Source organism: Dendropsophus ebraccatus, chromosome 9, assembly GCF_027789765.1.
Source record: "Dendropsophus ebraccatus isolate aDenEbr1 chromosome 9, aDenEbr1.pat, whole genome shotgun sequence".
Classification (NCBI taxonomy): domain Eukaryota; kingdom Metazoa; phylum Chordata; class Amphibia; order Anura; family Hylidae; genus Dendropsophus; species Dendropsophus ebraccatus.
In genome coordinates, this window is record NC_091462.1 from 119279873 (window position 1) to 119351961 (window position 72089).

At 48.8% G+C, this 72089-nt stretch overlaps 2 protein-coding genes across 2 annotated transcripts in view; both read left to right on the forward strand.

The window, feature by feature from the left end:
* Positions 1-33650: 33650 nt before the first annotated feature.
* On the forward strand, positions 33651-58180 carry PHGDH (phosphoglycerate dehydrogenase). The gene is made up of 12 exons (XM_069982402.1): positions 33651-33990; positions 35515-35666; positions 36614-36679; positions 38865-38919; positions 39006-39104; positions 46594-46726; positions 50603-50751; positions 50876-51028; positions 52415-52547; positions 57370-57494; positions 57637-57832; positions 57977-58180. Exons 1-12 carry the CDS (start codon positions 33850-33852, stop codon positions 58114-58116), a joined length of 1542 nt encoding a protein of 513 aa, XP_069838503.1. The 5' UTR covers positions 33651-33849; the 3' UTR covers positions 58117-58180.
* Positions 58181-66844: 8664 nt separating this feature from the next.
* Positions 66845-72089, forward strand: part of LOC138801673 (integrin alpha-X-like) — a 125182-nt gene continuing 119937 nt past the window's right edge. The window contains exon 1 of the mRNA XM_069984729.1: positions 66845-67124. The gene's annotated coding sequence lies outside the window, so the exon portion shown is untranslated. The remainder of the gene's footprint in view (positions 67125-72089) is intronic.

Below are 72089 nucleotides of genomic sequence, written 5' to 3' on the forward strand. Positions count from 1 at the left end.
GGTAATAAACAAGGTCATGGGTAATAACCAAGGTCATGGGTAATAAACAAGGTCATGGGGTAATAAACAAGGTCATGGGTAATAACCAAGGTCATGGGTAATAAACAAGGTCATGGGTAATAAACAAGGTCATGGGTAATAAACAAGGTCATGGGTAATGCAATGGGTAATGGGTAATAAACAAGGTCATGGGTAATAAACAAGGTCATGGGTAATAAACAAGGTCATGGGTAATAAACAAGGTCATGGGTAATAAACAAGGTCATGGGTAATGCAATGGGTAATGGGTAATAAACAAGTCAAATGCAAATCATGTATTGATAATATGAATGAATGTTATGTTGGATGGAGCGGAGCCCGATGAGGCGCGCACCTGTAAGCCGAGTACCGGGGTGGGCTCCTCAGGATACAGCGAAGTCAAGAGTGAGAGAGACCCCTCCAAGACCAAGGTAACCCAAACTACAGGTACTAATGAGCCCCAAACCCTCCCAGTAATACAACTAGTGGGGACCCCTGTGCCACATACCGTCTCACCACACTGGATCTAATCCGGATGGTCACAGCAACTTCTCCACCTAACTACTTGTAGGCCGTGGCTCAGTCTCTCATAGGTTGGCGTGCAGCTTCTGTCTGTTTTACATGAACATTTGCTCACTGTGTCCAGATGAGAAGCTCCTCTGCCAACATAGAGACATAGGAGATTGTCGGCAGAGGAGACCGCTGGGTCCATCTAGTCGCCCTGTTAGTATTTCCTCTCTTATTATCTTAGGATGGATATATGTCTGTCCCAGGTGTGTTTACATTCTGTTATTGTAGATTTACCAACCACCTCTGCTGGAAGTTTGTTCCAGGTATCTACTACTCTTTCAGTAAAATAATATTTTCTCACATTGCTTCTGATCTTTCCCCCAACTAATCTCTCACTATGTCCTCTTGTTCTTGAGCTCAGTTTTTTTTTTTAAACTCAGTTTTATTAAGGGTGTACAACGATGATAAACTCTAGTACCTACAGTATTCAACATACAATTAAAGAACATTGGTACATACAAAGCAACAGCAACAACAATGTACAGCTGCTGTAGCCGCAACTAGACGCAACTGATGGATAACCACCGCAAAAGTCAGTCAGTAATCAGAAGTTATGATGCAATGTGAAGGATATCTGTACAGGTCACACCCTCTCCGCTGTGTACACCAGCGCTAACTGGAAGCCAGGTCACTCTTAGGAGCTCAGCTTCTTACTAAAAACATTTCCTCCTGACCCTTCTTCCTCCTGTAACATATATAAAGGTTTCCATCATGTCCTCCCTTTCCCTTCTTCCTCCTGTAACATGTATAAAGGTTTCCATCATGTCCTCCCTTTCCCTTCTTCCTCCTGTAACATATATAAAGGTTTCCATCATGTCCCTCCTTTCCCTTCTTCCTCCTGTAACATATATAAAGGTTTCCATCATGTCCTCCCTTTCCCTTCTTCCCTCCTGTAACATATATAAAGGTTTCCATCATGTCCTCCTTTCCCTTCTTCCTCCTGTAACATATATAAAGGTTTCCATCATGTCTTCCCTTTTCCTTCTTCCCCCTGTAACATATATAAAGGTTTCCATCATGTCCTCCCTTTCCCTTCTTCCTCCTGTAACATATATAAAGGTTTCCATCATGTCCCTCCTTTCCCTTCTTCCTCCTGTAACATATATAAAGGTTTCCATCATGTCCTCCCTTTCCCTTCTTCCCTCCTGTAACATATATAAAGGTTTCCATCATGTCCTCCTTTCCCTTCTTCCTCCTGTAACATATATAAAGGTTTCCATCATGTCCTCCCTTTCCCTTCTTCCTCCTGTAACATATATAAAGGTTTCCATCATGTCCCCCCTTTCCCTTCTTCCCCCTGTAACATATATAAAGGTTTCCATCATGTCCCCTCCTTTCCCTTCTTCCTCCTGTAACATATATAAAGGTTTCCATCATGTCCCTCCTTTCCCTTCTTCCTCCTGTAACATATATAAAGGTTTCCATCATGTCCCCCCTTTCCCTTCTTCCTCCTGTAACATATATAAAGGTTTCCATCATGTCCCCTCCTTTCCCTTCTTCCTCCTGTAACATATATAAAGGTTTCCATCATGTCCTCCCTTTCCCTTCTTCCTCCTGTAACATATATAAAGGTTTCCATCATGTCCTCCCTTTCCCTTCTTCCTCCTGTAACATATATAAAGGTTTCCATCATGTCCTCCCTTTCCCTTCTTCCTCCTGTAACATATATAAAGGTTTCCATCATGTCCCTCCTTTCCCTTCTTCCTCCTGTAACATATATAAAGGTTTCCATCATGTCCCCCCTTTCCCTTCTTCCTCCTGTAACATATATAAAGGTTTCCATCATGTCCTCCTTTCCCTTCTTCCCCCTGTAACATATATAAAGGTTTCCATCATATCCTCCCTTTCCCTTCTTCCTCCTGTAACATATATAAAGGTTTCCATCATATCCTCCCTTTCCCTTCTTCCTCCTGTAACATGTATAAAGGTTTCCATCATGTCCTCCCTTTCCCTTCTTCCCCCTGTAACATATATAAAGGTTTCCATCATATCCTCCCTTTCCCTTCTTCCTCATGTAACATATATAAAGGTTTCCATCATGCCCCCCCTTTCCCTTCTTCCTCCTGTAACATATATAAAGGTTTCCATCATGTCCTCCCTTTCCCTTCTTCCTCCTGTAACATATATAAAGGTTTCCATCATGTCCCCCCTTTCCCTTCTTCCTCCTGTAACATATAAAGGTTTCCATCATGTCCTCCCTTTCCCTTCTTCCTCCTGTAACATATAAAGGTTTCCATCATGTCCTCCCTTTCCCTTCTTCCTCCTGTAACATATATAAAGGTTTCCATCATGTCCCTCCTTTCCCTTCTTCCTCCTGTAACATATATAAAGGTTTCCATCATGTCCCCCCTTTCCCTTCTTCCCCCTGTAACATATATAAAGGTTTCCATCATGTCCCCTCCTTTCCCTTCTTCCTCCTGTAACATATAAAGATTTCCATCATGTCCTCCCTTTCCCTTCTTCCTCCTGTAACATATATAAAGGTTTCCATCATGTCCCCTTTCCCTTCTTCCTCCTGTAACATATATAAAGGTTTCCAACATGTTCTCCCTTTCCCTTCTTCCTCCTGTAATATATATAAAGGTTTCCATCATGTCCTCCCTTTCCCTTCTTCCTCCTGTAACATATATAAAGGTTTCCATCATGTCCCTCCTTTCCCTTCTTCCTCCTGTAACATATATAAAGGTTTCCATCATGTCCTCCTTTCCCTTCTTCCCCCTGTAACATATATAAAGGTTTCCATCATGTCCCCTCCTTTCCCTTCTTCCTCCTGTAACATATAAAGGTTTCCATCATGTCCCCCCTTTCCCTTCTTCCTCCTGTAACATATATAAAGGTTTCCATCCTGTCCTCCCTTTCCCTTCTTCCTCCTGTAACATATATAAAGGTTTCCATCATGTCCCCTTTCCCTTCTTCCTCCTGTAACATATATAAAGGTTTCCATCATGTCCCTCCTTTCCCTTCTTCCTCCTGTAACATATATAAAGGTTTCCATCATGTCCTCCCAGTAGCGTAATTTGGTGGGGGCAGAGGGGGCGGATGCTCCCGGGCCCACACAGGCAGGGGGCCCACTGAAGATTTCGCCAGTTAATGCTGACCGCAAAAGCTATTGCTTTTGCAGACAGACTAAACAAATGTTTATTGGCTGTAGGTGGCCCTGGGCCATCATTTAGTGCTCCAGGGAGGCCCACACGGCTACCGAATGTTTTGTCTGACTATTTAGCTGTATGCGCTTGTATGCGAGGAGAAGATACAGTTGAATGCAGCAGGGTGATTGACAAGGAGAGGAGAGCATTGGCTCTCCACCCTGCCAATCACTGTTGTGGCCACAAGAGGCTGTTCCCTCCCTTACAGCTGTGGGACATAGATGATGTCACTCATGCGCTCACAGAGCAGGGAGAGAGTTGACATCAGAAGACTACAGTACTGCAACCGCACAGCAGGTAAGTATGGCTTTTTTCCCCTTAGTTATAGAGGAGGAGACCTATGTGGGTGGGTGGGTCGGACTAACTCCTAGGAAGGATTTCATATATGGGGGTTGGGGTATGGGATGTCCTGGCTAACTTAAAAGGGGATACCTAATTTGGAGGTACAGTACAGTCTACTTACAGTGGTGGTTGTGGTGTCTAACCACCAGGAGCATTACCAGGTAGATTACTGCTGGGAAAGGGGGTGGCCACATGGGGAATACATACCAGGGGGATTACCTAGATGAGATAGTGCTGGAGGGGATGCCTACATGGAGGTCTAAATACTAGATAGATGCGCAAAGGGGTAGCTAACGTCTATATGAGGGCACAGAGGGCCCTAACTAGTACTACATGGAAACAGAGGAAAATAATAACTATATTGGGGCACAGAAGGCCTAACTACAGAGGGACCTCAATACTATATGGGGAAGCACAGGGAGGGTCTATCTTCTATAAGGATGAACAAGGGGGGATAATCTACTATGTTAGGGTATAGATGGTGGGCTTTTTACAATATGAGAGCATAGAGGGACCCTGCAAACTATATGAGGGCTAAAATTGGGTCTAAATACTACATGGAGGCATAAATTGGCTGCTCTCATATACCCTGTACACCAGGATTATCAGGGCTAATTTCTCCTACATTTTTCATGTATTGTTTCTATGGATTTATAGTAATTATTCCTTTTAGTTATGTTGCAGTCTGGCTTTTTTGTATACAGGTTATTTAAAATAGTTGCCTTGAACTGCATGGGACTATTTATTATTACCCAGCATTTGTACTATACATTTATTCTATTTGTACTCCTTTGGGTGTTGCTAATTTGGTCATTGACCATCAGCTATGGTGTAGTCCTCATGCTGCCCAATAGATATTAGACAGATAGATATGAAAAAAAGAGAGATAGAAGAATGGATGGATGGCTAGATAGAAATCAGAAACAGCACCACAGCTTCCTCTATGTTGTTTGTGGTATTACAACTTGTTGTAATCTCTTTTAGTGGAACTGAGCTGCACTACCACATCCAAGCTTTGGAGGAGAGTGGCGCTGTTTCTGGAAAAAAGGCAGCTATGTTTTAGCAATGCTGGATAACCCCTTTATTTTTTACATGGTTACATATGTGAGATGTAGAAAGTCTTTTCCACTGTTCTCAGTCCCTGTTCACTATGAATAATGTTGTAGAAAATACCCTATATTATTCGGAAAGCATTGTCATCTGCTGAGGTTCCCTATGGGTAACATACTGTAATTGTTTGGGGGCCCACTGAGGCTCACTCGCCCCCCCTAGGCTGAACCCCTAGCTACGCCCCTGTGTCCTCCCTTTCCCTTCTTCCTCCTGTAACATATATAAAGGTTTCCATCATGTCCTCCCTTTCCCTTCTTCCCCCTGTAACATATATAAAGGTTTCCATCATGTCCTCCCTTTCCCTTCTTCCTCCTGTAACATATATACAGGTTTCCATCATGTCCTCCCTTTCCCTTCTTCCTCCTGTAACATATATAAAGGTTTCCATCATGTCCTCCCTTTCCCTTCTTCCTCCTGTAACATATATAAAGGTTTCCATCATGTCCTCCCTTTCCCTTCTTCCCCCTGTAACATATATAAAGGTTTCCATCATGTCCTCCCTTTCCCTTCTTCCCCCTGTAACATATATAAAGGTTTCCATCATGTCCTCCTTTCCCTTCTTCCTCCTGTAACATATATAAAGGTTTCCATCATGTCCTCCCTTTCCCTTCTTCCTCCTGTAACATATATAAAGGTTCCATCATGTCCCCCCTTTTCCTTCTTCCTCCTGTAACATATATAAAGGTTTCCATCATGTCCTCCCTTTCCCTTCTTCCCCCTGTAACATATATAAAGGTTTCCATCATGTCCTCCCTTTCCCTTCTTCCTCCTGTAACATATATAAAGGTTCCATCATGTCCCCCCTTTTCCTTCTTCCTCCTGTAACATATATAAAGGTTTCCATCATGTCCTCCCTTTCCCTTCTTCCCCCTGTAACATATATAAAGGTTCCATCATGTCCCCCCTTTTCCTTCTTCCTCCTGTAACATATATAAAGGTTTCCATCATGTCCTCCCTTTCCCTTCTTCCTCCTGTAACATATATAAAGGTTTCCATCATGTCCTCCCTTTCCCTTCTTCCCCCTGTAACATATATAAAGGTTTCCATCATGTCCTCCCTTTCCCTTCTTCCCCCTGTAACATATATAAAGGTTTCCATCATGTCCTCCCTTTCCCTTCTTCCCCCTGTAACATATATAAAGGTTTCCATCATGTCCTCCTTTCCCTTCTTCCTCCTGTAACATATATAAAGGTTATACAGCCCAGCATACCAATATATATATATATATACAGCCCAGCATACCAATATATATATATACAGCCCAGCAAACCATATATATATATAGCCCAGCCAGGGCCGCCATCAGGAATTTCGGGGCCCCATACAACCAAAGTGTCTGGGCCCCCCACATTAATAAAAAAAAAAAATAGTGTGTTGGCCCCACGCCTTGCTGAGAGGTATAATTTGGTTCAGATCAATTCTAGAGAACTGGCTCATATTCCCCATTTTCCCCAGTGGCTTAAAATGTAACCTCTGTTATACAGTTATAAAATTGTAGAAACTAAATGTGAACAAGGTGCAATGTAAATGTCACCATACAGACACTTACTTGTATAGCTGCCTCTTGTGCTCTGTATGCAGTGCGTTATATTCACCCCTGCAACGTACAATTTATAGCGTGTCTACAAGCCCAGCGGGGCTCATTATGATGGAGACTAAAACTTACACAAGAGTGGGGTAGGGGTTCCCCTGTATTCAGAATGCTGTTGAGTTTCGAGGGTCTGGGGGGGCTGTTTGATTTGTATATGTTCACCAATATCCCCCCCCCCCGGTATGCTCAGTAACATAGAATATGTTGATAAGGCTAATATAATGAGGCTGTTCCATGTTAGTGAGCATATACAAATCACCCCCCCCCCCCCCCCAGGCAGACTAGTTTAGCTCACCCAAGCCAGTGATAGCGAATACATGGCGGTGAGAACGCTTTCTAGGAGATCCTGTTTGTGCAGCAGAGGTGTCTTTATCCTGCTCTGCATAGACCCTCGTAATTCATTAATCCCAGACGGGGCATTGCCCGGTACTCAACAGCATTCTGAATACAGGGGAACCCCTACCCCACTCTTGTATAAGTTTTAGTCTCCATCATAATGAGCCCCGCTGGGCTTGTAGACACGCTATAAATTGTACGTTGCAGGGGTGAATATAATGCACTGCATACAGAGCACAAGAGGCAGCTATACAAGTAAGTGTCTATTTGAATTGCACCTTGTTCACATTTAGGTTCTACAATTTTATAACTGTATAACAGAGGTTACATTTTAAGCCACTGGGGAAAATGGGGAATATGAGCCAGTTCTCTAGAATTGATCTCACACACAGACACCAGCACACATGTATACAGACACCAGCACACATGTATACAGACACCAGCACACATGTATACACACATACAGACACCAGCACACATGTATACACACATACAGACACCAGCACACATGTATACAGACACCAGCACACATGTATACACACATACAGACACCAGCACACATGTATACAGATACCAGCACACATGTATACACACATACAGACACCAGCACACATGTATACAGACACCAGCACACATGTATACAGACATACAGACACCAGCACACATGTATACACACATACAGACACCAGCACACATGTATACACACATACAGACACCAGCACACATGTATACAGACACCAGCACACATGTATACAGACACCAGCACACATGTATACAGACATACAGACACAAGCACACCAGGGCACGATGAAGTTTGAACTTCTGCAACCTGGAGAAATCACCTGATATCACCTGCAGTCCTATGTAACACCACATAACACAGTGGTATCTCTGAGTACAGATAATGTAGTAGATTTCACCTGCAGTCCTATGTAACAGCACAGATAACACAGTGATATCTCTGAGTATAGATCATGTAGTAGATGTCACCTGCAGTCCTATGTAACAGCACAGATAACACAGTGATATCTCTGAGTACAGATAATGTAGATGTCACCTGCAGTCCTATGTAACAGCACATATAACACAGTGATATCTCTGAGTACAGATAATGTAGTAGTCACCTGCAGTCCTATGTAACAGCACAGATAACACAGCGATATCTCTGAGTACAGATAATGTAGTAGCTGTCACCTGCAGTCCTATGTAACACCACAGATAACACAGTGATATCTCTGAGTACAGATAATGTAGTAGTCACCTGCAGTCCTATGTAACACCACAGATAACACAGTGATATCTCTGAGTACAGATAATGTAGTAGTCACCTGCAGTCCTATGTAACAGCACAGATAACACAGTGATATCTCTGAGTACAGATCATGTAGTAGATGTCACCTGCAGTCCTATGTAACACCACAGATAACACAGTGATATCTCTGAGTACAGATCATGTAGTAGATGTCACCTGCAGTCCTATGTAACACCACAGATAACACAGAGATATCTCTGAGTACAGATAATGTAGTAGTCACCTGCAGTCCTATGTAACACCACAGATAACACAGTGATATCTCTGAGTAGATAATGTAGTAGATGTCACCTGCAGTCCTATGTAACACCACAGATAACGCAGTGATATCTCTGAGTACAGATAATGTAGTAGTCACCTGCAGTCCTATGTAACAGCACATATAACACAGTGATATCTCTGAGTACAGATAATGTAGTAGTCACCTGCAGTCCTATGTAACAGCACAGATAACACAGCGATATCTCTGAGTACAGATAATGTAGTAGCTGTCACCTGCAGTCCTATGTAACACCACAGATAACACAGTGATATCTCTGAGTACAGATAATGTAGTAGTCACCCGCAGTCCTATGTAACACCACAGATAACACAGTGATATCTCTGAGTACAGATAATGTAGTAGTCACCTGCAGTCCTATGTAACACCACAGATAACACAGTGATATCTCTGAGTACAGATAATGTAGTAGTCACCTGCAGTCCTATGTAACACCACAAATAACACAGTGATATGTCTGAGTACAGATAATGTAGTAGTCACCTGCAGTCCTATGTAACACCACAAATAACACAGTGATATCTCTGAGTACAGATAATGTAGTAGTCACCTGCAGTCCTATGTAACACAACAGATAACACAGTGATATCTCTGAGTACAGATAATGTAGTAGTCACCTGCAGTCCTATGTAACACAACAGATAACACAGTGATATCTCTGAGTACAGATAATGTAGTAGATGTCACCTGCAGTCCTATGTAACACCACAGATAACACAGCGATATCTCTGAGTACAGATAATGTAGTAGTCACCTGCAGTCCTATGTAACACAACAGATAACACAGTGATATCTCTGAGTACAGATAATGTAGTAGATTTCACCTGCAGTCCTATGTAACAGCACAGATAACACAGTGATATCTCTGAGTACAGATAATGTAGTAGTCACCTGCAGTCCTATGTAACACCACAGATAACACAGTGATATCTCTGAGTACAGATAATGTAGTAGTCACCTGCAGTCCTATGTAACAGCACAGATAACACAGGGATATCTCTGAGTACAGATAATGTAGTAGTCACCTGCAGTCCTATGTAACAGCACAGATAACACAGTGATATCTCTGAGTATAGATCATGTAGTAGATGTCACCTGCAGTCCTATGTAACAGCACAGATAACACAGTGATATCTCTGAGTACAGATAATGTAGATGTCACCTGCAGTCCTATGTAACAGCACATATAACACAGTGATATCTCTGAGTACAGATAATGTAGTAGTCACCTGCAGTCCTATGTAACAGCACAGATAACACAGCGATATCTCTGAGTACAGATAATGTAGTAGCTGTCACCTGCAGTCCTATGTAACACCACAGATAACACAGTGATATCTCTGAGTACAGATAATGTAGTAGTCACCTGCAGTCCTATGTAACACCACAGATAACACAGTGATATCTCTGAGTACAGATAATGTAGTAGATGTCCCCTGCAGTCCTATGTAACACCACAGATAACACAGTGATATCTCTGAGTACAGATCATGTAGTAGTCACCTGCAGTCCTATGTAACACCACAGATAACACAGTGATATCTCTGAGTACAGATAATGTAGTAGTCACCTGCAGTCCTATGTAACAGCACAGATAACACAGTGATATCTCTGAGTACAGATCATGTAGTAGATGTCACCTGCAGTCCTATGTAACACCACAGATAACACAGTGATATCTCTGAGTACAGATCATGTAGTAGATGTCACCTGCAGTCCTATGTAACACCACAGATAACACAGAGATATCTCTGAGTACAGATCATGTAGTAGATGTCCCCTGCAGTCCTATGTAACAGCACAGATAACACAGTGATATCTCTGAGTATAGATCATGTAGTAGATGTCACCTGCAGTCCTATGTAACAGCACAGATAACACAGTGATATCTCTGAGTACAGATAATGTAGATGTCACCTGCAGTCCTATGTAACAGCACATATAACACAGTGATATCTCTGAGTACAGATAATGTAGTAGTCACCTGCAGTCCTATGTAACAGCACAGATAACACAGCGATATCTCTGAGTACAGATAATGTAGTAGCTGTCACCTGCAGTCCTATGTAACACCACAGATAACACAGTGATATCTCTGAGTACAGATAATGTAGTAGTCACCTGCAGTCCTATGTAACACCACAGATAACACAGTGATATCTCTGAGTACAGATAATGTAGTAGTCACCTGCAGACCTATGTAACAGCACAGATAACACAGTGATATCTCTGAGTACAGATCATGTAGTAGATGTCACCTGCAGTCCTATGTAACACCACAGATAACACAGTGATATCTCTGAGTACAGATCATGTAGTAGATGTCACCTGCAGTCCTATGTAACACCACAGATAACACAGAGATATCTCTGAGTACAGATCATGTAGTAGATGTCCCCTGCAGTCCTATGTAACAGCACAGATAACACAGTGATATCTCTGAGTACAGATAATGTAGTAGTCACCTGCAGTCCTATGTAACAGCACATATAACACAGTGATATCTCTGAGTACAGATAATGTAGTAGTCACCTGCAGTCCTATGTAACAGCACAGATAACACAGCGATATCTCTGAGTACAGATAATGTAGTAGCTGTCACCTGCAGTCCTATGTAACACCACAGATAACACAGTGATATCTCTGAGTACAGATAATGTAGTAGTCACCCGCAGTCCTATGTAACACCACAGATAACACAGTGATATCTCTGAGTACAGATAATGTAGTAGTCACCTGCAGTCCTATGTAACACCACAGATAACACAGTGATATCTCTGAGTACAGATAATGTAGTAGTCACCTGCAGTCCTATGTAACACCACAAATAACACAGTGATATGTCTGAGTACAGATAATGTAGTAGTCACCTGCAGTCCTATGTAACACCACAGATAACACAGTGATATCTCTGAGTACAGATAATGTAGTAGTCACCTGCAGTCCTATGTAACACAACAGATAACACAGTGATATCTCTGAGTACAGATAATGTAGTAGTCACCTGCAGTCCTATGTAACACCACAGATAACACAGCGATATCTCTGAGTACAGATAATGTAGTAGTCACCTGCAGTCCTATGTAACACAACAGATAACACAGTGATATCTCTGAGTACAGATAATGTAGTAGATTTCACCTGCAGTCCTATGTAACAGCACAGATAACACAGTGATATCTCTGAGTATAGATCATGTAGTAGATGTCACCTGCAGTCCTATGTAACAGCACAGATAACACAGTGATATCTCTGAGTACAAATAATGTAGATGTCACCTGCAGTCCTATGTAACAGCACATATAACACAGTGATATCTCTGAGTACAGATAATGTAGTAGTCACCTGCAGTCCTATGTAACAGCACAGATAACACAGCGATATCTCTGAGTACAGATAATGTAGTAGATTTCACCTGCAGTCCTATGTAACACCACAGATAACACAGTGATATCTCTGAGTACAGATAATGTAGTAGTCACCTGCAGTCCTATGTAACACCACAGATAACACAGCGATATCTCTGAGTACAGATAATGTAGTAGTCACCTGCAGTCCTATGTAACACAACAGATAACACAGTGATATCTCTGAGTACAGATAATGTAGTAGATTTCACCTGCAGTCCTATGTAACAGCACAGATAACACAGTGATATCTCTGAGTATAGATCATGTAGTAGATGTCACCTGCAGTCCTATGTAACAGCACAGATAACACAGTGATATCTCTGAGTACAAATAATGTAGATGTCACCTGCAGTCCTATGTAACAGCACATATAACACAGTGATATCTCTGAGTACAGATAATGTAGTAGTCACCTGCAGTCCTATGTAACAGCACAGATAACACAGCGATATCTCTGAGTACAGATAATGTAGTAGCTGTCACCTGCAGTCCTATGTAACTTCACAGATAACACAGTGATATCTCTGAGTACAGATAATGTAGTAGTCACCTGCAGTCCTATGTAACACCACAGATAACACAGTGATATCTCTGAGTACAGATAATGTAGTAGTCACCTGCAGTCCTATGTAACAGCACAGATAACACAGTGATATCTCTGAGTACAGATCATGTAGTAGATGTCACCTGCAGTCCTATGTAACACCACAGATAACACAGTGATATCTCTGAGTACAGATCATGTAGTAGATGTCACCTGCAGTCCTATGTAACACCACAGATAACACAGAGATATCTCTGAGTACAGATCATGTAGTAGATGTCCCCTGCAGTCCTATGTAACAGCACAGATAACACAGTGATATCTCTGAGTACAGATAATGTAGTAGTCACCTGCAGTCCTATGTAACAGCACATATAACACAGTGATATCTCTGAGTACAGATAATGTAGTAGTCACCTGCAGTCCTATGTAACAGCACAGATAACACAGCGATATCTCTGAGTACAGATAATGTAGTAGCTGTCACCTGCAGTCCTATGTAACACCACAGATAACACAGTGATATCTCTGAGTACAGATAATGTAGTAGTCACCCGCAGTCCTATGTAACACCACAGATAACACAGTGATATCTCTGAGTACAGATAATGTAGTAGTCACCTGCAGTCCTATGTAACACCACAGATAACACAGTGATATCTCTGAGTACAGATAATGTAGTAGTCACCTGCAGTCCTATGTAACACCACAAATAACACAGTGATATGTCTGAGTACAGATAATGTAGTAGTCACCTGCAGTCCTATGTAACACCACAAATAACACAGTGATATCTCTGAGTACAGATAATGTAGTAGTCACCTGCAGTCCTATGTAACACAACAGATAACACAGTGATATCTCTGAGTACAGATAATGTAGTAGTCACCTGCAGTCCTATGTAACACCACAGATAACACAGCGATATCTCTGAGTACAGATAATGTAGTAGTCACCTGCAGTCCTATGTAACACAACAGATAACACAGTGATATCTCTGAGTACAGATAATGTAGTAGTCACCTGCAGTCCTATGTAACACAACAGATAACACAGTGATATCTCTGAGTATAGATCATGTAGTAGCTGTCACCTCGGGGCGCCCCTACTAAATGATGTTCTACAAAATAAGAAAAGTGTCATACAGGGACTCACAGGTGGCATCTTCTTTGATCTGAGGCGTCACTTTCCCTTTTCCCCTCCATCCGGCCCAGACCTCCAGGATGATTCCTTCCAGATATGTTTCATCCCCTTAGAACCTGCGAGACAAACAATTTAGGCTCCGCCCATTTCTAGCAACTTACTTCCCTTTCTCCCCCCTGTAGGCTCCCAAAGTAACTGCGCTGTGTGGGATGCCCCTTGTATGTAGGATCCCCCGCTGTGCCCCCTGTATGTAGGATCCCCTGCTGTGCCCCCTGTATGTAGGATCCCCTGCTGTGCCCAGGGGTGATTCTAGCCTCTCTGCTGCCCGAGGCGAACTATAGAATGACGCCCCCCCCCCCCCCCCCGTCAATCCGCCCACATTATAATCCACTACTGCCCCCTCTCCCCCCTCCCTTATAGATGGTCCCCCTCTCCCCCCTCCCTTAAGAGTGGGCCCCCCCTTACCTTTCTGCACATTGTATAATGTACTGAATTTGCCCCCACACTGTATCAAGAGCCCCAATACATACAGTAGTTACCTTATAACACTATTTCCACAATACAGTGATTACATATTACATAAAAACTGCACTAAACAAAACAGAAAGATATCACCATTGATACCATTACATAATACCGCCACACCATGACCCCTATCAGTACAAGCCTATAACAGAGTGCAGTTACATCCAGTGACTCACCGGAGGCGTCTTCTCCGATCAGAGTCTGTCACCTTTTCTTTTTCTCTCCATCCAGCCTGGGCCACCTTGAAGTCTTCTCCTGGCTGTGAATCTTCTCTCCAGAATCTGCCAGACAAATATTTTAGGCTCCAACACATACAGTAGTTAGGTCCCTTGTACCCCTATACAGTAGTTACACCCCTCTGTACTCCTACATAGTTACACCCCTCTGTGCCTCCATAGTTTTAAGGTGTCCCTGTAGTATATAGACCCTCATGTGCTCCTCCAGTTATATACAGCCCTCCTGTGCGCTCCCCCATTAGTATATAGCCCCCCTGTGCACTCTCCCCAGTAGTATATAGCCCCCCCCCTGTGCTCTCCCACAATAGTATATAGCCCCCCTGTGCTCTCCCACAATAGTATATAGCCCCCCTGTGCTCTCCCCCAATAGTATATAGTCCCCCTGTGCTCTCCAATAGTATATAGACCCCTATGCTCTCCCACAATAGTATATAGCCCCCCTGTGCTCTCCCCCAATAGTATATAGCCCCCCTGTGCTCCCCCAATAGTATATAGCCCCCCTGTGCACTCTCCCCAGTAGTATATAGCCCCCTGTGCTCACCCACAATAGTATATAGCCCCCCTGTGCTCTCCCCCAATAGTATATAGCCCCCCTGTGCTCTCCCACAATAGTATATAGCCCCCCTGTGCTCTCCCACAATAGTATATAGCCCCCCTGTGCTCTCCCACAATAGTATATAGCCCCCTGTGCTCTCCCCCAATAGTATATAGCCCCCCTGTGCTCTCCCACAATAGTATATAGCCCCCCTGTGCTCTCCCCCAATAGTATATAGCCCCCCTGTGCTCCCCCTCAATAGTATATAGCCCCCCTGTGCTCTCCATAATATATAGCCCCCTGTGCTCTCCCCCATAGTATATAGACCCCTGTGCTCCCCAATAGTATATAGCTCCCCTGTGCTCCCCAATAGTATATAGCCCCTGTGCTCCCCAATAGTATATAGCTAACCTGTGCTCCCCAATAGTATATAACCCCCTGTGCTCCCCCATAGTATATAGCCCCCTGTGCTCCCCCATAGTATATAGCCCCCTGTGCTCCCCAGTAGTATATAGCCCCCTGTGCTCCCCATAGTATATAGCCCCCTGTGCTTCCCAATAGTATATAGCTCCCCTGTGCTCCCCAATAGTATATAGCTCCCCTGTGCTCCCCCATAGTGTATAGCCCCCTGTGCTCCCCCATAGTATATAGCTCCCCTGTGCTCCCCCATAGTATATAGCCCCCTGTGCTCCCCCATAGTATATAGCCCCCTGTGCTCCACCATAGTATATAGCCCCCTGTGCTCCACAATAGTATATAGCCCCCGTTCTCCCCCATAGTATATAGCCCCCTGTGCTCCCCAATAGTATATAGCCCCCGTTCTCCCCCATAGTATATAGCCCCCCTGTGCTCCCCAATAGTATATAGCCCCCGTTCTCCCCCATAGTATATAGCCCCCCTGTGCTCCCCAATAGTATATAGCCCCCGTTCTCCCCCATAGTATATAGCCCCCTGTTCTCCCCCATAGTATATAGCCCCCTGTGCTCCCCATAGTATATAGCTCCCCTGTGCTCCCCCATAGTATATAGCTCCCCTGTGCTCCCCCATAGTATATAGCTCCCCTGTGCTCCCCCATAGTATATAGCCCCCTGTGCTCCCCAATAGTATATAGCCCCCGTTCTCCCCCATAGTATATAGCCCCCCTGTGCTCCCCAATAGTATATAGCCCCCGTTCTCCCCCATAGTATATAGCCCCCGTTCTCCCCCATAGTATATAGCCCCCTGTTCTCCCCCATAGTATATAGCCCCCCTGTGCTCCCCAATAGTATATAGCCCCCTGTGCTCCCCCATAGTATATAGCTCCCCTGTGCTCCCCAATAGTATATAGCCCCCTGTGCTCCCCCATAGTATATAGCTCCCATGTGCTCCCCCATAGTATATAGCCCCCCTGTGCTCCCCCATAGTATATAGCCCCCGTTCTCCCCCATAGTATATAGCCCCCTGTTCTCCCCCATAGTATATAGCCCCCTGTGCTCCCCAATAGTATATAGCCCCCTGTGCCCCCCCCCCCGTAGTATATAGCTCCCCCTCCCATATAACATTGAAAAAAACAAACACTGTTACTCACCTAGGTCCACGCGTTCCTCTTCTCTTCCCTCTTGTGGCCGCACTTCCTCCGGTCACAAGAGGCTGCACTCCCCTTACCCTCGCGCCGACGCTCCAGTGACGTCGGCCGCTAGAGGGAGAGCGCGGCCTCTTGTGACCGCAGGAAGTGCGGCCACAAGAGTGACTGACAGGGAGGGAGCCAATGGCTCTCTCTCTGTCAGTGTCGCTGCTGCTGCAGCGCTGAAGCGCCGCAGCAGCAGCGGACGGGGGCAGCGGCGGACGGGGGGGCCCTGCAGGGGGCGCCATGGAGGGGTAAGTAGATTACCCATCCATGGCGCTCCCCCCTGACAGGCTGGCGGCCGGAGCCCTGTGCGACCGCACTGGTCGCACATAGCAACGGCCGGCCTGCTCGGGGGGGCCCCTTTAACCAGGGGGCCCGGTGCACGTGCACCATGTGCCCTCTGGTTAAAGCGGCCCTGGGTACAGTCAGTGGCGGATTATAATGTGGGCGGCCGCCCGAACCGCTCATATTATAATCTGCCACTGAATGCCGCCCCCATGATGACAGCTGGTGGCGCCGCCTGAGGCAGACGATTCAGGTCGCCTCATGATTGCGGCGCCCCTGGCTGTGCCCCCTGTATGTAGGATCCCCTGCTGTGCCCCCTGTATGTAGGATTCCCAGCTGTGCCCCCATGAGTTAATAATGCCCCCAGAGGTGCCCCCATATACTAATAATGCCCCCAGAGGTGCCCCCATGAGCTAATAATGCCCCCAGAGGTGCCCCCATATACTAATAATGCCCCCAGAGGTGCCCCCATATACTAATAATGCCCCCAGAGGTGCCCCCATATACTAATAATGCCCCCAGAGGTGCCCCCATGAACTAATAATGCCCCCAGAGGTGCCCCCATGAACTAATACTGCCCCCAGAGGTGCCCCCATGAACTAATAATGCCCCCAGAGGTGCCCCCCATATACTAATAATGCCCCCAGAGGTGCCCCCATATACTAATAATGCCCCCAGAGGTGCCCCCATACACTAATAATACCCCCAGAGGTGCCCCCATACACTAATAATGCCCCCAGAGGTGCCCCCCATATACTAATAATGCCCCCAGAGGTGCCCCCATATACTAATAATGCCCCCAGAGGTGCCCCCATACACTAATAATACCCCCAGAGGTGCCCCCATACACTAATAATGCCCCCAGAGGTGCCCCCATGAGCTAATAATGCCCCCAGAGGTGCCCCCATATACTAATAATGCCCCCAGAGGTGCCCCCATATACTAATAATGCCCCCAGAGGTGCCCCCATATACTAATAATGCCCCCAGAGGTGCCCCCATATACTAATAATGCCCCCAGAGGTGCCCCCATGAGCTAATAATGCCCCCAGAGGTGCCCCCATATACTAATAATGCCCCCAGAGGTGCCCCCATATACTAATAATGCCCCCAGAGGTGCCCCCATATACTAATAATGCCCCCAGAGGTGCCCCCATATACTAATAATGCCCCCAGAGGTGCCCCCATGAGCTAATAATGCCCCCAGAGGTGCCCCCATATACTAATAATGCCCCCAGAGGTGCCCCCATGAACTAATAATGCCCCCAGAGGTGCCCCCATATACTAATAATGCCCCCAGAGGTGCCCCCAGATACTAATAATGCCCCCAGAGGTGCCCCCATATACTAATAATGCCCCCAGAGGTGCCCCCATATACTAATAATGCCCCCAGAGGTGCCCCCATATACCAATAATGCCCCCAGAGGTGCCCCCATACACCAATAATGCCCCCAGAGGTGCCCCCATAAACTAATAATGCCCCCAGAGGTGCCCCCATACACTAATAATGCCCCCATACACTAATAATGCCCCCAGAGGTGCCCCCATGAGCTAATAATGCCCCCAGCGGTGCCCCCATATACTAATAATGCCCCCAGAGGTGCCCCCATATACTAATAATGCCCCCAGAGGTGCCCCCATATACTAATAATGCCCCCAGAGGTGCCCCCATATACTAATAATGCCCCCAGAGGTGCCCCTATATACTAATAATGCCCCCAGAGGTGCCCCCATACACTAATAATGCCCCCAAAGGTGCCCCCATACACTAATAATGCCCCCAGAGGTGCCCCTATACACTAATAATGCCCCCAGAGGTGCCCCCATATACTAATAATGCCCCCAGAGGTGCCCCCATATACTAATAATGCCCCCAGAGGTGCCCCCATATACTAATAATGCCCCCAGAGGTGCCCGCATGAGCTAATAATGCCCCCAGAGGTGCCGCCATACACTAATAATGCCCCCAGTGGTGCCCCCATACACTAATAATGCCCCCAGAGGTGCCCCCATATACTAATAATGCCCCCAGAGGTGCACCCATACACTAATAATGCCCCCAGAGGTGCCCCCATATACTAATAATGCCCCCAGAGGTGCCCCCATATACTAATAATGCCCCCAGAGGTGCCCCCATGAGCTAATAATGCCCCCAGAGGTGCCCCCATACACTAATAATGCCCCCAGAGGTGCCCCCATACACCAATAATGTCCCCAGAGGTGCCCCCATACACTAATAATGCCCCCAGAGGTGGCCCCATATACTAATAATGCCCCCAGAGGTGCCCCCATATACTAATAATGCCCCCAGAGGTGCCCCCATATACTAATAATGCCCCCAGAGGTGCCCCCATATACTAATAATGCCCCCAGAGGTGCCCCCATATACCAATAATGCCCCCAGAGGTGCCCCCATACACCAATAATGCCCCCAGAGGTGCCCCCATAAACTAATAATGCCCCCAGAGGTGCCCCCATACACTAATAATGCCCCCATACACTAATAATGCCCCCAGAGGTGCCCCCATGAGCTAATAATGCCCCCAGCGGTGCCCCCATATACTAATAATGCCCCCAGCGGTGCCCCCATATACTAATAATGCCCCCAGCGGTGCCCCCATATACTAATAATGCCCCCAGAGGTGCCCCCATATACTAATAATGCCCCCAGAGGTGCCCCTATATACTAATAATGCCCTCAGAGGTGCCCCCATACACTAATAATGCCCCCAAAGGTGCCCCCATACACTAATAATGCCCCCAGAGGTGCCCCTATACACTAATAATGCCCCCAGAGGTGCCCCCATATACTAATAATGCCCCCAGAGGTGCCCCCATATACTAATAATGCCCCCAGAGGTGCCCCCATACACTAATAATGCCCCCAGAGGTGCCGCCATACACTAATAATGCCCCCAAAGGTGCCCCCATACATTAATAATGCCCCCAGAGGTGCCCCCATACACTAATAATGCCCCCAGAGGTGCCCCCATACACTAATAATGCCCCCAGAGGTGCCCCCATATACTAATAATGCCCCCAGAGGTGCCCCCATGAGCTAATAATGCCCCCAGAGGTGCCGCCATACACTAATAATGCCCCCAAAGGTGCCCCCATACACTAATAATGCCCCCAGAGGTGCCGCCATACACTAATAATGCCCCCAGAGGTGCCCCCATACACTAATAATGCCCCCAGAGGTGCCCCCATATACTAATAATGCCCCCGGAGGTGCCCCCATACACTAATAATGCCCCCAGAGGTGCCCCCATACACTAATAATGCCCCCAGAGGTGCCCCCATATACTAATAATGCCCCCAGAGGTGCCCCCATATACTAATAATGCCCCCAGAGGTGCCCCCATGAGCTAATAATGCCCCCAGAGGTGCCCCCATATACTAATAATGCCCCCAGAGGTGCCCCCATATACTAATAATGCCCCCAAAGGTGCACCCATACACTAATAATGCCCCCAGAGGTGCACCCATACACTAATAATGCCCCCAGAGGTGCCCCCATATACTAATAATGCCCCCAGAGGTGCCCCCATATACTAATAATGCCCCCAGAGGTGCCCCCATACACCAATAATGTCCCCAGAGGTGCCCCCATATACTAATAATGCCCCCAGAGGTGCCCCCATGAGCTAATAATGCCCCCAGAGGTGCCCCCATACACCAATAATGTCCCCAGAGGTGCCCCCATACACTAATAATGCCCCCAGAGGTGCCCCCATACACCAATAATGTCCCCAGAGGTGCCCCCATACACTAATAATGCCCCCAGAGGTGCCCCCATATACTAATAATGCCCCCAGAGGTGCCCCCATATACTAATAATGCCCCCAGAGGTGCCCCCATATACTAATAATGCCCCCAGAGGTGCCCCCATACACTAATAACGCCCCCAGAGGTGCCCCCATATACTAATAATGCCCCCAGAGGTGCCCCCATATACTAATAATGCCCCCAGAGGTGCCCCCATATACTAATAATGCCCCCAGAGGTGCCCCCATACACTAATAATGCCCCCAGAGGTGCCCCCCATACACTAATAACGCCCCCAGAGGTGCCCCCATATACTAATACCCAGAGGTGCCCCCATATACTAATAATGCCCCCAGAGGTGCCCCCATACACTAATAATGCCCCCAGAGGTGCCCCCATATACTAATAATGCCCCCAGAGGTGCCCCCATACACTAATAATGCCCCCAGAGGTGCCCCCATATACTAATAATGCCCCCAGAGGTTCCCCTAAAAAAAACAAACATCCTACTCACCTAATCGGCGCTGTGCAGGCAGCAGCTCTTCCTCCTCCTCTTCGGGCTCCATCTTGCGAGCCGCAGGGACGGGACTTCCGGCAGATGTGATGACGTCACATGATCACGCCTGCCGGAGGGGCACATGATCACGGCCCGGCCTCCCATAGGCTGCTGGTATGAAGTGCCGGCAGCCTATGGGAGAGAATACAGGAGGAGGACGCTGACAGGTCCTGCTCCTGTATTCTCATCGCTTTAATGTTCCGCCCGCTCATTGTGCTCACTGTGCGGAACATCAAAGCGATCAGTGCATCCCGAGAAGCTGCGTGGCCGCAGCTTCTCGGGATGCTCAAAAACAGGTGGCAAGGGGGGCCGTGCGGGCCACCCTAGCGTAGCGGTCGGGGGGCGGCGGCCGGCGGGCCCGCCGGGCCCCCCCCCCCCGTGTCTCTTAGGGTCCGGGCCCCATACGGCAGTACTACTTGTACTGCCCTATCGGCGGCCCTGAGCCCAGCATACCATATATATATACAGCCCAGCATACCAATATATATATATACAGCCCAGCATACCAATATATATATACAGCCCAGCATACCAATATATATGTATACAACCCAGCATACCAATATATATATATACAACCCAGCATACCAATATATATATACAACCCAGCATACCATTATATATATATACAGCCCAGCATACCATTATATATATATACACCCCAGCATACCATTATATATATATATATACAGCCCAGCATACCATTATATATATATATACACCCCAGCATACCATTATATATATATATATATACACCCCAGCATACCATTATATATATATACACCCCAGCATACCATTATATATATATATATATATATATATATATATACAGCCCAGCATACCATTATATATATATACAGCCCAGCAAACCAATATATATATATATATATACAGCCCAGCATACCAATATATATATATACAGCCCAGCAAACCAATATATATATATACAGCCCAGCATACCAATATATATATATACAGCCCAGCATACCATTAAATATATATACAGCCCAGCATACCATTATATATATATATACAGCCCAGCATACCATTAAATATATATACACCCCAGCATACCATTATATATATATATATATATATATATATATATATATATATATATATACAGCCCAGCATACCATTATATATATATACAGCCCAGCAAACCAATATATATATATATATATACAGCCCAGCATACCAATATATATATATACAGCCCAGCATACCATTAAATATATATACAGCCCAGCATACCAATATATATATATACCCCAGCATACCATTATATATATATACAGCCCAGCATACCATTATATATATATACACCCCAGCATACCATTATATATATATATATACAGCCCAGCATACCATTATATATATATACACCCCAGCATACCATTATATATATATACAGCCCAGCATACCATTATATATATATACAGCCCAGCAAACCAATATATATATATATACAGCCCAGCATACCAATATATATATATATATACAGCCCAGCATACCATTAAATATATATACAGCTCAGCATACCAATATATATCTATACAGCCCAGCATACCATATATATATATATATATATATATATATATATATATATATATATATATATATACACCCATTTGCTTTCCCCACCGCCTGGTTGCACTGGTGACTCATTTTAAGGCTGTCAGATATCACTACCCCTAAATCCTTCTCTTCTGAAGTCTTTTCCAACACAGTACTGCTTCTCTCTCTCTCTGACAACTGAGGGACCTTCAGTGATGTCACTGACGAGTAACAAGTCCCATGTACTTAAAGGAGAAGTCTGGCGAAAATGTTTATTTAAGTATTGTATTGCCGCCCAAAAGCATACCTCCCAACATTTTGGACGGCCAAAGAGGGACAGCTCATGCTTGGAAAATTTTACAGGCATTTCTTTTTAATTTAAGGATGTATTCACACATCCTGGATCTGCTGCAGATTGATGCAATTAGTTACATCGATATCTGCAAATCTGCAGCAGATCCTGGATGTGTGACTGCATTCTTAGGTCACATTCACACATCAGTAACACTGTCTGTAATTGCGGACCCAAAACTGCGGACAGGATTACAGATGTGTATCAGTTCCTGTCGGCATTTGCAGGGACACCTGTCAGATAGGTGACACAGACGCACAATGGCTTCATCATTTTGTTGCAGCATGGATCATGTCCCCAAATGGATCAGAAACAGCTACAGATGTGTGTATGGGGCCATAGAACTCAATGAGTCTGCATGTGTGACAGCGGCCATAATGTCACATGATTCATGGGAATATAACAATGTGTAGGATCCAGCGTGCACCACATGATAGAATAATATGCAGGTTGGGTCTATTATACAGTAAGAAACCAGACACTTTCTAGAGCAACATTGAAGGTTTATTAATGCAAATCTAATTCCTAGGGACATGTAAGGGGCAAAGAGGGACAGAGGGACGTGGTCAAAAGTAGGGACTGTCCCTCCAAAAGAGGGTCACTTGGGAGGTATGCCCAAAAGTTATACAAATCCCCAATATAGACTTATTACAGGAAATGCTTATAAAGGGCTTTTTCCCTGCACTTACTACTGCATCAAGGCTTCACTTCCTGGATAACATGGTGATGTCACTTCCTGGGTAACACGGTGATGTCACTTCCTGGGTAACATGGGGATGTAACTTCCTGGATAACACGGTGATGTCACTTGCTGGGTAACACGGTGATGTCACTTCCTGGATAACACGGTGATGTCACTTCCTGGATAACACGGTGATGTCGCTTCCTGGGTAACATGGTGATGTCGCTTCCTGGGTAACACGGTGATGTCACTTGCTGGGTAACATGGTGATGTAACTTCCTGGATAACACGGTGATGTCACTTGCTGGGTAACACGGTGATGTCACTTCCTGGATAACACGGTGATGTCACTTCCTGGATAACACGGTGATGTCGCTTCCTGGGTAACACGGTGATGTCGCTTCCTGGGTAACACGGTGATGTCGCTTCCTGGGTAACACGGTGATGTCACTTGCTGGGTAACATGGTGATGTAACTTCCTGGATAACACGGTGATGTCACCTCCTGGGTAACATGGTGATGTCACTTCCTGGATAACACGGTGATGTCACTTCCTGGATAACACGGTGATGTCACTTCCTGGATAACACGGTGATGTCGCTTCCTGGGTAACACGGTGATGTCGCTTCCTGGGTAACACGGTGATGTCACTTGCTGGGTAACATGGTGATGTAACTTCCTGGATAACACGGTGATGTCACCTCCTGGGTAACATGGTGATGTCACTTCCTGGATAACACGGTGATGTCACTTCCTGGATAACATGGTGATGTCACTTCCTGGATAGCATGGTGATGTCACGACCTGATTCCCAGAGCTGTGCGGCTGTGGCTGCTGGAGAGGATGATGTCAGGGGGACACTGAGGGACACATGGCACTGGAGTGACACTAAGCATCCCCCTGCCATCATCCTCTCCAGCAGCCACAGCCGCACAGCTCTGGGAGTCGTGACATCACCATGTTATCCAGGAAGTGACATTACCATGTTATCCAGGAAGTGACATCACCATGTTATCCAGGAAGTGACATCACCATGTTATCCAGGAAGTGAGGCCTTGATGCAGTAGTAATGCTGGGAAAAAAAGCACTTTATAAGCATTTCCCGTAATAAGTGTCTTTTGGGGATTTGTATAACTTTTGGTGGGCAACACAATCCTTTAATAAAATTTTTTGCAGGACTTCTCCTTTAATGTTAATACTAATGTTAATGTTAATGTTAATTATTTATTAAAATTATAAAAATCTTTGCAATCACCGCATGCAGAATCACCCAAACTATTACACTATCACACTCCTGACCTTGCACAGTAATTGCAACAACGAGTGCACAACCAGAACATTTTGGTAAAAAGTGATAACAAAAAAAAATCACAAATATGCAAATGAGGTACCGATAAAAAGTACAGGTCATGGCGCAAAAAATCATCCTAACAAAGCCCCATAGACCAAACAGAACCATAGACCAAACAGAACCATAGACCAAACAGCTCCATAGACCAAACAGCTCCATAGACCAAACAGCCCCATAGACCAAATACCCCATAGACCAAACAGCCCCATAGACCAAATAACTCCATAGACCAAACAGCTCCATAGACCAAACAGCTCCATAGACCAAACAGCTCCATAGACCAAACAGCCCCATAGACCAAACAGCTCCATAGACCAAACAGCCCCATAGACCAAATACCCCATAGACCAAACAGCCCCATAGACCAAATAACTCCATAGACCAAACAGCTCCATAGACCAAACAGCTCCATAGACCAAACAGCTCCATAGACCAAACAGCTCCATAGACCAAACAGCCCCATAGACCAAATACCCCATAGACCAAACAGCCCCATAGACCAAACAGCTCCATAGACCAAACAGCTCCATAGACCAAACAGCTCCATAGACCAAACAGCTCCATAGACCAAACAGCTCCATAGACCAAATACCCCATAGACCAAATACCCCACGGACCAAACTGCCCCATATTAAGGATTAAGGAGGAAACATTTTGCACCTGAAGATGTTGAGGTTGTGTCCTGGTGTGGAGGAGCTGTACCCCCAGAATCAGCCAACAAATATATCAGCGTTTGAAAGAGTTAGAGAGTTTAGAGAGTTGTTTCTCTGGGGTTTCTATAAAGGGAGAGAGAGTGGCACAGTACATGAGGGAGAGATGGTGGCAGAGTACATGATGGGGACACGGTGGCACAGTACATGAGGGAGAGATGGTGGCACAGTACATGATGGGGACACGGTGGCACAAGACACAAGGGAGAGATGGTGGCACAGTACATGAGGGAGAGATGGTGGCACAGTACATGAGGGAGAGATGGTGGCACAGTACATGAGGGAGAGATGGTGGCACAGTACATGAGGGAGAGATGGTGGCACAGTACATGATAGGGACACGGTGGCACAGTACATGAGGGAGAGATGGTGGCACAGTACATGAGGGAGAGATGGTGGCACAGTACATGATGGGGAAGGGGTGGCACAAGACACAAGGGAGAGATGGTGGCACAGTACATGATAGGGACACGGTGGCACAGTACATGAGGGAGAGATGGTGGCACAGTACATGAGGGAGAGATGGTGGCACAGTACATGATGGGGAAGGGGTGGCACAAGACACAAGGGAGAGATGGTGGCACAGTACATGATAGGGACACGGTGGCACAGTACATGAGGGAGAGATGGTGGCAGAGTACATGATGGGGACACGGTGGCACAGTACATGAGGGAGAGATGGTGGCACAGTACATGATAGGGACACGGTGGCACAGTACATGAGGGAGAGATGGTGGCACAGTACATGAGGGAGAGATGGTGGCACAGTACATGATGGGGACACGGTGGCACAGTACATGAGGGAGAGATGGTGGCACAGTACATGATGGGGACACGGTGGCACAGTACATGAGGGAGAGATGGTGGCACAGTACATGATAGGGACACGGTGGCACAGTACATGAGGGAGAGATGGTGGCACAGTACATGAGGGAGAGATGGTGGCACAGTACATGATGGGGACACGGTGGCACAGTACATGAGGGAGAGATGGTGGCACAGTACATGATGGGGACACGGTGGCACAGTACATGAGGGAGAGATGGTGGCACAGTACATGATGGGGACACGGTGGCACAGTACATAAGGGAGAGATGGTGGCACAGTACATGATGGGGACACGGTGGCACAGTACATGAGGGAGAGATGGTGGCACAGTACATGATGGGGACACGGTGGCACAGTACATGATGGGGACACGGTGGCACAGTACATGATTGAGAGATGGTGGCACAGTACATAAGGGAGAGATGGTGGCACAGTACATAAGGGAGAGATGGTGGCACAGTACATGATGGGGACACGGTGGCACAGTACATGAGGGAGAGATGGTGGCACAGTACATGATGGGGACACGGTGGCACAGTATATGAGGGAGAGATGGTGGCACAGTACATGAGGGAGAGATGGTGGCACAGTACATGAGGGAGAGATGGTGGCACAGTACATGAGGGAGAGATGGTGGCACAGTACATAAGGGAGAGATGGTGGCTCAGTACATGAGGGAGAGATGGTGGCACAGTACATGATGGGGACACGGTGGCACAGTACATGAGGGAGAGATGGTGGCATGGTACGGAGGGAGAGATGGTGGCACAGTACATGAGGGAGAGATGGTGGCACAGTACAGGATGGGGACACGGTGGCACAGTACATGAGGGAGAGATGGTGGCACAGTACATGATGGGGACACGGTGGCACAGTACATGAGGGATAGACTGTGGCACGGTACACTAGGGGCGATGTGGGTACTTGTGATGTATGGTGGCATACTAGATCATTTTTTTCCCTGATCAGGAAATCCCAAAGGCAATTGCTGATGGTTTCCTGAAGGTAAAAACTGATCACTGTCAGGGAATCCTGATGGTTTCCTGGAGCCTTTTTAGGCCCCCTGATCAGGATTTCCTAACAGTAAAAACTGACACGGCTGTGTGAATGGGGCCTAAGCTGTGCAGCAACACCTGTCCTTCTCTCTATATAACGGGAAGAGGCGGACGTGTCATTCGGGTGTCAGTAAGGCAGCGAGACCTCATCATTCCAGCTCCTCCTGAGAACTTTGTCCTCGTGAACTCTGCACCTGAGGATCAGATCTGTCAGCAGGATCACCAGGCACAGCCTGCCAGGGGAAGATCCTGGAGGACTCCAGACACCAGAGACCTCCAAGGACCCCGCAGTCTGCTGTGGATATCCATGGCTGCAAGGATAGCCGGCTGAGGAAGGGGCACGTATCAGATAATTATATCAATCACAAAAAGATGGATTTGGTTCAAATCTAAATAAATTGGATTCTTCAGAATCTGAACTATGTTTTTTACCCATCATCCCTTCTCCTATAAACTGAGGAAACACAATGGATGATGCCGCATGGACCATAGCTTCAAGCTAAGGCTATGTGCACCGCCGGAACAGACCGGCCGTTCCATGACCCGGCCGGTCTCTGCAAAGATCATCCCGGCCGGTACTTCAGTCCCAGCTCGATGATCATTCCGGCCGCAGAGTTCTGATGTGGGCGCATCCCTGCGCGCCTGCACATTCCCATAGCACTCAATGACGCTTGCAGCCGGAGCCGCTCACTTCATTGTGTGAACTGGCAGGGTTTCCTATGGCCGCAATTCACATGTCAGTTCTTTGCGGCGCCATTTTGGATCCCGGTCGGAGCGTATACTATGTGTATACACTCCAGCCAGGATCCCATAGAAAAACATTCAGCGTGACTAGGCGTACAAAGTACGGCCGTTGTTGCCGATGGTAACAACGGTCATACTTTTACGCTGTGTGAACATAGCCTAATACTGTGAACGCAACCATACTAAGCAGCAGTAGGAAGTCCATCTTACGGGAGGTGCCGCTCCTCTAAACACTTTACACAGACAACGTAAGAACAACTCAATCCACATGAACATCTAATTCTGAAAAAAAACTGACAAACAGATTCACTAAATTCACTCAATCAGAATCAAAATGAATCATCTCCAGTCACATGATGAAAAATGAGAATAAAACAGCAGTAATGTCCTCATAGAGAGGGGTAGAGAGACGGAATGTCCTCATAGAGAGGAGTAGAGAGAAGTAATGTCCTCATAGAGAGGGGTAGAGAGAAGTAATGTCCTCAGAGAGAGGGGTAGAGAGACGGAATGTCCTCATAGAGAGGAGTAGAGAGACGGAATGTCCTCATAGAGAGGAGTAGAGAGACGGAATGTCCTCATAGAGAGGAGTAGAGAGACGGAATGTCCTCAGAGAGAGGGGTAGAGAGAAGTAATATCCTCATAGAGAGGGGTAGAGAGAAGTAATGTCCTCAGAGAGAGGAGTAGAGAGAAGTAATGTCCTCATAGAGAGGGGTAGAGAGACGGAATGTCCTCATAGAGAGGGGTAGAGAGACGGAATGTCCTCATAGAGAGGGGTAGAGAGACGGAATGTCCTCATAGAGAGGGGTAGAGAGACGGAATGTCCTCATAGAGAGGAGTAGAGAGACGGAATGTCCTCATAGAGAGGGGTAGAGAGAAGTAATATCCTCAGAGAGAGGGGTAGAGAGAAGTAATGTCCTCATAGAGAGGGGTAGAGAGAAGTAATGTCCTCATAGAGAGGGGTAGAGAGACGGAATGTCCTCATAGAGAGGGGTAGAGAGAAGTAATGTCCTCAGAGAGAGTAGTAGAGAGAAGTAATGTCCTCATAGAGAGGAGTAGAGAGAAGTAATGTCCTCATAGAGAGGAGTAGAGAGACGGAATGTCCTCATAGAGAGGGGTAGAGAGAAGTAATGTCCTCATAGAGAGGGGTAGAGAGAAGTAATGTCCTCATAGAGAGGGGTAGAGAGACGGAATGTCCTCATAGAGAGGAGTAGAGAGAAGTAATGTCCTCATAGAGAGGGGTAGAGAGACGGAATGTCCTCATAGAGAGGGGTAGAGAGACGGAATGTCCTCATAGAGAGGGGTAGAGAGAAGTAATGTCCTCAGAGAGAGGGGTAGAGAGACGGAATGTCCTCATAGAGAGGAGTAGAGAGACGGAATGTCCTCATAGAGAGGAGTAGAGAGAAGTAATATCCTCAGAGAGAGGGGTAGAGAGAAGTAATATCCTCAGAGAGAGGGGTAGAGAGAAGTAATGTCCTCATAGAGAGGGGTAGAGAGAAGTAATGTCCTCATAGAGAGGGGTAGAGAGACGGAATGTCCTCATAGAGAGGGGTAGAGAGAAGTAATGTCCTCATAGAGAGTAGTAGAGAGAAGTAATGTCCTCATAGAGAGGAGTAGAGAGAAGTAATGTCCTCATAGAGAGGAGTAGAGAGACGGAATGTCCTCATAGAGAGGGGTAGAGAGAAGTAATGTCCTCATAGAGAGGGGTAGAGAGAAGTAATGTCCTCATAGAGAGGAGTAGAGAGAAGTAATGTCCTCATAGAGAGGAGTAGAGAGACGGAATGTCCTCATAGAGAGGGGTAGAGAGAAGTAATGTCCTCAGAGAGAGGGGTAGAGAGAAGTAATATCCTCATAGAGAGGGGTAGAGAGACAGAATGTCCTCATAGAGAGGGGTAGAGAGACGGAATGTCCTCATAGAGAGGAGTAGAGAGAAGTAATATCCTCAGAGAGAGGGGTAGAGAGAAGTAATATCCTCAGAGAGAGGGGTAGAGAGAAGTAATGTCCTCATAGAGAGGGGTAGAGAGAAGTAATGTCCTCATAGAGAGGGGTAGAGAGACGGAATGTCCTCATAGAGAGGGGTAGAGAGAAGTAATGTCCTCATAGAGACAAGTAGAGAGAAGTATTGTCCTCAGAGAGAGGAGTAGAGAGAGTGTGAGGACACAGAGGTGAGGTGAGTACTAATATGCTGGAATTCTCGTTTTCTTTAGTCGAGTATTTCCAGATGATATTGGATTAATGAGCCCATTAAAGTGAAAGTCAGACTGGAGCCCTCCTATTATTCAGTGGGGGGGGGGGGTCACCCGAAAGTGATGGAAACACCAGGGAATGGAGCTGGCACAGCAGGGGGCAGCAGGGAATGGAGCTGGCACAGCAGGGGGCAGCAGGGAATGGAGCTGGCACAGCAGGGGGCAGCAGGGAATGGAGCTGGCACAGCAGGGGGCAGCAGGGAATGGAGCTGGCACAGCAGGGGCAGCAGGGAATGGAGCTGGCACAGCAGGGGGCATTAAACATGAGATTGTGTGTTGCGGAGGCCCTGGAATCTGAATTAATGCAGAGCTGGAGCACGGCGTTGCGGCACATGTGGAGGGTGGAGGAGGGGTTGACGTTTTTATTGAATTATTGATTGAATTTTTTATATTGAAACTAGAGATTGCTGACACCTGACACTATTCTTAAGGGGCTACGGTGACCCCTGTAAAAAATTGTGTGTGACCTGCTGTGACCCTCTCAAAAAAATGGCAGGTGGTGATCCTCTTATAAATTGTAGGTGAGAGGCAGGTGGTGACCCTCTTATAAATTGTAGGTGAGAGCCAGGTGGTGACCCTCTTATAAATTGTAGGTGAGAGGCAGGTGGTGACCCTCTTATAAATTGTAGGTGAGAACCAGGTGGTGACCCTCTTATAAATTGTAGGTGAGAACCAGGTGGTGACCCTCTTATAAATTGTAGGTGAGAGGCAGGTGGTGACCCTCTTATAAATTGTAGGTGAGAGGCAGGTGGTGACCCTCTTATAAATTGTAGGTGAGAGGCAGGTGGTGACCCTCTTATAAATTGTAGGTGAGAGGCAGGTGGTGACCCTCTTATAAATTGTAGGTGAGAGCCAGGTGGTGACCCTCTTATAAATTGTAGGTGAGAGCCAGGTGGTGACCCTCTTATAAATTGTAGGTGAGAGGCAGGTGGTGACCCTCTTATAAATTGTAGGTGAGAACCAGGTGGTGACCCTCTTATAAATTGTAGGTGAGAGCCAGGTGGTGACCCTCTTATAAATTGTAGGTGAGAGGCAGGTGGTGACCCTCTTATAAATTGTAGGTGAGAGGCAGGTGGTGACCCTCTTGAAGGTCTCTCCGGCGTTAGATGGGAAAAAAAATACCGACGTGCCTCCTGCCTGTTGTTACCTATGATGCTGAAGTCTCACCGTTCCTGGACCCCAGAAATCCTGAAATTGTGGGCAGGAGACGGGGGGGTGACCCCCATAAAAATTGATGGTGAGGGCCTGCTGGTGACCGTCCTTCTAATAGTGGGTAAGAGTTTGGACGTGTGCTGGGTCCAAATTGGTCCCGGTCTTCCCTACGTTCAGCCAGTGGGCAGGTAGGGAAATCTAGTGACCCTGGCCACAAGCTCTGGTCCACGTTTCTGTGGTTGGGTGGACATTCCCAGAAACCACCTTGGTCAGGACACGGGTGATACTACGCATGATGTGCTGGTGTGAGGCTGGTACGGCACAGTGTGAAAAGCAGTGCCAGCTGCGGATGGAGGACTGCAGAACGGCTGTCTCCATGAGTTTCATCCAGCCTATAGGAGAGGGGCTATCCTCCCATTGTCTGCCCATGCAGGTGGGGGGCAGCTCTGGGGTATTAGGAGCTGAACGCTGGGATGGGAAACCATGTTGGACGTTGTGGATGACCCTGGAGACGAAAAGCCTGTTTCAAGGGGGGAGGTAAACATGGCTGCTTCCGGGGCAGGTGAAGGGCGTAAGGCGCACATGACCCTTGGGAGGGGTCAGGACAGCACGGCCAGCACCTAAGACAAGGGAAGATACAGCGGTGACACAAGGGCTGGGTGCTGACCATGGTCCCACCTCATTGGGGGCTTCAGGGACATGGACCCCATCGGGACGGTTACGTTGTCACTGGGGGCTCCAATGCTGATCCCTACAGAGAGAATCCGACTAATCTCACAGATCTCTGGCAGAAGGAAGATCGACCCCTCTGTTACTAAGCTTCACCCATGGGGGGTCAGTGACCAACTTATCCAACCCCCACTCTCTCTATGAGGACATTACTTCTCTCTACTCCTCTCTATGAGGACATTACTTCTCTCTACTCCTCTCTATGAGGACATTACTTCTCTCTATGAGGATATTACTTCTCTCTACTCCTCTCTATGAGGACATTACTTCTCTCTACTCCTCTCTATGAGGACATTACTTCTCTCTATGAGGATATTACTTCTCTCTACTCCTCTCTATGAGGACATTACTTCTCTCTACTCCTCTCTATGAGGACATTACTTCTCTCTACACCTCTCTATGAGGACATTACTTCTCTCTACACCTCTCTATGAGGACATTACTTCTCTCTACTCCTCTCTATGAGGACATTACTTCTCTCTACTCCTCTCTATGAGGATATTACTTCTCTCTACTCCTCTCTATGAGGACATTACTTCTCTCTATGAGGACATTACTTCTCTCTACTCCTCTCTATGAGAACTTTATTTTTTTATGATATTTATTCGGATATTTTCTAAAATGTAACATCTTTCTTTCTATTTCTTTCTGGTTGTTTTCAGCGTCTGGCGAGAATGAGAGCTCAGAGAACGAATAACTGTAAGAATTAAAAGAGAGACTGCTAGGAACGAAAAAGTGTGACGGTCAGGAGATGTGGGGAGAGAAAGAGACTGTCAGCTGCAGAGATTCACAGGTAGAAAGAGAAAGAGGAGGAGGAGGAGGAGGGAAAGGAAGGGAGAGGAGGAGGAGGAGGGAAAGGAGAGGAGGAGGAGGAGGGAAAGGAGAGAAGGAGGAGGAGGAGGAGGAGGGAAAGGAGAGGAGGAGGGAAAAGAGAGGAGGAGATTTTAAATTCACTGATTCAGAAAATGTGAGGATTTGGGATGTGACTGGAATAATTGGTGCATTGTCAGCACAAGACCCTGCAGAGGAGCGAGACAGCAAGAGCAGAGACTGCAGCAGAGGAGAGTGCAGATAACTGGAGCATAAAAGAGAGTGCAGCAGGAGACAGCAGAAGAGAGTGCAGCAGGAGACAGCATGGCTCTGTCAGACATCAGACGGGTCCTCATCAGTGACAGCCTGGCCCCGGCCTGTGCTCAGATCCTGCGCTCTCTGGGGGGCATTGAGGTGACCGAGACCCCCGGACTGAGCCCCCAGGATCTCATCTCACACATACAGGTAGGAGACCGGGGATGGTTACCGGCAATGGGCAGGGATGGAGCTGCTGCAGGGGGGCAATGCTCTGCATGCCAGTACAGTGCAACAATCTGCAGAATACAAAATCTAAACATTCACTATGGAAAAGTTGACAGAGGAGCAATGGTCTGCAGGAGAATCCTGTGTGACCACAAAGCGATGATCTGCAGAGTATGATGGACTCCTCTGGTTACATAACAACATAGTGAGATGTTCTGCAGAGAAGTCAGTGTGAAGTGCAATACTCTGCAGGACACTGCGTGTGCTGTGCGATACTCTGCAGGACACTGCGTGTGCTGTGCGATACTCTGCAGGACACAGCGTGTGCTGTGCGATACTCTGCAGGACACAGCGTGTGCTGTGCGATACTCTGCAGGACACAGCGTGTGCTGTGCGATACTCTGCAGGACACAGCGTGTGCTGTGCGATACTCTGCAGGACACAGCATGTGCTGTGCGATACTCTGCAGGACACAGCGTGTGCTGTGCGATACTCTGCAGGACACCCCGTGTGCTGTGCGATACTCTGCAGGACACCCCGTGTGCTGTGCGATACTCTGCAGGACACCCCGTGTGCTGTGCGATACTCTGCAGGACACCCCGTGTGCTGTGCGATACTCTGCAGGACACCCCGTGTGCTGTGCGATACCAAATCTCATTCATTGCAAAGTCTGATGCAAGAGAAGCAAACAGTGTCAGGAGAAGAGGGAGGAGCCAGAAGGAGAGGGAGGAGTCAGGAAGAGAGGGAGGGGTCATAACTGGGAGAAAGAGACTGAGGTGTCACCTGTCCTGCTGCTGCACCGACACACTGTGACGCAGCATACAGGACAGGAGAAGTGGTACTGTGCACTGTATATATATATATATATATATATATATATATATATATATATATATATATATATATATATATATATATATATATATATATATATACTGAGGATTACACCCAGCATACAGGACAGGAGAAGTGGTACTGTGCACTGTATATATATATATATATATATATATATATATATATATATATACTGAGGATTACACCCAGCATACAGGACAGGAGAAGTGGTACTGTGCACTGTATGTATATATATATATATATATATATATATATATATATATATATATATACTGAGGATTACACCCGGCATACAGGACAGGAGAAGTGGTACTGTGCACTGTATATATATATATATATATACTGAGGATTACACCCGGCATACAGGACAGGAGAAGTGGTACTGTGCACTGTGTATGTGTATATATATATATATATATATATATATATATATATACACTGAAGATTACACCCAGCATACAGGACAGAAGAAGTGGTACTGTGCACTGTGTATATATATATATATATATATATATATATATATATATATATACACACTGAGGATTACTGTAGTATCGCTGTAGTCATCTGTACTGGTAAGCGTGCATATATGAAGAATAATGACCCTGCTGTCCCCTGGTCTTTCATTGGTCGATCTCTGTCGCCCCTCAGGACTATGATGGACTTATTGTCCGTTCAGCCACTAAAGTTACATCAGAAGTCCTGACCGCAGGGACAAGGCTAAAAGTGGTGGGGCGAGCCGGAACCGGTGTGGACAATGTGGATGTGGACGCCGCCACCAAGAACGGCATCATTGTAATGAAGTAAGAACCTGATAGGGCAGCATAATACCTAAATACTTTAACAAGCAGAAAGAAAAAAAACATTACAGGGCTGACCATACACAACCCTCTCCTGTCTCCTCCGGTGGTAATAGCCCCCCCCCCCGGCTCCTCGTACGGTAAATAATGACCATACAACCCCCCCCCCCCATCCGGTACTAGCACATTTCTTACACCTTGCTGCCATATAATGAAATATAACAAACATTACATGCTTACCTCTCTGCGCTCCCCCGGTGTCCTGATGCTTTCCGAGTCCCGAGACAAGCTCATCTCGTGAGTGACATTACTGACTGTGACGTGACAGCGCTGCTTCCAGTAATACGTTGAGCGGGCCATTGCTTTCCGAGACAAGACTGGGCGGGCCGTCGCTTTCCGAGACAAGATGGAGCGAGACTGGTGAGACAGCATTTAGACACCGGGGAGCGACGGGAGGTAAGCATGTAATGTTTTCTTATATGGCAGCAAGATGTATAGAATGTGCCAGCGCTGGATAACCCTTCAGCCCGCTGCCCCGGTTATGTGTGGGGATAACCCCAATGCTGGCAACTCCGGAAGAGACTTACACACTTATCCTGGTAACTCTTGGACATCACACAGTCTTATGAGGAGACAAATTGGTGACATCATTGGCATACTCCACCACCCCCAGAGTGGTATTCAGCACCGCCGGGTCCATTCTCACCGCTGCCAATGGTCCACAACCAATCCTCCTAAGGAATGGAGTAATTGCAAACATACAATACATAGTGTACAATAGCGGGTTCAGAGGGCAGCCATGACCATCACCAGAACCAACCTCCAAGAGTGGCCAACCCAACCGATCCCTGGTGTGGTCACGGTGTGCATACATACAGTAGCCGGCCAGGAGTGGGGGTCTTATCCAAAGGTTTGCTATGTGATACTCATGTGTCCCTCTCTTCACTCAGTACACCCACCGGAAACAGTATCAGTGCTGCAGAGCTGACGTGCGGCCTCATCCTCAGCCTCTCCAGGTCAGTATACAAATGGCTGCCAGGTAGAGACTGTTCTCTCTCTGTGTCGTTTGTTGTTCCACTTTATCCTGTTTCGTGCCACCAGTCCATGGTGATGCAGTAGATGGAGGAGGTTTGCCTTTATTTAGCAATGGCGGCCAAGGTTGTGTATTAGTAGCAATGCCAGGATCTCCTCCAGGGGCATAACTACCACCACAGGGGAGATGCCTACCATGGGGGGCTCTAAATGGGGGACACTAGGGGAGATGCCTACCATGGGGGGCTCTAAATGGGGGACACTAGGGGAGATGCCTACCATGGGGGGCTCTAAATGGGGGACACTAGGGGAGATGCCTACCATGGGGGGCTCTAAATGGGGGACACTAGGGGAGATGCCTACCATGGGGGGCTCTAAATGGGGGACACTAGGGGAGATGCCTACCATGGGGGGCTCTAAATGGGGGACACTAGGGGAGATGCCTACCATGGGGGGCTCTAAATGGGGGACACTAGGGGAGATGCCTACCATGGGGGGCTCTAAATGGGGGACACTAGGGGAGATGTCTACCATGGGGGACACTAAATGGGGGACACTAGGGGAGATGTCTACCATGGGGGACACTAAATGGGGGACACTAGGGGAGATGTCTACCATGGGGGACACTAAATGGGGGACACTAGGGGAGATGCCTACCATGGGGGACACTAGGGGAGATGCCTACCATGGGGGACACTAGGGGAGATGCCTACCATGGGGGGCTCTAAATGGGGGACACTAGGGGAGATGCCTACCATGGGGGGCTCTAAATGGGGGACACTAGGGGAGATGCCTACCATGGGGGACACTAAATGGGGGACACTAGGGGAGATGTCTACCATGGGGGACACTAAATGGGGGACACTAGGGGAGATGCCTACCATGGGGGACACTAGGGGAGATGCCTACCATGGGGGACACTAGGGGAGATGCCTACCATGGGGGACACTAAATGGGGGACACTAGGGGAGATGCCTACCATGGGGGGACACTAGGGGAGATGCCTACCATGGGGGACACTAGGGGAGATGCCTACCATGGGGGACACTAGGGGAGATGCCTACCATGGGGGACACTAGGGGAGATGCCTACCATGGGGGACACTAAATGGGGGACACTAGGGGAGATGCCTACCATGGGGGGACACTAGGGGAGATGCCTACCATGGGGGACACTAGGGGAGATGCCTACCCTGGGGGACACTAGGGGAGATGCCTACCATGGGGGACACTAGGGGAGATGCCTACCATGGGGAACATTAGGGGAGATGTCTACCATGGGGGACACTAGGGGAGATGCCTACCATGGGGGACATTAGGGGAGATGCCTACCATGGGGGACATTAGGGGAGATGCCTACCATGGGGGACATTAGGGGAGATGCCTACCATGGGGGACACTATGGGAGATGCCTACCATGGGGGACACTAGGAGAGATGCCTACCATGGGGTAGACTGATGGAGATGCCTACCATGGGGGACACTAGGGGAGATGCCTACCATGGGGGACACTAGGGGAGATGCCTACCATGGGGGACACTAGGGGAGATGCCTACCATGGGGGACACTAGGGGAGATGCCTACCATGGGGGACACTAGGGGAGATGCCTACCATGGTGGACACTAGGGGAGATGCCTACCATGGGGGACACTAGGGGAGATGCCTACCATGGGGGACACTAGGGGAGATGCCAACCACGGGGGACATTAGGGGAGATGCCTACCACGGGGGACATTAGGGGAGATGCCTACCATGGGGGACACTAGGGGAGATGCCTACCATGGGGGACACTAGGGGAGATGCCAACCACGGGGGACACTAGGGGAGATGCCTACCATGGGGGACACTAGGGGAGATGCCTACCATGGTGGACACTAGGGGAGATGCCTACCACGGTGGACACTAGGGGAGATGCCTACCACGGTGGACACTAGGGGAGATGCCTACCATGGGGGACACTAGGGGAGATGCCTACCATGGGAGACCCTATCTACTGGGGAAGATACCAGGGGAGATGCCTAACATATGCTATCTACTGGGCGGAGGGCCAAAAAACAGGGGGGATTACCTACAGTGGGATGGTGGACGGGGGGAATCAAACGTTTGCTTTGGGGCGGGACCCTTTCTAGTTACGCTCCTGATCTTCTCTCTATTCTTGCTTTTTTTCAGGCAGATCCCTCAGGCCGCATCATCAATGACGCAGGGAAAGTGGGATCGTAAGAAGGTAGGGAGTACACAATGCAAAGATGGTGTCAGGGATCAGACATAGTGGAAGCTGGGAACCAGTATAACCTTCCTCTTTTCCCCCAGTACATGGGCTCCGAGCTGCACGGAAAGACTCTGGGAATCCTGGGGCTCGGGCGGATTGGAAAAGAAGTGGCAATAAGGATGCAGTCATTCCAGATGAAGGTGAGAGCACAGTGGAGCTTCTCTGAGCCAACCCAGGTGGAGATGAGCACAACTCAGCATGCTGTGCTCCGATTGGTCTGCATTTACTGATGGTTGAAGAAGATGGCTGCCGCCCTAAGGATGTCAGGAAAACAAGGACACAGCCATAGGTCATAAGTTGAACTCGTTTTTCAGGCCTCCCTATGGCTGCATCCAACTTCTTAAGTTTTACTGGTATCCAATCCCATCATGTCTCCAATCCCTGCCCCGTACCCGGACGTCTTCTCCTCTCTGGGGGCTCCCTCATCTGTCTCCAACCCCTGCCCCGTATCCTGACATCTTCACCTCTCTGGGGGTTTCCTCATCTTCCTCCATCCCACCATGTCACCCCCGGCCCTGTATCCTGACATCTTCACCTCTCTGGGGGTTTCCTCATCTTCCTCCATCCAGTCATGTCACCCCCGGCCTTGTTTCCGGACATCTTACCCCTCTGGGATCTCCCTCATCTTCCTCCATTCCGCCATGTCACCCCCGGCCTGTATCCGGACATCTTCACCTCTCTGGGATCTCCCTCATCTTCCTCCATCTCGTCATGTCACTGCGATGCCCTGGCCCCTAGGGGCCACTCCGCAGTGTAGATGGTACTAACAGGCAGGAACCGGGGTAGCTGTGGGGCATAGCATAGCGTTGTCACAGTTTAGGCACGAGGGTGATACAGCTGGAAACCGGGCTCCTGACCATGCGGGATACTGGGCGTGCGATTCTTCATTGCACTTAGTTGGGGCACTGATTAACACACCAATGCCAGGGTTCAGTAACAACGGTAGTTACAGTTTTATTGTAGCGGTAGTAACAATAAAGTGGTGATAATAGAGTAGAGATGCTGGGTGGAATATACGAAGAATGAAACACACCTATCCCCTCTGAGGTAGGGAACAGGAACTGAGGGCTAGAGGAAGTCACATGGCAACCCCCTGGCCAAAGCTCGACGGCCATTGGGGTTACCATGGTAACAGGGCACGGTCACGTGATCACCAGCCTTTGCATAACCACTATACAAAAACATGTGCATAAGGAATATACAGGAAACCTGAGTATAACCATAGAACCTGAGAGTTGCAGGGGGAGACATGGCAAATAGTTGCAGTGGATATACTTTCCAGAACAGGAATAGAGAGTCTGTTCTGGGACACTGCATACCTCCCTACTAAAATTTAGCCGACCTCGGCGAATATCAAGGGGTAGCATCTCAATATCAAAACATGAATGGACTAGACATTTAGACAACAGGAATGAATATGGTTGTGAGTGTTGAAGTGTGTGTTTCCCACGCTCAAGGCACAGGTGACAAAGTGACGAGAGAGAAAAACCCTGGTGGCAGGACTTCACCTAGGGGTGCCTAACGTACTCTGGTTACAGGTAGTTAGTGCGTGAACCATCTGGCATGTAAGCCAGGACAACTTAACTGCTGGCGGGGGACCCTCAATATTCGAGCCAGTTAGACAGTAGGTTTCCAATGAAATGAGTTATCCTACTGGAAAGAAAACTGTGAAGACCTGTGTACTACCTTGGGTGTCTGTGTGAAGTGTCTGGGACACCTGAAAGAGAAAAGAACAAAATAATAAACGCAAATATACATGGGGGCCCCTTACATACCGGTGAATCATACAACACAATTATCCAATAGGCCAAACACACGAAAGGGTATCCAAGGTGCAATATGTATGGACAAGTGTGAATGTTCGGTAAGACTGTGTAGCAACTACAGTGTGTAGGGACAAGACAGGTGAACAAAGACTGGAAACAAAAGGAAGGGAAATACAAAAGACAACAAATACTGCGAGGTCTGGAGGAGAACTGGCTCAATTACTCTTTCCAGTTGTAGATACAATAGATATAATAATACTATGTATGGAGAAAATAGAAGATCCTTCTGAAAAATACACGCTTTAGAAAATACTCCTGTAGAAAATAGACTTTCTCTGAGGCTATAGATATAGATATGTAGACTGACTTCTTTACTTAGAGGAGGAGGAGGAAACTATCTTACTCTGACACAAAAATAGACTTCTTTCAATAGAGACACTCTCCTCTGAGGCGATCTGAATAACCTTTCTGCTTACTCAGAGGAGGAAATAGATACGACTCTGATAATAACAGAGACTTTAGATACTGAAGTGCAATAATAAACCTCTGACAATCACATAATCATGACAAGCGCTTTAGGAAGAACTGGGTAAGTGTCTCTGTGTGGTAGAGTCTCTTTAGGCAATTAGACCATCGTCCATATGAAGGGCTCTGGGACAGGCACTAGAGAACTTTTTGGTCAATGAGTGTCCATCAGTACATAGCTGGATAAGGTAAGGAGCTTGGTCAGCAGGACCAGGTACATCTCTTAAACGTTGCATATAAACTTTTTAAATCACACAGTGAACAAATCAGAAAAAAACACAGTTCAGGGACTATGGTCTCTATAGCGAAGCTTAATGACAGGATGCAGGAGGACCCTGAGTAGGCTTCTTCTTCTTCTTCTTCTCCCACGGGTAGTAGAAACGTGGAGGGCCCGGAGCAGAAGCCTCGCTGGGTGCAGTGGTGACCACTGAGGGCTAGAGGAAGTCACATGGCAACCCCTGGCCAAAGCTCGATGGCCATTGGGGTTACCATGGTAACATGGCACGGTCACGTGATCACCAGCCTTTGCATAACCACTATACAAAAACTTGTGCACAAAGGAATATACAGGAAACCTGAGTATAACCATAGAACCTGAGAGTTGTAGGGGGAGACATGGCAAACGGTTGCAGTGGATATACTTTCCAGAACAGGAATAGAGAGTCTGTTCTGGGACACTGCATCACCCCCTGCCCTGTATCCTGACATCTTCACCTCTCGGGGGCTCCCTCATCTTCCTCCATCCTGTCATGTCACCCCCTGCCCTGTATCCTGACATCTTCACCTCTCCGGGGCTCCCTCATCTTCCTCCATCCTGTCATGTCACCCCCGGCCCTGTATCCTGACATCTTCACCTCTCCGGGGCTCCCTCATCTTCCTCCATCCTGTCATGTCACCCCCGGCCCTGTATCCTGACATCTTCACCTCTCGGGGGCTCCCTCATCTTCCTCCATCCTGTCATGTCACCCCCGGCCCTGTATCCTGACATCTTCACCTCTCGGGGGCTCCCTCATCTTCCTCCATCCTGTCATGTCACCCCCTGCCCTGTATCCTGACATCTTCACTCCTCTGGGGGCTCCCTCATCTTCCTCCATCCCGCCATGTCACCCCCGGCCCTGTATCCTGACATCTTCACTCCTCTGGGGGCTCCCTCATCTTCCTCCATCCCGCCATGTCACCCCCGGCCTTGTATCCTGCCATCCTCTCCCCGCTGAAGGTTTCCTCATCCTCCTCCATCACTACTATCATACAGTTGCCTTTGTATCCTTCAGAACGTCTGAGTTGTAGCCTGAACCCTCACCCCGCCATCCCTCCCGCGCCTCTCTGTATACCACAGCCGGAATGAGATCAGGTCCATTTATGTGTAGGGATCCTGTAGGATGATTTCTGTGTATGACAATAGCCGATCACTTTCCCTGCCAGCCAATCGCAGCCATTTATTTGATCAGGAGATTTAGTTTGATCCTTCCCAGTCTCTGTAGATAGAAGTATCGGTCGTTGTCTTGGTTACAGTGTACCACACCCACATTAAAGCGATTCTGTACCCACAATCCTTCCCCCTCCCCCCACCACCACTTGTACCTTCGAATAGCGGCTTTTAATCCCAGATCTGTCCTGGGGTCCGTTCGGCAGGGGATGCAGTTATTGTCTTAAAAAAATACTTTTAAATTTAAAGCCCTGTGCCCTATGGGAGTATCTGTGCCCTAACTTTGCACCACTCCTCCGTCCCTCCTCCCCACCCTCCTCATCATTAGGAATGCCAATGAAACATTTTCTTCATGCTGAACATTGCACAGGTCCTTAACGATCCAGCCCATGTGACGTGCTGACACAGGTGGGGAATAGGAGGCAATCTGCCTGGAGCATTCCTAATGATGAAGAGGGTGGGGAGGAGGGGCAGAGGGGTGGTGCAAAGTTAGGGCACAGATACTCTCGTTTGGCACAGGGCTTCAGGTTTAAAAGTATTTTTTTAGGACAATAACTGCATCACCTGCCGAACGGACCCCAGGACAGATCTGGGATTAAAAGCCGCTATCTGAGGGTACAAGGAGGGGGGTCAGATTGTGGGTACAGAGTCACTTTAAGGTCCTTATCTACTCCACCTGGAGCGTAGGTGAGGAGAAGCCGGAGCAGAGACCAGTGGACGCGCCCTGTAAGCTCACACATTACCGTTACACAATACCATCACACACTACTGTTACACAATGCCATCACACACTACTGTTACACAATGCCATCACACACTACTGTTACACAATACCATCACACACTACTGTTACACAATGCCATCACACACTACTGTTACACAATACCATCACACATTACCGTTACACAATACCGTCACACACTACTGTTACACAATACCATCACACACTACCGTTACACAATACCATCACACATTACCGTTACACAATACCGTCACACACTACTGTTACACAATACCATCACACACTACTGTTACACAATACCATCACACACTACTGTTACACAATACCATCACACACTACTGTTACACAATGCCATCACACACTACTGTTACACAATACCATCACACATTACCGTTACACAATACCGTCACACACTACTGTTACACAATACCATCACACACTACCGTTACACAATACATCACACACTACTGTTACACAATACCATCACACACTACTGTTACACAATACCATCACACACTACTGTTACACAATACCATCACACATTACCGTTACACAATACCGTCACACACTACTGTTACACAATACCATCACACACTACCGTTACACAATACATCACACACTACTGTTACACAATACCATCACACACTACTGTTACACAATACCATCACACATTACCGTTACACAATACCGTCACACACTACTGTTACACAATACCATCACACACTACTGTTACACAATACCATCGCACACTACTGTTACACAATACCATCACACACTACTGTTACACAATACCATCACACATTACCGTTACACAATACCGTCACACACTACTGTTACACAATACCATCACACACTACCGTTACACAATACATCACACACTACTGTTACACAATACCATCACACACTACTGTTACACAATACCATCACACATTACCGTTACACAATACCGTCACACACTACTGTTACACAATACCATCACACACTACTGTTACACAATACCATCACACACTACTGTTACACAATACCGTCACACATTACCGTTACACACTACTGTTACACAATACCGTCACACACTACTGTTACACAATACCGTCACACACTACTGTTACACAATACCGTCACACACTACTGTTACACAATACCGTCACACACTACTGTTACACAATACCGTCACACACTACTGTTACACAATACCGTCACACACTACTGTTACACAATACCGTCACACATTACCGTTACACAATACCGTCACACACTACTGTTACACAATACCATCACACACTACCGTTACACAATACATCACACACTACTGTTACAAAATACCATCACACACTACTGTTACACAATACCATCACACACTACTGTTACACAATACCGTCACACATTACTGTTACACATTACCGTTACACAATACCATCACACACTACTGTTACACAATACCGTCACACACTACTGTTACACACTACTGTTACACAATACCATCACACACTACTGTTACACAATACCATCACACACTACTGTTACACAATACCGTCACACACTACTGTTACCAACTACTAGTTAATATGATACAGTGTAATACCAGTGTTACTATCCTCCATGTACAGCTAGAGCCATCCAGGGCCCCCGTCTCCTCTCTCTCTCTCCATCCACGGCCCCCGTCTCCTCTCTCTCTCCATCCACGGCCCCCGTCTCCTCTCTCTCTCTCTCTCTCTCTCTCTCTCTCTCTCTCTCTCCATCCACGGCCCCCGTCTCCTCTCTCTCTCTCTCTCTCCATCCACGGCCCCCGTCTCCTCTCTCTCTCCATCCACGGCCCCCGTCTCCTCTCTCTCTCCATCCACGGCCCCCGTCTCCTCTCTCTCTCTCCATCCACGGCCCCCGTCTCCTCTCTCTCTCTCCATCCACGGCCCCCGTCTCCTCTCTCTCTCCATCCACGGCCCCCGTCTCCTCTCTCTCTCTCCATCCACGGCCCCCGTCTCCTCTCTCTCTCCATCCACGGCCCTCGTCTCCTCTCTCTCTCCATCCACGGCCCTCGTCTCCTCTCTCTCTCCATCCACGGCCCTCGTCTCCTCTCTCTCTCCATCCACGGCCCTCGTCTCCTCTCTCTCTCTCCATCCACGGCCCTCGTCTCCTCTCTCTCTCCATCCACGGCCCTCGTCTCCTCTCTCTCTCTCCATCCACGGCCCTCGTCTCCTCTCTCTCTCTCCATCCAGGGCCCCCGTCTCCTCTCTCTCTCTCCATCCACGGCCCCCATTTCCTCTCTCTCTCTCTCCATCCACGGCCCCCGTCTCCTCTCTCTCTCCATCTACGGCCCCCGTCTCCTCTCTCTCTCTCTCTCTCTCTCTCCATCCACGGCCCCCGTCTCCTCTCTCTCTCCATCCATGGCCCCCGTCTCCTCTCTCTCTCCATCTACGGCCCCCGTCTCCTCTCTCTCTCTCTCTCTCTCTCTCTCTCTCTCTCTCTCTCTCTCTCCATCTACGGCCCCCGTCTCCTCTCTCTCTCTCTCTCTCTCTCTCTCTCTCTCTCTCTCTCCATCTACGGCCCTCGTCTCCTCTCTCTCTCCATCTACGGCCCCCGTCTCCTCTCTCTCTCCATCCACGGCCCCCGTCTCCTCTCTCTCCATCCGTGGCCCCCGTCTCCTCTCTCTCTCTCCATCCGTGGCCCCCGTCTCCTCTCTCTCTCTCCATCCATGGCCTCCGTCTCCTCTCTCTCTCCATCCACGGCCTCCGTCTCCTCTCTCTCTCCATCCATGGCCCCCGTCTCCTCTCTCTCTCTCTCTCTCTCTCCATCCACGGCCCCCGTCTCCTCTCTCTCTCCATCCACGGCCCCCGTCTCCTCTCTCTCTCTCTCTCTCTCTCTCTCTCCATCCACGGCCCCCGTCTCCTCTCTCTCCATCCACGGCCCCCGTCTCCTCTCTCTCTCCATCCATGGCCCCCGTCTCCTCTCTCTCTCCATCCATGGCCCCCGTCTCCTCTCTCTCTCCATCCACGGCCCCCGTCTCCTCTCTCTCTCTCTCTCTCTCTCTCCATCCACGGCCCCGTCTCCTCTCTCTCTCTCTCTCTCTCTCTCTCTCTCTCCATCCACGGCCCCGTCTCCTCCATCCTTGGTCTGCTCTCTCTTCCCGCCCTGTGTGTCCTGTATTCGGTTTGATTGTATTCTCTCTCCCGCAGACCATCGGATACGACCCCATCATCCCACCAGAGGTCACCGCAGAGTTCGGGGTTCACCAGTTTCCGTTAGAAGAAATCTGGGGACAGTGCGATTACATCACCGTGCACACCCCTCTCCTGCCCTCCACCACAGGTATATACAGCACTGTACACCCCTCTCCTGCCCTCCACCACAGGTATACACAGCACTGTACACCCCTCTCCTGCCCTCCACCACAGGTATACACAGCACTGTACACCCCTCTCCTGCCCTCCACCACAGGTATATACAGCACTGTACACCCCTCTCCTGCCCTCCACCACAGGTATACACAGCACTGTACACCCCTCTCCTGCCCTCCACCACAGGTATATACAGCACTGTACACCCCTCTCCTGCCCTCCACCACAGGTATATACAGCACTGTACACCCCTCTCCTGCCCTCCACCACAGGTATACACAGCACTGTACACCCCTCTCCTGCCCTCCACCACAGGTATACACAGCACTGTACACCCCTCTCCTGCCCTCCACCACAGGTATACACCGCACTGTACACCCCTCTCCTGCCCTCCACCACAGGTATACACAGCACTGTACACCCCTCTCCTGCCCTCCACCACAGGTATACACAGCACTGTACACCCCTCTCCTGCCCTCCACCACAGGTATATACAGCACTGTACACCCCTCTCCTGCCCTCCACCACAGGTATATACACAGCACTGTACACCCCTCCACCACAGATATATACACAGCACTGTACACCCCTCCACCACAGGTATATACACAGCGCTGTACACCCCTCTCCTGCCCTCCACCACAGGTATACACAGCACTGTACACCCCTCTCCTGCCCTCCACCACAGGTATATACACAGCACTGTACACCCCTCTCCTGCCCTCCACCACAGGTATATACACAGCACTGTACACCCCTCCACCACAGATATATACACAGCACTGTACACCCCTCCACCACAGGTATATACACAGCACTGTACACCCCTCCACCACAGGTATATACACAGCACTGTACACCCCTCCACCACAGGTATACACAGCACTGTACACCCCTCCACCACAGGTATATACACAGCACTGTACACCCCTCCACCACAGGTATATACACAGCACTGTACACCCCTCCACCACAGGTATACACAGCACTGTACACCCCTCCACCACAGGTATATACACAGCACTGTACACCCCTCCACCACACGTATACACAGCACTGTACACCCCTCCACCACAGGTATATACACAGAGCTGTACACCCCTCCACCACAGGTATATACACACCACTGTACACCCCTTCATCACAGGTATATACACAGCACTGTACACCCCTCCATCACAGGTATATACACAGCGCTGTACACCCCTCCACCACAGGTATATACACACCACTGTACACCCCTTCCACCACAGGTATATACACAGCACTGTACACCCCTCCACCACAGGTATATACACAGAGCTGTACACCCCTCCACCACAGGTATATACACACCACTGTACACCCCTCCACCACAGGTATATACAAAGCACTGTACACCCCTTCATCACAGGTATATACACAGCACTGTACACCCCTCCACCACAGGTATATACACAGCGCTGTACACCCCTCCACCACAGGTATATACACAGCGCTGTACACCCCTCCACCAGAGGTATATACACACCGCTGTACACCCCTTCATTACAGGTATATACACAGCACTGTACACCCCTCCACCACAGGTATATACACAGCGCTGTACACCCCTCCACCAGAGGTATATACACACCGCTGTACACCCCTTCATTACAGGTATATACACAGCACTGTACACCCCTCCATCACAGGTATATACACAGCACTGTACACCCCTCCACCACAGGTATATACACAGCGCTGTACACCCCTCCACCACAGGTATATACACAGCGCTGTACACCCCTCCACCACAGGTATATACACAGCGCTGTACACCCCTCCACCACAGGTATATACACACCACTGTACACCCTTTCACTACAGGTATACACAGCACTGTACACCCCTCCACCACAGGTATATACACAGAGCTGTACACCCCTCCACCACAGGTATATACACACCACTGTACACCCCTTCATCACAGGTATATACACAGCACTGTACACCCCTCCACCACAGGTATATACACAGCACTGTACACCCCTCCACCACAGGTATATACACAGCGCTGTACACCCCTCCACCACAGGTATATACACACCACTGTACACCCCTTCACTACAGGTATATACACAGCACTGTACACCCCTCCACCATAGGTATACACAGCACTGTACACCCCTCCACCACAGGTATATACACAGCACTGTACACCCCTCCACCACAGATATATACACAGCACTGTACACCCCTCCACCACAGGTATATACACAGCACTGTACACCCCTCCACCACAGGTATATACACAGCACTGTACACCCCTCCACCACAGGTATATACACAGCGCTGTACACCCCTCCACCACAGGTATATACACAGCACTGTACACCCCTTCACTACAGGTATATACACAGCACTGTACACCCCTCCACCATAGGTATACACAGCACTGTACACCCCTCCACCACAGGTATATACACAGCACTGTACACCCCTCCACCACAGATATATACACAGCACTGTACACCCCTTCACTACAGGTATATACATAGCGCTGTACACCCCTCCACCACAGGTATATACACAGCGCTGTACACCCCTCGACCACAGGTATATACACACCGCTGTACACCCCTTCACTACAGGTATACACAGCACTGTACACCCCTCCACCACAGGTATATACACAGAGCTGTACACCCCTCCACCACAGGTATATACACACCACTGTACACCCCTTCATCACAGGTATATACACACCACTGTACACCCCTTCATCACAGGTATATACACAGCACTGTACACCCCTTCACTACAGGTATATACACAGCACTGTACACCCCTCCACCACAGGTATATACACACCACTGTACACCCCTTCACTACAGGTATATACACAGCACTGTACACCCCTCCACCATAGGTATACACAGCACTGTACACCCCTCCACCACAGGTATATACACAGCACTGTACACCCCTTCCACCACAGGTATATACACAGCACTGTACACCCCTTCCACCACAGGTATATACACAGCACTGTACACCCCTTCCACCACAGGTATATACACAGCACTGTACACCCCTTCACTACAGGTATATACACACCACTGTACACCCCTTCATTACAGGTATATACACAGCACTGTACACCCCTCTCCTGCCCTCCACCACAGGTATACACAGCACTGTACACCCCTCCACCACAGATATATACACAGCGCTGTACACCCCTCCACCATAGGTATACACAGCACTGTACACCCCTCCACCACAGGTATATACACAGCACTGTACATCCCTCCACCACAGGTATATACACAGCACTGTACACCCCTTCCACCACAGGTATATACACAGCACTGTACACCCCTCCACCACAGGTATATACACAGCACTGTACACCCCTTCCACCACAGGTATATACACAGCACTGTACACCCCTTCACTACAGGTATATACACACCACTGTACACCCCTTTATCACAGGTATATACACAGCACTGTACACCCCTCCACCACAGGTATATACACAGCACTGTACACCCCTCCACCACAGGTATATACACAGCACTGTACACCCCTCCACCACAGGTATACACAGCACTGTACACCCCTCCACCACAGATATATACACAGCACTGTACACCCCTCCACCACAGATATATACACAGCACTGTACACCCCTTCCACCACAGGTATATACACAGCACTGTACACCCCTCCACCACAGGTATATACACAGCACTGTACACCCCTCCACCACAGATATATACACAGCACTGTACACCCCTCCACCACAGGTATATACACAGCACTGTACACCCCTCCACCACAGGTATATACACAGCACTGTGTACTTTTCATGTTTTTCCAGGTCTAATAAATGACGCCGCCTTCTCAAAGTGTAAACGTGGGGTCCAGGTCATCAACTGCGCCCGGGGGGGGATTATCGATGAGGAGGCGTTACTGCGAGCGCTCAAGAGCGGCCAGTGTGGGGGCGCCGGGCTGGACGTCTTCACCGAGGTGAGACCAAGACAGTTACGGCCATTGACCCCTGACAGTCCTGGGAGGCCGGGGAGCCCTGTCAGCCCTGGGGGAGGCCGGGGAGCCCTGACAGACTGACCTTTATACTGCTGCTCTTCTCCAGGAGCCTCCTCGGGATCGGGCCCTGGTGGAGCACCCTCTGGTCATCAGCCTTCCTCACCTGGGAGCCAGCACACATGAGGCTCAGAACCGATGCGGGGAGGAGATCGCTCTGCAGATTGTGGACCTGGTAAAGGCGCGGGCCCTTGTGGGGGCAGTGAGTATATGGGGGACCCCAACACCCCATTATTTTATTCTTCTCTCTACTAAATTCTTAATTCTTTAATAAACCAAAAAGGGAAAATATCAGGATAACAAAATTAGCAGCCCCAAAACCCCAGTGTTATATGGCAGCTTGTCCAGCAGAGGGCAGCACAGCCCCAGATGTCCAGTGTTATATCACAGCTTGTCCAGCAGAGGGCAGCACAGCCCCAGATGTCCAGTGTTATATCACAGCTTGTCCAGCAGAGGGCAGCACAGCCCCAGATCTCCAGTGTTATATCACAGCTTGTCAGCAGAGGGCAGCACAGCCCCAGATCTCCAGTGTTATATGGCAGCTTGTCCAGCAGAGGGCAGCACAGCCCCAGATCTCCAGTGTTATATGGCAGCTTGTCCAGCAGAGGGCAGCACAGCCCCAGATCTCCAGTGTTATATGGCAGCTTGTCCAGCAGAGGGCAGCACAGCCCCAGATCTCCAGTGTTATATCACAGCTTGTCCAGCAGAGGGCAGCACAGCCCCAGATCTCCAGTGTTATATCACAGCTTGTCCAGCAGAGGGCAGCACAGCAGCAATGTCACCACACTGATAATTGAGAATATATCTGGTGTAACCAGTATATAGACCTGTGGTGCTGACGGAGGGTTGTGTGTAACATCCATTATTTTGGGTATGTGCACAGGTTTTCCGTCACCATTCCTTAGCGCGCATGTACTCTTACTCAGCAGCCTCTATAATTTTTTTTTTTTCTCCATGTGATTTTCTCTCAATGGGTTAATCATCCATTTCCCCTTTTTCTCTTGTCTGGGGAGCTGACGCCTTTGCTCACGTACACATATATACCTACACATCTGTACTCACTTACATTCATGTATACATATCTACACACACCTACACACATCTACACACATATACACATCTGTACACACACCTATATTCATGTATACATATCTACACACACCTACATATACAACTACATCTCTGTACTCACACCTACATATACAATTACACATCTGTACACACACCTATATTCATGTATACATATCTACACACGCCTACATATACACCTCACACCTACATACACCTACACACATCTACACACACATACACATCTGTACACAAACCTATATTCATGTATACATATCTACACACACTTACATCTACACCTTCACCTACATACACCTATACACATCTACACACATATACACATCTGTACACACATCTACATACACCTATACACATACAACTACATATACATATACCTAGACACACCTATACATATCTACACACACCTACACAATCAGGGCTTCTTCTATATATCATGTCAATGCTGAATTATGGGGGGCTATAAGAAGGACCCCCATATTCACGTTTGCCTCCTCCTCAGGTGAACGCCCCGGCTCTTACCAAGGCCTTCTCCCCGGAGACTAAGCCCTGGATACGGTTGGCTGAAGCAATGGGTCGTCTTCTTCACTGCCTGCTACCAGTGGTCAATGGAGAGGTCCAGGTGACCACCGCAGGTGAGAGACCCTCCCCCACCACCTTCCACGCGACCAGTGACCCCCCAGGACCTCGAGACGTTCCCGATATCTAATGTGTTTTCTTCTCCTCGGATGTCAGTGATGGATCATGTGTAGTGATGAGCGAGTACTAAAATGCTTGGGCGCTCGTTACTCGTGCCAAGTATTTCCTGATACTCGAGTGCTCTTTTCGAGTAACGAACCCCATTGAAGTCAATGGGAAACTCGAGCATTTTTGCAGGGGACCCAAGTTCGGTAGAGAGAAGGTCGTGTAAAAACCTGTCAACCTCAGAAATTGATGGAAACACAACGGAAACGGACAGGAAACAGCAGGGGCAGCATGTATGCTGAGGCTGCCTAATGGCACCATTATGCCTAATTCTGTGCAACAGCCTGGTTAAAACAGAGGTAGGCATAGGGACCACCCAAAAACTCAGCCTGACACAGCATGGCAGTGAGAACACAGGGAACCATTAAAACAGAGGGAGCATATAATGAACCAGCCAAAAATTTCAGCCTGACACAGCATAGCGGTGAGGACAGAGTGAACAAGGTAGAAGCAGTAGCCAGTCAGCCTTCCAAAAATTATACCAGACCTAGCAGCCAGCCAGACACTGCATGGCATTGAACACACAGAGGACCATTAAAAGTGAGTGAGGAGTGAGGAAGCAAGCGAGTCCAGGGGCTGGGATTTTTAGTGGACACGAACCCGGGTGCTGACAGCTAACTGGCTAGGCCAGCTGTCATTCACCATCAAGGGTACACCTGATGCCTCTCGACCGGGGGTGGTGAGGCCCCGACCACGGCTAGACAAAAAAAAAATAAAACAGCTGACTAGTTGGCAGGGGCGCGATCGGTGGGCCCCCGGCAACCAGTCCCGCTCCTCCGCAGACGTAGTTTGATGTCAGAGCATGGCAGTGAGGACACAGAGAACCATTAGAAGTGAGTGAAGAAGAAATTGAGCCTCCCAAAAATTAGGCCAGACACAGCATGGCGGAAGAAGACTTGGCTGTTGGTTGAGAATTGAAGGAAAAGGAGGAGGAGAGGAGATACCAAGAATCTTCATGTTGAGCTGCTTTCCCTGGGTGGACAGTTGAATTCAGGTGAAATCTAGGCTTTGTTAATTTTTATAAACATCAGCCTGTCAGCGCTGTCAGTTGACAGGCGGGTGCGCTTATTAGTAATGATGGCACCAGCTGCACTGAAGACCCGTTCTGACAACACGCTAGCGGCAGGGCAGCACGGCACCTCCAAGGCGTAAAGCGCCAGTTGGGGCCACGGATCCAGCTTAGCAACCCAGTAGTTGTAGGTAGCAGAGTGATCGGGAAGGATGGTGGTATGGTCAGCAAAGTACTCCCTCACCATCTTCCTGAAGGCTTCCTCCCTACTCTGTCTAGACTGGGGACCGGTGACCTAGTCTTGCTGGGGTGCCATGAAACTGTCAAAGGCCTTGGAGAGTGTTCCCCTGCCCCTTGATAAGCTGCCTGCTCCACCGCTCCTCTCCCCGCTCTTTGGCCCACAGAACGACGTCCTCTGGCGCTAGTGGTGTCAGATGGGAAGTACATTTTCAGCTTCTTCACTCTCATACTGCGTTCCTCGGGAGGAATGAGAGTGGAAAAGTTGTGTTTGTACCGAGGGTCCAGGAGGGTGAACACCCAGTAATCTGTGTTGTCAAAAAAATTTAACCCGAGAATCACGGGAAAGACAGCCTAACATAAAGTCAGCCATGTGCGCCAGGGTCCTAACACGCAAGAACTCCCTCTCCTCACTAGCCTCAATTTCCTCCTCCTCCTCCTCCTCCTCCTCCACCAATTCCTCCTCTTCAGGCCAACACGCTCAACAAGTAAGGATTGAGCATGGGTACCCTCTTCAGTGGCGGCACCAGTCTGCTCCTCTTCATTCTCTTCTTCAACCTCCTCATCCTCTACTCCGTGGGGAGAAACTGACGTCAGGGTGGTCTGGCTATCTAGCGGCGACTGTTCCTCACCCGTCTCCTGAGACGAAGGCAAAGTGTCAGACTTAAGGCTGAGCAGGGAGGTTTGAAGCAGACTCAGCAGCGGGATGGTGAGGCTGATGATGGCGGCATTGCCGCTGACCATCTGTGTTGACCTCTCAAAGGGGCCCAGTACCTGACAGATAGCAGACATCCACATCCACTCCTCATTGTAGGTTTGAGGTAGCTGACTGACCTGACTACCGCTTCGCACCGAGGTTGACATCTGGCATTTCACAATGGCTCTGCGTTGCTGGTAAACCCTGGCTACCATCTGGAAGGTGGAATTCCACCTCCTGGGCACATCGCACAGCAGTCTGTGAGCCGGCAGTTGCACGCGCCTTTGCACTGCCCTAAGGGTGGCAGCATCCGTCGTTGACTTGCGGAAATGTGCACAGATGCGCCGCACCTTGGTGAGCAGGTCAGCCAAATTGGGGTAGGTCTTAAGGAACCGCTGCACCACTAGGTTGAACACGTGGGCCAGGCATGGTACATGTGTGAGGTTGCAGAGCCCCCACCAGGTTTCGCCCGTTGTCACACACAACCATGCCTGGTTTGAGGGTCCATGGCGCGAGCCAAAGATCTGTCTGTGCCGTGATGCCCTGCAACAGCTCCTGGGCCGCGTGCCTCTTGTAGCCTAAGCTCAGCAGTTTCAACACCGCCTGTTGGCGCTTACCCACCGCACTGCTGATGCAGCTACCGCTACAAAATGAAGGCGACCTGCTCGTAGAGGGTAATAGAGAGGAGGAGGAGAAAGAGGTGTACAACTCATGAGAGACCGCAACCAAGGTAGGCCCCGCAATCCTCGGGGTGGGCAGCACATAAGCCGAACCAGGCTCAGACTCTGTCCCAGCCTCCACCAAGTTGACTCAATGTGCTGTCAGGGAGATATAGTGTCCCTGCCCACCAGCACTTGTCCACGTGTCCGTAGTTAGGTGGACCTTTTCGCTGACCGCGTTGGCCAGGGCACGGGTGATGTTATCCGTCACGTACTGATGTAGGGCTGGGACTCCACACCGTGAAAAGTAGTGGCGGCTGGGGACAGAGTACCGAGGGACAGCCACCTCCATGAGGTTCCTAAAAGCCTCTGTCTTTACCAGCTGATAGGGCAGCATCTCCAGGCTCAGCAGTTTGCCTATGTGCACATTTAGGGCTTGTGCATGCGGGTGAGTGGCAGTGTATTTGCGCTTCTGTTCAAAGGTCTCTTGCAGGGACAGTTGAACGTTGCGCTTGGACACCTTGCTGGAGGGTGTGGAGCATAGTGTAGGTGAAGGGGTGGGTGTAGGGTGGGAGGCGCTCATTCCTGGGGCCTGGGCGGGGGGACTGACAGAGCCAGCACGTGACACAGGGGAAGGAGCAGGGGTGCGACTTGCAGTCACTGAACGGCCTTGGTTCCACTGAGTGGGGTGTTTAGCACTCATATGCCTGCGCATGCTGGTAGTGGTTAGGCTGGTAGTGGTGGCTCCCCTGCTGATCCTGGCGTGGCACACGTTGCACACTACAGTCCGTCGGTCATCCACAATTTCTTTAAAAAACCTCCAGACTTGGGAACATCTAGGCCTGGCCACGGGAGTTTGACTCTCTAACCTGCTCCTCCCTCTGCTCACCCCTCTTCCTCTTCCAACCGGTCCTGTGGGTGAACTTGCCTCCCCCTCAGAAGCACGGTCTTCACTAGGCTTATCCACCCAGCTCGGGTCAGTCACCTCATCCTCATCCACCAGCTCCTCACTCTCCTCCTCACTTTGAGTTACATCCATGACAACAGCCTCACTGTCTGACAACCGGGTCTCATCGTCATCATCAGACACCTCTTCCAACCCCGCTTGCAAGTCCCCACTCTCATCACCCACTGACTGCGTGAGCTGCATAGTTTGGGCATCAGGACAGATCGACTGCTTCGGTTTCTCTTACTCAGGGAAGGGTCCAGAAAAGAGTTCCTGGGAGCCTGGTGGTGGTGGATGGAGGGGCCAGGCTGTGGGGAAGGAGGCGGAGCTAATGGAGCAAGGGTTACACTCCCTTGGGTAGCGTGGGTGGACTGCGTGGAAGACAGGGTGGTGGATAAGTTACTGGACACATTATCCGCTATCCACGTCATCACCTGTTCACACTGCTGCGGTTTCAATATCGGTCTACCATAAGACCCTGTAAGTTGGTAGAGGAAGCTAGTTAGTGGACGTCTGCGGTGTGCCACTGCTACCTCCTCAACAGGTGCTGCTGTGTCACCCTGCCCTCAACCACGGCCTCCAACAACGGCATCACTTAGAAGCTTACGCCCTCGTCCCTTACCCCTGGGGGTCACCATTTTATGGACACTGCACAGTATGGAACTGAGATAGGCCTTGCGTATGAAATACAGAAATCAGGAAAAAAACTTGTTCTCCCACAAGTTTTGGGGGACTGTGGGATACAATCCGGTAGTGGCTGCACCTATACACACTCTGTGACACACCCTTACAATGAGCAGTTAAGTTCTATGCAGGTGTACTACAAATCCCAGCAATACAGTGCAGTACACTAGGACCACCAGCCCCAAAAACCTAAAAGACTACTGAGCACTTCTTAGGGGTCTGTATGCAACACCTAATGTCCCCTTTCTGCCAGCAGCCGATCACCACAGTGTGCTGGTGAAATCGCGAGATGTTCGTCCGAGTAACGAGTACCATTGAGTACCCTAATACTCGATCGAATACCAAGTTCGGACCAGCATGCTCGCTCATCACTAATCATGTGTCGTAGGTGTCTGATGCCACTTCAGTCTGGTGGATCACTGGTGATTTTCAGCCATCTTTTTTTTGCCCACATATAACACCATGGTTCTTCTATCACTAGGGGGCGCTCTGAAGAATTCCGGCTCCTTCCTCTGCTCAGCTGTTGCCATCGGACTTCTCCAAGATGCAGAAAAGAAAGTCAACCTAGTTAACTCCTGCTTCTTTGGGAAAGAAACTGGGATCCAGGTGATCTGTCTCTATGGTTACTAAGTCTACTGGTGGCTCTAGAAGGTCTTGTGGTCACGTTTCCCAGTAACTTCCCCAAGCTGCTATCTGTCCGGCGACTGGTGACATTCCACCGTCCACTTCCATTTTCCATGTTTTTCAGGTAACCTCTCATCATTCCTCGGACTCCCTGGAGACGAAGTTGGAGGTATCAGGAGGAGGACAGAGGGTCATTGGGGGGCTGAGTGGTGATACCCCCTGCCTGATACAGATCGGATCCTCCCGCTTCAGAACTCCAGTGTCGTTGAATGGGACTCTATTGCTGTGGAGAGGAGAGACAGATCTCTTGAAGCTTGTAGGTGAGTAATCCCAGACATTTGTGACCACCTCACCCTCCCTGGATCTTATCGTTCCCACAATTCCTTGGTCAGGTTGGTTGTTGCACCTTCAGACGTCTTTCTTCACCTCTTCCATATACTTAATGGCCGCCTCTTCTGTTCCAGAGGTTCTTGCAGCCGCTAGGAGTCAACTTCAGACCTTCCATGTGTCGGGAGAATACAGGGTGGCCGAAGTCTCTGCTCCTCTGTCGGACGTGTCCCCCCTGGGCTCCTGCCTGCAGATCTCCCTCGGACTCTCCGCCTGAACTCTTTTCTATTCTTAGTCGCTGTTTCAGATTCAATGTATCAAATATAAAGCTTCTAGTTTAAGTTGTCTGCATCTTAGCTAAAATGTAAAGTTGGATGAGCCCGGAACGTTCTAACCTGTACGAGCAGTAGCGGAATATAATAGGTCTGTTTCGGGTGGTAGTCGGGGCCCGGAGCTCCTGGGGGGCTTATAGTCACCTGAACAGACTTATACGGTGAGTAGTGACAATGCACTGACATTAGATACATACTGAAGGACCTTCTCATGTGACTATGATGTCACCAAAGGTCCTTTACAGCCTGCACCATGGAGGAGGAAGACTAAAGCTGCAGGGGGTGGAAAAGGGTCAGGGAGACCAATCAGTGAAGAGGGGGGGGGGGCGCAGGAGGATACAGGGAGCAGATTCAGTGAAGAGAGGGGCGCAGGAGGATACAGGGAGCAGAATCAGTGAAGAGAGGGGCGCAGGAGGATACAGGGAGAAGAATCAGTGAAGAGAGGGGCGCAGGAGGATACAGGGAGAAGAATCAGTGAAGAGAGGGGCGCAGGAGGATACAGGGAGCAGAATCAGTGAAGAGAGGGGCGCAGGAGGATACAGGGAGCAGAATCAGTGAAGAGAGGGGCGCAGGAGGATACAGGGAGCAGAATCAGTGATGAGAGGGGCGCAGGAGGATACAGGGAGAGCAATCAGTGAAGAGGGGTGCAGGAAGATACAGGGAGAAGAATCAGTGAAGAGAGGGGTGCAGAAGGATACAGGGAGAGCAATCGGTGAAGAGGGGTGCAGGAGGATACAGGGAGAGCAATCAGTGAAGAGGGGTGCAGGAAGATACAGGGAGAAGAATCAGTGAAGAGAGGGGCGCAGGAGGATACAGGGAGAAGAATCAGTGAAGAGAGGGGCGCAGGAGGATACAGGGAGAAGAATCAGTGAAGAGAGGGGCGCAGGAGGATACAGGGAGAAGAATCAGTGAAGAGAGGGGCGCAGGAGGATACAGGGAGAGCAATCAGTGAAGAGAGGGGCGCAGGAGGATACAGGGAGCAGAATCAGTGAAGAGAGGGGCGCAGGAGGATACAGGGAGCAGAATCAGTGATGAGAGGGGCGCAGGAGGATACAGGGAGAGCAATCAGTGAAGAGGGGTGCAGGAAGATACAGGGAGAAGAATCAGTGAAGAGGGGTGCAGGAGGATACAGGGAGCAGAATCAGTGATGAGAGGGGTGCAGGAGGATACAGGGAAGACAATCGGTGAAGAGAGGGGTGCAGGAAGATACAGGGAGCAGAATCAGTGAAGAGAGGGGTGCAGAAGGATACAGGGAGAGCAATCGGTGAAGAGAGGGGTGCAGAAGGATACAGGGAGCAGAATCAGTGAAGAGAGGGGCGCAGGAGGATACAGGGAGAACAATCAGTGAAGAGAGGGGTGCAGGAGGATACAGGGAGCAGAATCAGTGAAGAGAGGGGCGCAGGAGGATACAGGGAGAACAATCAGTGAAGAGAGGGGTGCAGGAGGATACAGGGAGAGCAATCAGTGAAGAGAGGGGTGCAGAAGGATACAGGGAGAGCAATCGGTGAAGAGAGGGGTGCAGGAAAAAAATAAATAAATAAAAAAAAGGGCTTTGAACACACTACAGTCATGGCCAAAAGTTTTGAGAATGATACAAATATTAATTTTTACAAAGTCTACTGCTTCAGTTTTTAAAATGGCAATTTGCATATACTCCAGAATGTTATACAGAGTGATCAGCTTAAAGGACAACTCTGGCGGGACAGAAAAAAAAAAAAACAGACACACACACAGATCATACGCACCATCCCTCCGGTGACGATCGGCACTTGAATCTCCAGCCCCGGTCTTCAGAACTCCCTCACTTCCGGGTCTGTGTGAAGTGAACGGGAGAAAAAAGGTTGCCAGTGCCCATGCGCACCGGCAGCCTTTTCATTGGCTGGAGTGCATCACATGGCTTCCAGCAAGCTCAGTCAATCAGGGCTGAGCAAGCTGGGAGCCATGTGATGCGGTCCAGCCAATGAAAAGGCTGCTGGTGCGCAAGTGCACCAGCAGCCATTTCATGTCTCATTCACTTCAGCAGAAGAGGATGAAGACCAGGCCCGCCCCCTGCTGTGACGTGGGGCGCTCGGGGGTCGGAAAAGGGGGGAGCGGAGCCAGATAGGTTATTTAGACACATTACAAAGTTATGCTAAATAAGTTGCCCTTTAACAGCAATTACTTGCAAAGTCAATATTTGCCTAGAAAATGAACTTTATCCCCCAAAACACATTTCCAAAGAAGCCACTTCTGTCCAGAAAAAACATCAGGGACAGACTGATATTCTGCAAAAGGTCCAGGGAGTGGACTGCTGAGGACTGGGGAAAGGTCCAGGGAGTGGACTGCTGAGGACTGGGGAAAGGTCCAGGGAGTGGACTGCTGAGGACTGGGGGAAAGGTCCAGGGAGTGGACTGCTGAGGACTGGGGAAAGGTCCAGGGAGTGGACTGCTGAGGACTGGGGGAAAGGTCCAGGGAGTGGACTGCTGAGGACTGGGGAAAGGTCCAGGGAGTGGACTGCTGAGGACTGGGGAAAGGTCCAGGGAGTGGACTGCTGAGGCCTGGGGGAAAGGTCCAGGGAGTGGACTGCTGAGGACTGGGGGAAAGGTCCAGGGAGTGGACTGCTGAGGACTGGGGAAAGGTCCAGGGAGTGGACTGCTGAGGACTGGGGGAAAGGTCCAGGGAGTGGACTGCTGAGGACTGGGGGAAAGGTCCAGGGAGTGGACTGCTGAGGACTGGGGGAAAGGTCCAGGGAGTGGACTGCTGAGGACTGGGGGAAAGGTCCAGGGAGTGGACTGCTGAGGACTGGGGGAAAGGTCCAGGGAGTGGACTGCTGAGGACTGGGGGAAAGGTCCAGGGAGTGGACTGCTGAGGACTGGGGGAAAGGTCCAGGGAGTGGACTGCTGAGGACTGGGGGAAAGGTCCAGGGAGTGGACTGCTGAGGACTGGGGGAAAGGTCCAGGGAGTGGACTGCTGAGGACTGGGGGAAAGGTCCAGGGAGTGGACTGCTGAGGACTGGGGGAAAGGTCCAGGGAGTGGACTGCTGAGGACTGGGGGAAAGGTCCAGGGAGTGGACTGCTGAAGACTGGGGGAAAGGTCCAGGGAGTGGACTGCTGAGGACTGGGGGAAAGGTCCAGGGAGTGGACTGCTGAGGACTGGGGGAAAGTCATTGTCTCTGATGAATCCCCTTTCCGATTGTTTGGGACATCTGGAAAACAGCTTATTGGGAGAAGACGAGGTGAGCGCTACCACCAGTCTTGTCTCATGCCAACTCTAACCGGCATCCTGAAACCATTCATGTGTGGGGTTGCTTCTCAGCCAAGGGAATCGGCTCTCTCACAGCCTAAAAACACGGCCATGAATAAAGAATGGTACCAGAACGTCCTTCAAGAGCAACTTCTCCCAACCCTCCAAGAGCAGTTTGGCCACCAACAATGCCTTTTCCAGCATGATGGAGCACCTTGCCATAAATCAAAGGTGATAACTAAATGGCTCAGGGAACAAACATAGAGATTTTGGGTCCATGGCCTGGAAACTCCCCAAATCTTAATCCCATTGAGAACTTGTGGTCAATCATCAAGAGACGGGTGGACAAACAAAAACCAACGCATTCTGACAAAATGCAAGCATAGATTGTGCAAGAATGGACGGCTATCAGTCAGGATTGGGTCCAGAAGTTGGGCAGCCGGGGAGAATTGCAGAGGTCCTGAAGAAGAAGGCGAAACACTGCAAATATTGACTTGCTGCAGTAACTCAGTATAAGCTTCTGTTACTCATAATATGATTGCAATTATATTTCTGTATGTGATAAAAACTTCTGACAAACACACAGAAAAACCAGAGGGCAGGGGATCATGGGAAAATAGAAGATTTGTGTCATTCTCAAGACTTTTGACCATGACTGTATGTAAAAGGAAGGCTTTTTTAATGTTGGAACAATGCTTATTCATGCGGCACCGCACCGTCTGAATGGTATGGCCCACATATTGAAGTCCACAGCTGCACTCCAGTAAGTAAATAACGAACTGGGAGCCGCAGCTATAGGTTCCCCGTACTGGGAAACTTCTCCCATGGTATTAGATTGAAAAGATGTCCCAGCAGTAGACGGTATCCAGTCACAGCACAGGCAGCGGCTATGCTGGCATCTTACCGGGCCCTTTATACTCTCACCTGTCTGTGTCGCAGCCAACTCGCTACATTTTCACTATCTACTAGGAGCCAAATGGTGACGCAAATTTTTAGTTTTTTTTTTTTTTAAATAATAACTAGGATTTTTTGGTATCAATGGTCTCAATATCGGATCTTCTAGCAAAATATTCCAGTTTTTTCAAAGATATCTCTTGATGTCAGTAGCCGCAAAATTATATCCAGTCACAAAACAGCAGCTGAATCTATCATTGTTTTCTTTACTCTCTATTACCTCTCTCCTTTTCTCACATCTTTTTTTCATATTAGTTAAAGCGGCACTATAATACATAGCCATAAGTTTAACCCCTCTCCTCCCACGCATTGTTTGTAAAATCGCTAAATGCTCTTATGCAAATAACTAGCAGCAGAGCATTTAGAGCGTTGCTCGGGGCCAGAGAGCATTGCCGCGCCCAGCCCGCCCCCTCCCAGCCATAGTGGGCTCTATACATGGCGGCTGCCCAGGGCCAGAGACAGGCTGCTTCCTGCGTATGCGTGAACCCCCTGGGCCGGCGCCGATCCTCCCGGAGGTCCCTCAGGACGCAAGTATAAAGTTTATCTCCAACGGGACTGCTTCCCTGTGCAGCCTCCATGTATAGAGCCCACTATGCAGTTATGAATATGCCAGGTTTTTTAAGGTCTCTACGTCTACACTTTTGTCCTAGTCGTGAAGCCACACTCATCATTTTCATTATTTCCAAGTCTATAGTGTTAGGACCAAAATTCAATGTACATTTTATCCCCCACTGATCCCAGTTCTTTTCTTCAACGAATATATTAGCCTCCACCTCTGAGCCTCCCCAAACAATGAACAAATCGTCAATGTAACCACAATAATACAAACATAACCTGATATAATGACTGGACTGTGCGAGGACACTCGCTTCAAAACGCCCCATAAAAAGATTACTGAAACTAGGGGCGAAGCAACTGCCCATCGCACGGCCCCTTATTTGCATACACACTCGATCCTTAAAACGAATATGTTTCTTACAATGCTTTGATGTCAGACACTTGAGAAAGGGATTGGTGCGATCCTGAAACATTGTTGTTTTTTAAAATACATTTTTAGTACTTTATTTTGCCTTGTTTTTTTACCTGGACCTGCGCCCGTTGGACCCAGTTGTGCAGTGGAGGTTTCTGTCCCGTTGTGGTTGCCTGGGAGCGGCTGCGGTTCATATACCGGCTGTGGTCGAGTGTTGGGCCTTGTATTTGCACAGCACCATCAGGTGAGAGTCTCCATTTTCTCTTTTTCCTGATGCCCTTCTGCCTGATTTCTACACTATGGAGCGCTGTTCATTTTTATATTGGTATACTGGTATATAGGGGCGGTTTGTTCTTTGGGGTCACAGAATGGGCGATGCTGCCAGTATATAAGGGCGGTATGTTCTCTGGCGTCACAGAATGGGCGATACTGCCGGTATATAGGGGCTCTATGTTCTCTGGGGTCACAGAATGGGCAGTACTGCCGGTATATAGGGGCGGTTTGTTCTCTGGGGTCACAGAATGGGCGATACTGCCGGTATATAGGGGCGGTATGTTCTCTGGGGTCACAGAATGGGCAGTACTGCTGGTATATAGGGGCGGTATGTTCTCTGGGGTCACAGAATGGGCGATATTGCCGGTATATAGGGGCTGTATGTTCTGTGGGGTCACAGAATGGGCAGTACTGCCGGTATATAGGGGCGGTATGTCCTCTGGGGTCACAGAATGGGCAATACTGCCGGTATATAGGGATAGTATATATTCAGGGGCCACAGAATGGGTGATACTGCCGGTATATAGGAGTGGTATATATGTGGTGAGCCCCCAGATGGTTTCTAGAGTCTTCACACCACCTTATGCCCACTAGCGTTGGCTGAACCGTACTAATAGGTGACACAGGCTCCAGACCATGTTACCTGGGATGAGCAGAGTGCTGAGGGTTCCCTGGCTGACACTCGCGCTGCAAGATGGAGTTCATAGACTTTTACAGTAACTTTGCTCCACCCGGATCAGTTCCTAGTTCTTTGGCTCTTTAGTGGATACTGTCCTGCACTGTTGTTTCTCCTAGTCCTGGGTTGAGGTGATCTGTTGGCTAGTCCTCTCCTGAGAGGTTTAACACTGCATTATGCAGGGTGCAGGCACTAAGAGAGAAGTTTGTAACAAAGCTCTGTCCTGCGTCCTACCCATTCGGGGCACTGACTAAGACTACTCTTTTTCCCGTCTCCCGTGTGACTCACTTCCTATCCAGCGTGTAAGACGCACTGTGGTTGGGTGGAAAGAGTGCAACAGAAGAACAGAGAGAAGAGGTGATAGGACAAAAGAAAGTAAAGATCCTACTGGTCCACAGATTCTGGTACACACAAATATAATAACCCTTTAAGACACTTCAGCTGTGCAGCTTCCACACTTCAATACATAGTATAGCGACATCTAGTGGTCATCTCCTAATACCACTTTGGCTGCAATAAGACCACAAAAAGTACAGACTTTTGTGAAGGGTGTAAACAATAGTAACGCCACTAGTGGGACACCACATACATTCTGGCGTCACAAAATGGGTGATACTGCCAGTATATAGGGGTGGTATGTTCTCAACAAATAAGAGATAACCAGTGAAGGGAAACATTATGGCCTGGAGGGATTTTTCTGGCCTAGGCTATGTTACACCCCCAGTATAGAATATATCCCCCGGGTATACTGTGGCCTGGTTCGACATTAGATGGATATATATATATATGACCTAGGCTATGTTAAACCCCGGGGTATAGTTTGGCCTAGGCTATGTTACCCCCCCGGGTATAGTTTGGCCTAGGCTATGTTACACCCCGGGGTATAGTCTGGCCTAGGCTATGTTGCACCCCGGGGGTATACCCTGGCCTAGGCTATGTTACACTCCGGGGTATACTCTGGCCTAGGCTATGTTACACCCCGGGGTATAGTCTGGCCTAGGCTATGTTACACCCCGGGGTATAGTCTGGCCTAGGCTATGTTACACCCCGGGGTATAGTTTGGCCTAGGCTATGTTACATCCCGGGGTATAGTTTGGCCTAGGCTATGTTACCCCCCCGGGTATAGTTTGGCCTAGGCTATGTTACACCCCGGGGTATAGTTTAGCCTAGGCTATGTTGCACCCCGGGGGTATACCCTGGCCTAGGCTATGTTACACTCCGGGGTATACTCTGGCCTAGGCTATGTTACACCCCGGGGTATAGTCTGGCCTAGGCTATGTTACACCCCCGGGTATAGTTTGGCCTAGGCTATGTTACACCCCGGGGTATAGTTTAGCCTAGGCTATGTTGCACCCCGGGGGTATACCCTGGCCTAGGCTATGTTACACTCCGGGGTATACTCTGGCCTAGGCTATGTTACACCCCGGGGTATAGTCTGGCCTAGGCTATGTTACACCCCGGGGTATAGTTTGGCCTAGGCTATGTTACACCCCGGGGTATAGTTTAGCCTAGGCTATGTTGCACCCCGGGGGTATACCCTGGCCTAGGCTATGTTACACTCCGGGGTATACTCTGGCCTAGGCTATGTTACACCCCGGGGTATAGTCTGGCCTAGGCTATGTTACACCCCGCGGTATAGTTTGGTCTAGGCTATGTTACACCCCAGGGTATAGTTTGGCCTAGGCTATGTTACACCCCGGGGTATAGTCTGGCCTAGGCTTTGTTACTCCCCGGGGTATAGTTTGGCCTAGGCTATGTTACACCCCGGGGTATAGTTTGGCCTAGGCTATGTTACACCCTGGGTTATAGTTTGGCCTAGGCTATGTTACACCCCGGGGGATAGTCTGACCTAGGCTATGTTACACCCCAGGGTATAGTTTGGCCTAGGCTATGTTATACCCCGGGGTATAGTCTGGTCTAGGCTATGTTACACCCAGGGGTATACTCTGGCCTAGGCTATGTTACACCCTGGGGTATACTCTGGCCTAGGCTATGCTACACCCCGGGGTATACTCTGGTCTAGGCTATTTTATACTCTGGCCTAGGCCAAACTATACCTGGGTATAATCTGGACGGGGGTTAATCTGGCCTGCTATACCGGTAACAACTGTGATCACTGCGCCCCCTATAGTATTGTCCCTGCCCACAGGTGAGAGGGTAGGCTGGGGGCAGGAGAGCAGGGAGGGGGCAGGAGTGCAGGGAGGGGGCAGGAGGGGCAGGAGTGCAGGCCGGGGGCAGTTGTTCGTGCACACGCTCACGCTTCCTTCATGTTCACCAGATGAGGAAGAAACACGTCTAATAATAAGCAACTGGAATTCTCCAGAAACTGTGTGTAATGTCCGCCCCTCCCTGGATGAGCCCATATGTGACAGGCCGCACACCCGTCCGCCCTCGGCTTAGGTAAGAGTTTCCCACGAATATCAGGGCACGGTACGAGAGAGACGACCAGGGGTGTTCAGGTCTCGGCCCATATTGTAGTTTGAAAGGCTGCTAACAGCTCAGCAGCCAATCAGCAAATCTTACTGCTACAGTGTTGCCTAGCAACCACAGCCACGGCCTGTATGGGGGGGATGGTGAACATCCGAGATAGAAGGTGGGGGGGGAGGGCGGTCTGAATGTCCCCTACAGACAATTACGCTAAGTATGTCAGACTTATCTCCAATACCCAAAGGCATACCTCCCAACTTTGGCTGAGAGGAAAGAGGGACATGGACACACCCCTAACCCCACCCAAAGACACGCCCTATCCCCAAGACACGCCCCTAACCCCCAAGACACGCCCCTACCCTCCCATATCACGTCTTCCACTGTAGTGCCACATTGGTTTTCTTGCAGAAAAAAATGGTTTGACCAGGATGGTAAGTATAGCACTTTAACTTATATCTCTTTTCCTTCTGAGCTAACTCTTGGCTTTGGCTCATTTCCTCTGCAAAAAAAAATCTTTTTAATTTCTGAAGACTGTAGCTGGCGATAAGTGATAAAACTTAGAATATAACATATTGTGGATTACATCCCTACACTGAATGGAGAGATATATACACACTCAGTAGGAAGATAAGTATATAATACACTGCTGTATACCTACACTGAATGGAGAGATATATACACACTCAGGAGGAAGATAAGTATATAATACACTGCTGTATACCTACACAGAATGGAGAGATATATACACACTCATACAGGAGGATAATAAGTATATAATACACTGCTGTATACCTACACAGAATGGGGAGATATATACACACTCATACAGGAAGATAAGTATATAATACACTGCTGTATACCTACACAGAATGGAGAGATATATACACACTCATACAGGAGGATAATAAGTATATAATACACTGCTGTATACCTACACAGAATGGAGAAATATATACACACTCATACAGGAAGATAAGTATATAATACACTGCTGATCACCAGGGCTGTATTTACAGCTTGGGCTGCACTAGGTCTCAATACGCCCGTTGTGAAGGCCCATTTGAACACGCCAATTATCGCTATTAGCAAAAGATCTAAATATCACCAACATATATGACTAAATAATGCCACCATACAATAACTTAAAGTGACTGTACCACAAGGCCCAGGCTGAAGCATTGGAGGCGGGCTGACCCACCCTTATGGGAAGAAACTCCAGCCCCTCCATGACGTGACTGCATTAGAATCAATGGAACCCTATCATAGAGGGGCGGGGGTTTCCCCCCACTAAGGGTGGGTCGGCCTGCCTCCAGTGCTTCAGCCTGGGCCTGGGGGTACAGTCACTTTAATGCCGCTACTGTAGACTAACTGCATAGCATGATAAATAAAGTACCTCTAGTAATTGCCAAGTTGCATTATATAAGCAAGAAAAAAAAATTCCTGTAGTGCTTCTCTAACTCCCCACTTTTGGCCATAAGTACCAAGGCCTATTTTTCAAATCTTTGTGAAACTTAAAGTGTACTGATGGTCTTTCTCTGGTGGCAGGATATCCTGTACATGCGCCCAGCGGAGATGCAATACTTCCGGCAGTGTCGTTGCATACAGTGCAATTGATGGTATTGTTGGACCTTCACAGGTACTGTAGCATGGTGGCAGCATTTTGACAGCGTATCCTGCCACCAGCGAAAGATGATCGTTACACTTTAAGGCTATGTTCATATTCTGTACAAACAACAACCGTTCAGCTTGAATGGCCGTTGTTTAACACAACCTACGGCTGGAGTTATTGAACACGTTCATTACTTCTGACCATAGTTAGCGTTAAACAACAGTTGTTCACGTGGAACGGCCGTTGTTTGTACAGCATATGGACATATATGTGGTCACCAGTAGCTGCGCAATCATGGCAACATTGTACATCTATTGGTGACCACATAGGGACATGTATTAAACTACATACACGGACCACAATTGTGGGGAAACAGTATTAAAGGTGATATCCTCTCTTTTAGGAGTGATTCTCTATTATCAGGAGGGATTCTCTATTATCAGGAGGGATTCTCTATTATCAGGAGGGATTCTCTATTATCAGGAGGGATTCTCTATTATCAGGAGGGATTCTCTATTATCAGGAGGGATTCTCTATTATCAGGAGGGATTCTCTATTATCAGGAGTGATTCTCTATTATCAGGAGGGATTCTCTATTATCAGGAGGGATTCTCCATTATCAGGAGGGATTCTCCATTATCAGGAGGGATTCTCCATTATCAGGAGGGATTCTCCATTATCAGGAGGGATTCTCTATTATCAGGAGGGATTCTCTATTATCAGGAGTGATTCTCTATTATCAGGAGGGATTCTCTATCATCAGGAGGGATTCTCTATTATTATCTCTCTGTACCCTCTGGACTGCCAGGATGAGTTTTAGCTACTATGTAGAGTTAAGTTGTGGCTCTGCCTCCTCAGCCTCATGCAGCAGCCTGCTGGGAGTAGTAGTATTAGAAGTCATCTGATTACTCCCCCTAGAGAAGGGGCTTTCCTTATAGTGACTTTAGGGGACATCAGACAATACACAGATAATGAGCACTTCTTCCACAGTCCCTCCAGGTCACTGTCTGTGGTCCAGGCTGGTCAGGCAGAGAAGCCTCATTCATCACACTTAACTCCTTCCCTCCTGGCAGCGCCTGGTAGCGTCAGCAGCTGGCTGACAGACATGATAGCAGACAGCTAACCTGCACAGCAGGGAAGGGGTTAAGTCACTTCCATCCTCCCCTCCCCCCTTCTCTGCTGAGTCCGTACAGTGCTCTGGGTGCTCAGCACGGAAGGTGGGGGATGTTCTGACTCCAAAGGTAACTTAACCCCTTCCTTGTAAACTGCCTCCTGCTCGGCCTCATTAACACCCCCCAATCCCCTTATACCGGGCCGCGCAGCAGCAGTGCTCCTCTCCCAGCAGCTGCTCCTCTTCTCCCTCCTTCGCGGTCTTCTGGTGGGCGGGAGCAGGGAGTAGTTCCCCTGTCTCATTGTTGCAGCCGGCTGATACACTCCTGAGGCCGGGAACAGACTCATCAGAGGGAGTTTGTATCTCCCGCACTCTTGTGGCCGGAGGCAGAATGCAGCTTCCGGTCACAGGAGCCAGCCAATCACAGCCCCGCATCTGCCAGCGCTCACCAGGAGCACTAGTAGTTAAAGGGCCAGCTGTGTTTTGGGAAGCGGGACACTTGGGGCCCGTTCCGGGACGGCGGGACATGACCCCAAAATCGGGACTGTCCCGCCGAAAACGGGACGGTTGGGAGGTATGCCCAAAGGTAGTCACTCATGAGAGCCAGGCTGCCCAGAGGCAAGGCCAAATGTCCCCATGGGAGATGTTTCCTCTGGGTCCTCTGCATCCCCCCAGCCACGCTCCAGGAACGTCCATGAGCTGCTCCAGGTGCCATCCTGCTGTGAGGACAAATCCTTCACCCCTTCCTCATCCTCCTCCAAAACTGCGCCCTGGCTGGACAGAGGTGTATCTGGCCGCTCACGAGACAGCATCCACCCTCTGAGCGGTGGGTGAGAAGGTCCATGTTAGGCCGCAGTCCTGCTGGGACACGCTCTGCAGTATTGTGGTTACGTCACATATGAGCGGTGGGTGAGAAGGTCCATGTTAGGCCGCAGTCCTGCTGGCACACGCTCTGCAGCATTGTGGTTATGTCACATACTGTATGAGCGGTGGGTGAGAAGGTCCATGTTAGGTCGCAGTCCTGCTGGCACACTCTCTGCAGTATTGTGGTTACGTCACATATGAGCGGTGGGTGAGAAGGTCCATGTTAGGCCGCAGTCCTGCTGGCACACTCTCTGCAGTATTGTGGTTACGTCACATATGAGCGGTGGGTGAGAAGGTCCATGTTAGGCCGCAGTCCTGCTGGGACACGCTCTGCAGTATTGTGGTTACGTCACATATGAGCGGTGGGTGAGAAGGTCCATTGCAGACAGGTGAGAAGCAGCAGGATGAAAGTAGGTAAAATGTGCAGACATGGCGAGCACTTCATGCAGGGCCGGCTCCAGGGTTTTGTGGGCCCTTGGGCGACAGAGCCTCAGCGGTCCCACCAGCGGTGGCGACAGTAAAACAGTAGGTCCCCTCTGTGTATTCCCCATTATAGATGCCCCCCTCTGTGTAGCCCCCTTATAGATGCCCCCTTATAGATGCCCCCTCTGTGTAGCCCCCTTATAGATGCCCCCTTATAGATGCCCCCCTCTGTGTAGCCCCCTTATAGATGCCCCACTCTGTGTAGCCCCCTTATAGATGTCCCACTCTGTGTAGCCCCCTTATAGATGCCCCACTCTGTGTAGCCCCCTTATAGATGTCCCACTCTGTGTAGCCCCCTTATAGATGTCCCACTCTGTGTAGCCCCCTTATAGATGCCCCCCTCTGTGTAGCCCCCTTATAGATGCCCCCTCTGTGTAGTCTCCTTATAGATTCCCCCCTCTGTGTTGCCCCATTATAGGTGCCCCCCTCTGTGTAGCACCTTCCTCTATACAAGCTCCGTACGGTAACTGCAGGGCCGGCTCCAGGTTTTTGCGGGCCCTCGGGCGACAGAGCCTCAGTGGGCCCCTCATCCATCCACTATGTACCCATCATCCACACACTTTGCACACTTGAGACATCAGTAACATACACAAATACACATTACTGACACAGACATTGACTGACTGACACACACAGACACTAACACACAGCACTAACACACTACGTATATCTCAGTCAGTATTGTGGTCCTCATATTGCAACCAAAACCAGGAGTGGATTGAAAACACAGAAAGAATCTGTTCACACAATGTTGAACTTGAGTGGATGGCCGCCATATAACAGTAAATAACGGCCATTATTTCAAAACAACAGCCGTTGTTTTAAAATAACAGCAAATATTTGCCATTATATGACGGCCATCCACTCAATTTCAACATTGTGTGAACAGAGCCTTTCTGTGTTTTCAATCCACTCCTGGTTTTGGTTGAAATATAAGGGCCACAATAATGACTGAAATATACGTAGTGTGAACATAGCCTATTAACCTGCTATCCACACTGTAAGGTTGAGGACCTTCTGGTCATGTGATCAAGTCTTTCACCCTTTTCTCTCTGTGTGCAGGTCCTACTCCATCTCCTGTGTCTTCTGATGTTCATCCCCTCACCCTGCACTACAGTGAGGGGGCTAAACATTAGAAGACCAGGCCCCTCTCCCTCTCAGGGCCCCTAGAGGCACTGTGGGCCCCAGCTCTTGCCCAGGTAAGCCCTGTGCTGACGCCAGCCCTGATGATGGCGGTTATAATTTTAAAAACCTGTGGCTATCCAGGTTGCAGTACTACAACCTCCATTAGGTCCTGATGAAGATTCCTAAGAGTTGTTGTTTTCCAAC

Coding starts and splice junctions, on each gene's coding strand:
- PHGDH (XM_069982402.1), top strand. CDS start 33,850: ATGGCTCTGTCAGACATCAGACGGGTCCTCATCAGTGACAGCCTGGCC. Junction 38,920..39,005: donor GAAAGTGGGATCGTAAGAAG/GTAGGGAGTACA, acceptor CTTTTCCCCCAG/TACATGGGCTCCGAGCTGCA. Junction 51,029..52,414: donor CGCGGGCCCTTGTGGGGGCA/GTGAGTATATGG, acceptor CCTCCTCCTCAG/GTGAACGCCCCGGCTCTTAC.